This window comes from Nicotiana tabacum, unplaced genomic scaffold (genome assembly GCF_000715075.1).
Source record: "Nicotiana tabacum cultivar K326 unplaced genomic scaffold, ASM71507v2 Un00152, whole genome shotgun sequence".
NCBI classification, from domain to species: domain Eukaryota; kingdom Viridiplantae; phylum Streptophyta; class Magnoliopsida; order Solanales; family Solanaceae; genus Nicotiana; species Nicotiana tabacum.
Window position 1 is genome coordinate 4,059 of NW_027438390.1, and position 72,089 is coordinate 76,147.

General features: G+C 39.9%; 1 long non-coding RNA gene across 1 annotated transcript; it reads left to right on the forward strand.

Moving 5' to 3' along the window:
* The first annotated feature begins 4,112 nt into the window (after positions 1-4,112).
* On the forward strand, positions 4,113-10,456 carry LOC142179008 (uncharacterized). Its single transcript, XR_012707166.1, has 3 exons — positions 4,113-4,637; positions 9,255-9,323; positions 10,088-10,456. It is a non-coding gene; the product is annotated as an uncharacterized LOC142179008 (long non-coding RNA).
* The last annotated feature ends 61,633 nt before the right edge of the window (positions 10,457-72,089 follow it).

Genomic DNA, 72,089 nt, shown 5'->3' on the forward strand with positions numbered 1-72,089 from the left:
CTTCTTTGAACTCTAAATCTCTGCGACAGATGTCCGAATAAGACTTTTGGCGACTCTGAGCAGTTTTTAACCTTTCCTTGGTAATCTTGACTTTCTCCATAGCCTGATGCACAAGGTTTAACCCTATTAATTCAGCTTATCCTACTTCGAACCACCCAATGGGAGATCTACATCTCCTACCATACAAGGCTTCAAATGGTGCCATCTGGATACTAGCATGGAAGTTGTTGTTATAAGCAAACTCTATGAGTGGCAAATGATTATCCCAACTACCTTTGAAATCAAGAACACAAGCACGCAACATGTCCTCAAGTGTCTGAATAGTCTGCTCTGCTTGCCCGTCGGTTTGAGGATGAAAATCTGTACTAAGATTTACCTGCGTTCCCAAACCTTGATAAAATTTCTTCCAAAAGTTGGTTGTAAATTAAGCCCCTTGATCTGAAATGATTAAAATTGGAGTGCCATGCAACCTGACTATTTTTGTGATATACAACTGAGCATACTGTTCTGCTGTGTTGGTAGATTTGACTGGCAAGAAGTGCGCTGATTTCGTGAGTCGATCCACGATCACCCAAAATGAGTCAAACTTGTGCGGAGTGCAAGGTAATCCTACCACAAAATCCATGTTGATCATTTCCCATTTCCACATCGGAATTTCTATGTTTTGAGCCAATCCACCAGGTCTTTGATGTTCGACTTTCACTTGTTGACAGTTAGCTATAAAGTCTGCCACATCCCTTTTCATGTTGTTCCACCAATAACCTCCTTGAGATCATGATACATTTTTGTAGAACCTGGGTGCATGAAATATTTGTAAGTCTGAGCTTCTGTCATGATCCTTTCCCAAAGACCGTCAATATCCGAAACATATAGGCAACCTTGTTACTATAGGGTACCATCATCCATGCCAAAGGAAAAAGCTGTGGTCTTATGTTTATGGTTGCGCTAACAATGGATCGTTGAACTGCTTCTCCTTCACCTCCGCCATAAGCGATGATTCAACCTATTCTGCACAATTACTCCTCCTTCACCATAGTCCGCAAGACGAACTCCTAAACTAGCCAATTGGTGAACCCCTTGGCCAATGGCCTATCATATGCCTTCAAATGAGCCAAACTTCCCATAGAGCTAAGAGCATCCACCACAACATTGGCCTTTCCCGGGTGGTAGAGAATACCGATATCATAGTCCTTGAGTAACTCTAGACATCTTCTCTGTCTCAGATTCAACTCCTTTTGTTTGAAAATATATTGAAGGCTCTTGTTGTCCATAAATACATCCACATGGACCCTATACAAATAATGTTGCCAAATCTTTAGTGCAAACACCACTGCCGCAAGCTCTAAGTTATGGGTTGGATAGTTCTTTTCATGGTTCTTGAGTTGCCTAGAAGCGTAGGCTATAACCTTGCCGTGTTGCATTGACGTGAAGTCTAGGCATTTAAACACATGGTTCATATTCTTCTCACATCTTTAAATATCTAGAATATTACATTGCACACATCGAGGCACACCTTTCATGTATATATACATATAATTTCAAAACCAATTCATGTGAAATAACAATCAATATATCAATAAAATTTTAGCCTTAGCACATTTGCATAGACACCAATAGAGCTCAATTTCTAAGAAGAGGGGTTTTTAGCCATACATACCTCAATAGAGATTTCCTTAAATTCTTACAAAATTCCGGAACTCTCAACAGCTTCAATCTATTTTATGAGAATTACAAGATGAACCACGAATTAGAGACATAATTAAGATTCTAGCTCATTTGGGTGTATTATCAAGCACTAAGTGTGCATTGTGATTTTAGGACCCTTTTGTGAGATATATTTATCATCTTACACCCCAATTTCTATTTTTTAACTCACAATCTCCACATACCCTATTATCATTCGCATGCAAGATAATCAACCCCTTTACCCAAGAACCCACTTGTTAATCACTTATTTTAATAGAAATTTCAAAATCATAGATTAGAGCTCAAGTTCTTACCTCTTAGGATGAAGACCTAGCAAATTTTACTTGAAAGCCTTCAAAGGTTTGGGAAAAGATTGTAGTGACTTGGTGAGTGTTAGTTTTTCCCTTTAGAACTACCTCTCTCACTCTATTTGCAGTAAAATAGCATAAAAAAGGTCTAATGGGGTGTTTTTAATGGGATGGGGTCGGGTTTTAAAAGTTATAAATAGGAGCCCCGACACAATATCTGATCGTATATGCAATCACATAATGGACATGCAACCCGCAAAAAGGATCGCAAAATGGCCCCCAAAACCTGAACAAACTGCCCGGGTATGCGACAAGAATGCGGTCCGCATACCTATTCTACAGTCGCATAATGCATCGTAGAACTGCCCCTCGCAAAAATTTCAAAGAGATTATGCGATGACCATGTGGCCCGCATAGTGATTATGCGATCGCATAATTGGCCTCATAGTTGACCTCAAAATTAACCATCAGACTGCCTCACTCTGCGGAGACTATGCAGTCCGCATAGCTATTATGCGACCGCATAATGCACCGCAGAAATGCGCTTTTTTGAAAAATACTATTCCTTAACTTTTTAATGCACAGATCAATCCAAAGGGTCTACACCGTAGCGAGCAAGCTCTCCACGAAGAATTTTACGAATTTCTAACACATGATCCTAACTTGGAACTATGAGATTTCGGGTTTTGGAGTAGAAATTTCACGGGGCCTTACATAATCCCAGCATAACCTGTTAATTTTTTCCAACATAGGGTCCCACTCCTATCTGATGCCATCATAACCTGGTAATCTTTTCCAACATAGCATCCCACTCCCTAGCTTTTCCAGCATAACCTGGTAATCTTTCCAAGTTAGGACCTCTGATTCCCATTTGATTTTATTTTAGATATAGGGCTTCACTCCCTAATCTCTTTCCTCCCAAGGATACACAATCCTTATTTTATTACTTTCAATAAATAAGTAGTTTAGATTTTTGTTACAATAACTCACGAAATTTTCCTAGTGAAAATTGGGGAAGAAAATTTTGTTTGTTTATTTGTTTTGGTGCCTGAGTAGATTTTTACTTTGAAGCACAAGTATCGAGGCGACCAAAAGAAGAATCTCGATTCAAATAAAAGAAAAGAAAAACAAGAAAAAGAAGTGAACTTAAAGTGCAGAAGCAGAGAAAAGATGTGGATTGTTCAAGAAGTCACAAGCTCTGCATGCCTCGCCTTGATCTGAAAAGCTGAAGAAAATGAACTAGTAGTTGTGCTAACGAGCATCAAGATTCAAATCAAAGTCTGCAGGAAGAACCATTCAAGACTCAAGATCAAGCTTTAGAAGACTCGTAGATACGAATCTTGTAACTCGTAATTTTGATGTAATAACAGGACCGCTGACCGGAACCTCGATGGGACTTCACTCGACTCTCGAATTCATCTCTCCATCATTCTCCAAAACTACACCGACCTGATTCCTTTAAAGCCAAGGATATGTAGTCTACCTCCAAAGCAAGGTTCGGTCAAACTTTTTCAAAATGCTTCCAAATGGAGTTTCAAACGGGCAAAAATTGCTCGTAATTGCTCATTTTATCTTTGTTTGAAAACTCTTCATGTTTTCGAGCAAAGAGGGGCAGCTGTGAGCACATAATTTTTGCCCTACATGAAAATAACTCTTAAAAATAGACCAAAATAATTTTAATTGATTTCTAGGAGTTTTTCTTTATTTAGTTGCATTTCATGCGTGTTTAGTATTTTTAAATCATGAGAAAAATCATAAAAATTATAACATTTTAATTTCATGCCATCTTAGGTTTAATTTGCATTTAGGAATTAATTACATTTCTAAATGCACCATTTAAATAACTAAAAATAAAAAAAAAAGCATTCTTACGTTAGTTAATTAATTAGGCAAAATAGATAAATAATTTGGCCATACAAATTAGATTAAACTAAATTAGAGTTTAAAATGGCTAACATTGCAAAAATCAAGGAAAAGAAAGAAAGGGTTTTGATTTGGTTTTGTTTAAATTTGGGCTAAAATCATTTCCGATGGCCCAATTCCCTCAAAAATGCCCAACATGTCTCTCTAATCTACCCAAACCCCTTACTCTTTAATAAAAACCTAGATATAAAAGGGTTTTTTAGACCTAATCTAGACCAAAAAGGGAACACTCCCCCTTCCTAATATAGCTCAACGACGGCAGCACATAAGACCACGGATACAATGTCTATTTTGGGGTTTTCTCCTTCATTGAGTATAGGTAAAATCACTATGGAAATACCTTGAATTACCACCGAAATTCCACAGTCTTTCACATCCCTACACCTCCGTTACCTTCCTCCTAATTCAAGACATAAGAAAATGATCTCCACTTGAATGAAAAGTTAAAACAGCACTCAAAATTCCACTTCCAAAAGATGCTGAGATTTTTTTTTGTTGGTTTTCAATTCTGATCAATTTTCGGGTTGAAATTTGAGATTAAGGTGCGGTCAACAGGTGGTCCATTTGAGGTTTTCGGGTTCTGGGTTTGTTTGTGGATTCGCGGTTCCTGTCCAATAGTAGTTGCTATTTGCTACTCCATCGAGCTCCCGTCGACGGATTTTTTCCTCACTTGATCAAGTGTAAAACTTTTTTGAGGAAATTATTGAAAAACACTCAAAGGTCCACTTCATTTCTCATATCATATTTGTCTTATATTATGTTCTGTTTTGTTTTATATTTTAGAGTTACATTCCTTGGTTCGTTATTTTGGATTGATCTACTTCATGTTGATTACCCTTCATCTCTTGATTAGAATTAATGCATGAAGAATAAGGGTCTAAATACTTCGGGGGATTTAAGTTAAAATAAAATTGAAAGGACTTGGATATGTTTGGTTTAATCGACAATGAGATGTAATGGTTAATCCAATTACATGTTAAAAAATCCATACTTTCTTCATGTATTTGTTTTTAAATGGAACCCAGATGGTCGTCAAAATCAAAGCTTTATGTATCTGGAGTTGAACACAATCGATGAATGCAAAAAATTGGCATAATAGCAGTCTCTATTGTTTTGTTATTTTTGAATTGATTGGTGGGTGTTTTGTGTTTAGTCCTTGTTTGGTTTATAATGTTGAGAAAAGTAGTAGTTCATAATTTACGGTTTGTAGTGGATTGTGGAAGCTTTGGTAAAAGAGTTAATAATTATGAGTGGAAATTACAAGGTAGATTGAATAATAACATAGATTTCCCAATTTGCTGAATACTTATCCAGGGAACTTGACAAAGAGTGATGGTTGTCAATACCATTGTATGCAAACTGAGACGAGTTTGGACAAATTTATTGGGAATACTTTTTTGCATATTTAAATAAATCATCGTGATTGTGTACACATTCGCGTGACATAATTACGATCCTAAAAACAAATTCGGAGTATGCATTCGCGCAACATTGACTAAACTTCCTTAATAATAATAAAGCGTTATTAATTGTGGACACGTTCGCATGACATAATTTTTGACGTGCCAAACAAACGGGTACACGTACACGTGACCCATTTTAAGATAATTTCTTAATTAAAAGAGACAAATACACATAGGTTCTAAAATAAGTAGTTAAACAATTTAAGCCATATATAAATTGGTAAGCGACCATTCTAGAACCACGGAACCCGGGAATGCCTAACACCTTCTTCCGGGTTAACAAAATTCCTTACTTAGAATTTCTGGTTCGCAGACTTTTTAAATAAAATCGATTTTCCTCGATTTGGGATTTTAAAATAAACCGGTGACTTGGGACACCAAATAAATTATCTCAAGTGGTGACTCTGAGAAATGAATAAAAAAATAACCCCATTTCGATTTATGTCACTTTAATTTGAAAACTTCCCTTATATCCCTCATCGGGTAAAAAAGGAGGTGTGACACTCACAGTCCATGGATCTCTTTTTAGTCACCAAGTCTTTCATGAACTTGGCTTAACCCGGTATTTGCTCAAGAGCTTCCACCAAAGAAATATTGATTGATAAGCTCTTCATTTCATCATGTCAATAAATTTTCAAAATTGGTTTTCATTCTTTTGCTTCGCAAACCTTTGAGGGTAAGGTGGAGGAGGCCTTGGCAAGGCAGCCTTAGCCTTGGGCACTACCATTTTCGGTATGTCTATTACGTGTTCCCTAGACGGGTTCACGTCATCTTGGGTCTCCACCTCGTCATCATGAACATCAATCCTCTCTAGTAATTTCCTTTTGCTTGGAGGTATTCACATCACCACCTCGACCATTTCTAGTAATCACCGCCATTGCATGCCCGGTGTTGTTCCTACCTTTCGAGTTTACTACCGTATCACTAGGTAGAGCCCTCTTAGGGGGAGTATTCAAAGACTATGAAATCTGGCCAAGTTGAACCTCCAAATTCTGGATTAAAGTATTGTGGGATGCCAACTGAGCATCAGAGTTGGCATTCTTCTTCATCAGTTGTTTAAACATCATCGCGATCCTTCCCATCTCATTGTTTGACGAGCTAAGACTTTGGGACGAAAATGGAGGTGGGTTGTTTGGTTGTTGATGTATGGAGGCCTTTGAAAGCCTTGCCCCCGATTCCCTTGATTGCCATTGTTTCAACCCCCTTGGTTGTTGTTTCCTTCCCCAATTGTTGTTGTTGCCACTCCAATTATCCTGATTGTTCTAGTTGCCCCAATTTTGATTGTTCCCCTAATTTCTATTGCCTTTTTGGTTTTGATTCCCCTAATTTCCTTGGGATATCCATTGTTGTTATTGGTTAGGAGCATTATCCCTTTTTCCTTGGTAATTGTTCATATATTTCACTTCTTCATTTTGCTCATCATAGCCCTCATCTTGATTGAAACCACCATTACCTTGGTCATATTGATCCGAACTACCTTGACCTTGTTGACCTCTTTGTCGCCTCTTGTTGACCAACATGTTGACACCTTTCATAGCATTTACTTGTCTAGGAGCTTGAACCTATTTCAATTGAGCTTTTGCTAACTGGTTCATTGTGGTAGTTAACTCTGCTATTGCCTGGCCATGATCATGGAGCTCTTTGTGCAAGTGGATGACAGTGGGGTCACTCTGTAGCACATTGGCTCGAATTTTCCAAGATGAGGAAGTATCTGCCATCTCATCCAATATCTTACACGCTTGATCATAAGGTGTGTTCATAAAATTTTCCCCTGCAAGCTGGTTCACTACACACTGAATGGTCGTGTTAATGCCACAGTAGAATGTCTACTTAATCATTGCTTTGGTCATGTCATTGTTTGGACATTTTGTAATGCCCTAGAAAATTTTTCTAAGTAATTTACGATTTCGTGGTACCAGGTAGGTTAGTTATAATATTTTACGTGATATTAATATGATGACATCAATTGAATTTGGTAAATAAGAGTATAAGTCATATAATAAGTAATGTGTGGTCTAATGGGAAGCCTTAGTCTAAGTCAAGTTAGAAAATTTCATAATGGGCTAAAATTCCAAATGAGTTTGAATAAGTCCATACTTTGGACGAGCATATCTAAATATATGTAAGGTATTATGTGATGAACAACCTATCAAATGAAAGGTCTTTGAGTCTAGTTTCTAACGCTTTAAACCGTTCATCATTTGGACATTCCTACACAAAGTTATGATCAATGTACCAAAGGCTGGATTTGCGATCAATTTCGCGATCGCAAAATGACTCTGCGGACCGCATACGCGTCGCATAGTGAAGCAGAGTCGGGAAAAAATTATAATGTCGCATGTTGATTATACTATTGCATAATGATTATGATGCAAGTCTACTGCCCACATATCGATTATGCTATAGCATAATTGCACCACATAATTGACTTTGGGGGTCATTTTTGGAAATTTTCATATCTGAGCCCACTTTGATAAATAAGCTTTGGGGCTTCATTTGGGGCTATTTTATTGTGACGAGCTGGTCGGTCATCTTAAGAATTAACACCCAGATCCCCTCTTAACTACTGTCCCCATATTTATTTCTGCTATTTTGATTTGCTAGGATGTTCAGTTTTGAGTTTCAGAGAGTTCCGGGACACTTAGTCCCTAAATGAGAGCTTAAGTGTTGAAAAGTTGATTATAGTCAGAATAGTGTAAAGACAACCTCGAAATGGAATTTTGATTGTTTCATTAGCTTCGTTTGATGATTTCGGGCTTAGGGGCATGATCGGATGGTGTTTTGGAGGTCCGTAGCTAATTTAGGCTTGAAATGCCGAAAGGTCGAATTTTGAAGTTTCTGATTCGATAGTAAAATTTTGATCCGAGGGTCGGAATGGAATTTCAGAAGTTGGAGTAGCTCCGTAGTGTTGAATGTGACATGTGTGCAAAATTTTAGGTCATTCAGACGATGTTTGATAAACTTTTTGATCGAAAGCGTATTTTTAGAGTTTTGGAATTTTTAGGCTTGAATCCGTGGTTGATTCGTCGTTTTGATGTTGTTTAAGGTGTTTTAAGGACTGATATAAGTTTGGACAGTGGTATTAGACTTGTTGGTACCTTTGGTTGAGGTCTCGGGGGCGTCGAGATGATTTCGGATGGTTGACGGAAGGATTTTGGAATTTGAAGTTGCAGCTTCAGCTACTGGTTTTCTGTTATAACCACACCTGTGAGTGTTGGACCGCAGGAGCAGGTATGAGGCCACAAAAGCGAGAATTGTCCAGGGCTCCAGGATCTGTAGGTGCGGCCGGGTTTTTGCAAATGCGGTGCCGTAGATGCGGACCCTGCCCGTTAAGTGACTTTTTGCACCTGTGATGTATTCTTCAGTAGGTGCGGGATCACAAGTGCGCTCCCTTGACCGCAGATGCGGTAATCGCTGGGCAGAAACATATAAATACTTGCCTTCCCGAAATTTAGCTATTTTTCACCTCTTTTCCAACGGGAAGGAGCTTGGGAAGCACTTTTCAAGAAGGATTTTCAGAGGAGTTCATTGAGGTAAGGTCTTTGATCCCTAAACTCATTATTGGAGTGATTTTTATCATTATAAGGATGAAAAATTAAGGAAAATCAGTGGTAATTTGGGGGTTAGGGCTTGACTAATTAGAGGCCTTTGAGTGATGATTTGAGGGACTAATTGAGGTCCGATTTTATTACTTTTGGTATGACTGAGCTCGTGAGAGTGTAAGAATTCTGGAAATGTAAATATTACCTGATTCTGAGATGTGGGCCCGTGGGGCATTTTGGTTATTTTACCTAATTTCACATATTTGCTTAGAATTTCTTTGTAGAATCAGTTACTTGAAGTATTATTTACATTATGAAATTGAATTGAATAGATTTGGGCCATTTGGAGTTGAGTACTCGTGGCAAGAGCGTGGTTTCGAATTGATTTGAGCTGGTTCGAGGTAAGTGACTTGCCTTACCTTGTGTAGGGACCTTCCCCTTAAGATTTGGTATATTTGATAATTGAAAAGCCTTGTACGTAAGGTGACGAGTGCGCACTTGAGCTAATTGTTGAAAATCCAGTTTTCTTTAAGTAATTTTAATTGTGTTCCTTTTTCCTGTCTTATACTACTTACAATTTAAGCCTGTTATTAGCCTAGAAAAGCATGTTTAATTGACTTAATTGCTTACTTGCTTAACCTGCCTTGATTGTATTATGTGAAGCATGTTAGGTTAGAATTACCTGTTTACTTGGTACGAAATTGAGCTTAAATGAGTATTCCTTGTGTTGTTGCTGCGTGTTTTACTTTGGGACTATGGGACGACATCCCGGGAGTTTCCCTACACGTATTTATGATTAAGCTGAGGTGCAGGATACCAAAAGATCCCTAGCACGGATATTGAGGATACAAGAGATCCTCGAGATACCGATAGCTCCCTAGCACGTATATTGAGGATACCAAGAGATATTCGGGAAACTAAGAGATCCCTAGCATATATTGAGGATACCGAGAGATCCTTGGGATACCAAGAGATCCCTGACATATATTGAGGGTACTAAGAGATCCTCGGGAGACTGAGAGATCCCCGATTATTTCCTTGTGATTGTTTTGCCTCTGTTTCAGTTATTGAATTCCTTGTTTTCCTGTATTAAATTTTTATTGTTAGTTTTCAACTGTACTACTTATCTTATACTGTCATACCTTATATTTTTATTTTATCTCAGTAGGGCCCGGACCATCCTTGTCGCTACCCGACCGAGGTTAGGCTTGACACTTACTGAGTACCGTTGTGGTGTACTCATGCCCTTTCTGCGTATATTTTTCATGTGCAGATCCAAGTACTGCGACTCAGTCCTATCACACTTGAGGCGAGGCGAATGCTCCAGAGACTTCGAGGTATATCTGCTGCTTCCGCAGACTGAGGAGTCCCTTTCCATTCTATCTTGTAGTGACAACTCTTCTATCTTTTCTGATGATGTAGACATTCCGAAGTTAGAGCATTTTATTATATTCATAGCTTGTGATTCATGGGTTTCCGGGTTTTGGGAAAACTGTATTACTTTGTGAGAGTTTGTATTGTGTATGCCGAGTGGTACTTTCAAATGCTGTTTTATTACACTATTTCTGTTTAAAATTATTTTTCTTTCTTTCTGCAAGTTTGGTTTATCTTCCGCATTTTAGGCTTACCTAGTCGTAGAGACTTGGTGCCGTCACGATGGTTCACAGAGGGCGAACCGGGATTATGACAAGTTGGTATCAGAGCTCTAGGTTCATATGAGTCATGAATCACAAGCCGGTTTATTAGAGTCTCGCTGATCGGTACGTAGACGTCTGTACTTATCTACGAGAGGCTATGTAACTGTTAAGAGAATTCCACTTCATTTGATTTATTTGTCGTGCGATATTTTGACATCACAATTCTCTTACAATTCTAGCCAGAGCACCTGTGCGATCTACCACTGAGGTACCACCAGCAGATCCAGTCGGAGCCCAGGCACCTAATACGCCTACTGCTACTACTACTCCAGCACTTCAGGAGACTCTAGCACAGTTCATGAGCATGTACACCACTTTGGCTCAGGCACGGTTGCTTCCCCTTGCTGCAGCTACATCTCAGGTCGGGGGAGGAGCACAGACTCCCGCCGCCCGCACTCCTGAACAGCCAGTGCATGTTGACCAGGTCCTAGAGATTATTCCTGTATAGCCTGCAGTCCCAGATCAGCCCGAGGACAGGGCAGCGACTTCCGAGGATGAGCAACTATGTCTTGAGAGGTTCAAGAAGTACAAGCCTCCTGTATTCAGTGGTCTAGCATCAGATGATGCTCTGGGATTTCTAGTTGAGTGCTACCGTATTCTCCGTACTATAGGTATATCAGGATCGAGTGGGGATTCCTTCACTACTTTCTAGATTTGAGGAGCCGCCTATGAGTGGTAGCATACCTATGAGTTAGACAGTCTGGATGAGGCTGCTTCACTGACTTAGACTTAGTTTTCAGATCTGTTCCAAAGAGAGTATGTTCCTCAAAGCCTCAGGGATGCATGGCGTGCAAAGTTTGAGCACTTGCACTAGGGCGCTATGACTGTCTCAGAATATGCTGTTCGTTACACTAGTTTGGCTAGACATGCCCAGCCTTGGTTTCTATTGTTTGCGAGAGAATTCACCGGTTTATTGAGGGACTTATTCCCAGCATCAGGTCTAGCATGGCTCGTGAGTTGGAGATGGATATTTCTTATCAGTAGGTGGTGAGAATTGCTAGGAGGATTGAGGGTATGCATGCTAGGGATAGAGAGGAGAGGGAGGCCAAGAGGTCTCGAGAGTCGGGCCATTATTTTGGTGCCCGTTCCCCAGCTGTAGGTCGTCATGGTAGGGGTTATATGAGTCGCCCTGTTCATTAAGCACTTCCAGCCGCCAGTGGTATTCCAGCTACTCCTAAGCCTCATGACCCTTATTATGTACCTTCAGTATCTAGCGTGCCTCTTGCGCGGGTGCTTTCAGAGGTCAGTCCAGCAGACCTAGCCAGAGCCAGTCACAGCCACCACGTCCTCCCAGATCTTGTTTTGAGGGTGGTGACACACGCCCTATGGTGAGGGATTGCCCTAGACTTGGGAGGAGTGCGCCCCCACAGACTTCTCAGCTACAGCGCACCCCGCAGAGTTCTTAGGCTACGGTTATAGCTCCTGTAGCTACCCCACCTGCTAAGCCAGCCATAGGTGGAGGTCGGGGATGTAGAGGTCTCCTTAGAAGGGGAGACCAAGACAGATATTATGCCCTTCGTGCCCGTACCAAGGCTGTTGCCTCTGATTCTATCATCACAGGTATTATACTGGTTTGTCATAGAGATGCATCTGTTCTATTAGATCTATGCACCACTTACTCTTATGTTTCTTCTTATTTTGCTCCTCATTTGGGTGTACCTCAGGATTCCTTGAGTTCCCCTGTTTATGTTTCTACTCTTGTGGGAGATTCTATTGTTGTGGACTGCATTTATTAGTCATGTTTGGTTGCTTTTAGTGGTTTTGAGACCAGAGCCAATTTCTTGTTGCTCAGCATGGTAGATTTTGATATTATCTTGGGCATGGACTAGTTGTCGCCCCATTATGCTATTCTTGATTGTCATGCCAAAACTGTGACGCTAGCTATGCCAGGCGTACCGCGTGTTGAGTGGAGGGGTACTTTAGATCACACTCCCAGTAGAGTTATTTCATTTTTTAAAGCTTAGCGTATGGTTGAGAAGGGGTGTGACGTGTATTTATCTTATGTGAGAGATGTCAGTATTGATGCCCCTTCAGTTGATTCAGTCCTAGTAGTACATGATTTTCCCGATGTGTTTCGAGCTGATCTTCCGAGCCCGCTGCCTGATAGAGATATTGATTTCGGCATTGATATGTTATCGGGCACTCAACCCATTTCTATTACTCCATATCGTATGGCTCCTCCTAAATTGAAGGAGTTGAAGGATCAGTTATATGAATTGCTTGATAAGAGTTTTATTCAACCTAGTGTATCATCTTGGGGTGCTCTTGTCTTGTTTGTGAAGAAAAAGGATTGTTCTATGCATGTGTGTATTGATTATCGCCAGTTGAATAAGGTTACAATGAAGAACCATTACCCTTTGCCTCGTATTGATGATTTGTTTGACCAGCTTCAGGGCGCATAGGTGTTTTCTAAGATTGACTTGCGCTCATGTTACAATCACTTGAAGATTTAGGAGCCAGATATCCCGAAGACTACTTTCAGGACTCGGTATGGTCATTATGAGTTCCTTGTTATGTCATTTGGGCTAACCAATATCCCAGCAGCCTTTATGCATTTGATGCACAGTGTGTTCCAGCTATATCTTGACTCGTTCGTCATTGTCTTTATTGATAATATTCTGGTGTATTCCTGGAGTCGAGAAGATCATGAGCAGCACCTGGGGACTGTGCTTCAAACTCCAAGAGAGAAGAAATTATATTCTAAGTTCTAGAAATGTGAGTTTTGGTTGGATTCCGTGGCATTCTTAGACCACGTGGTATCGAGTGAGGATATTCAGATGGATCCGAAGAAATTAGAGGCTATGCAGAGTTGGCCCAGACAATCCTCAGCTACAGAGATTCGTAGTTTCCTTGGCTTGGCAGGTTACTACCGTCATTTTGTTGAGGAGTTTTCATTGATTGCAGCCCATATGACCGACTGACCCAGAAGGGTGCTCTGTTCTAGTGGACAGAAGAGTGTTAGGCGAGCTTTCAGAAACTCAAGACAGCTTTGACTACAACCCCAATTTTGATACTGCCTACAGGTTCGGGGTCTTATACGGTCTATTGTGATGCCTCTAAGATTGGCCTCGGAGCGGTGCTGATGTAGGACGGTAGGGTGATTGCCTATGCGTCCAGACAGTTGAAGGTACATGAGAAAAATTATCCGGTCCATGAACTTGAGTTAGTTGCCATTGTTCACGGCCTGAAGATCTAGCGTCATTATTTGTATGGTGTTCCCTGTGAGGTTTATACTAACCATCAGAGCTTGCAGCACCTATTCAAGCAAAATGACCTAAATTTGCGCTAGAGGAGGTGGTTAGAGTTGCTGAAGGACTATAATATCACTATTTTGTATCACCAGGGCAAGGCCAATATGGTGGCCGATGTCTTGAGTCGCCGAGCAGAGAGTTTGTGGAGTTTTGCTTATTTACTAGTATTGGAGAGACCTATGATGATGTATTTTCAGGCCTTGGACAACCAGTTTGTGAGATTGGATCTTTCGGAGCCCACTCGGGTTCTAGCTTGCGTTCTCGGTCTTCCTTATTTGATCGTATCAGGGAGCGTCAGCATGATGACCCTCATTTGCTTGTTCTCAAGGACAAGGTTCAGCACGGTGATGCGAGAGATGTGACTATTGGTAATGATGGGGTATTGAGGATGTAAGGTCGGATCTGTGTACCTAATGTTGATGGGCTTCGAGAGTTAATTCTGGAGTAGCCCAATGTTCGCGGTCTTCTATTCATCCGGGTGCCGCAAAGATGTATTAGGATTTGAGGCAGCACTACTGGTGGAGGCGGATGAAGAAAGATATACTTGGATTTCTAGCTCGGTGCCTTAACTGTCAGCAGGTGAAGTATGAGCACCAGAGACTGGGTGGGTTGCTTCAGTAGATAGAGATTCCGGAGTGGAAGTGGGAGCGGATCACCATGGACTTTGTAGTTGGGCTCCTACGGACTTTGAGAAAGTTCGATGCTATTTGGGTGATTGTGGATCGGCTGACCAAGTCCGCTCACTTCATTCCTATGTGTACTACTTATTCTTTGGAGTAGTTGGCGGAGATCTATATCCGGGAGATTGTTCATCTGCATGGTATTCCAGTTTCCATAATTTCAGATAGAGGTTTTCAGTTCGCATCACGATTCCGGAGATTCATTCAGCATGAGTTGGGTACTCGGGTGGAGTTGAGTACATCATTTCACCCTCAGATGGATGGACACTCCGAGCGCACTATTCAGATTCTTGGGGATTTGCTCCGTGTGTGCGTGATTGAGTTTGGAGGGTCTTGGGATCAGTTCTTGCCATTGGCGGAGTTTGCTTACAACAACAACTATCAATCCAACATTCAGATGGCACTGTATGAGGCTTTATATGGGAGGCGGTGTAGATCCTCGGTGGGTTGGTTTGAGCAGGGTGAGGCTAGATTGATGGGCACAAACTTGGTTCAGGATGCTTTGGATAAGGTTAAGGTGATTTAGGATAGACTTCGTACAACCCAGTCCAGACAGAAGAGTTACGCGGACCGGAAAGTTCGTGATGTTTCCTACATGGTTGGAGAGCGGGCTCTGCTTTGGGTTTCGCCTATGAAGGGCGTTATGAGATTTGGTAAGAAAGGGAAGTTGAGTCCGAGGTTTATTGGCACTTTTGAGATATTGAGGCGTGTTGGGGAGGTTGCTTATGAGCTTGCCTTACCTCCCAGCTTGGTTGGAGTTCATCCGGTATTTTATATTTTGATGCTCCAGAGGTATCACGATGATCCGTCGCACGTGTTGGATTTCAGTTCAGTCCAGTTGAATAAGGATCTATCCTATGTTGAGGAGCCAGTGGCAATATTGGACAGGCAGGTTAGAAAGTTGAGGTCAAAGAACATTGCATCAGTAAAGGTTCAGTGTCGGGGTCAGCCGACCGAGAAGGCGACCTGGGAGACCGAGCAGGATATACGCAGCCATTACCCTCATCTTTTCACTACTTCAGGTATGTCTATATGCTCGTTCGATGACGAACAAATGTTTAAGTGTAGGAGGATGTGACGACCCGGCTGGTCGTATTAAGAATTAATGCCCCAATTCCCTATTAATTGCTTTCCCCATGTTTATTTCTACTATTTTGATTTGTCAGAATGTTCGGTTTTGAGTTTCGGAGAGTTCTGGGACACTTAGTCACTAAATGAGAGCTTAAGTGTTGAAAAGTTGATTGTAGTCAGAATAGCGTAAAGACAACCTCAAAATGGAATTTTGATTGTTTCATTAGCTTCGTTTGGTGATTTCGAGCTTAGGGGCGTGATCGGATAGTGTTTTGGAGGTCCGTAGCTAATTTAGGCTTGAAATGCCTAAAGGTCGAATTTTGAAGTTTCCGGTTCAATAGTGAGATTTTGATCTGAGGGTCGGAATGGAATTCCTGAAGTTGGAGTAGCTCCGTAGTGTTGAATGTGACGTGTGTAAAAAATTTCAAGTCATTCGGACGAGGTTTGATAGACTTTTTTTTATCGAAAGCGTATTTTTAGAGTTTTGGAATTTTTAGGCTTGAATCCGTGGTTGATTCATTGTTTCGATGTTTTTTTAGGTGTTTTAAGGATTGATATAAGTTTGGACAGTGGTATTAGACTTGTTGGTGCCTTTGTTTGAGGTCCCGGGGCCTCAGGATGATTTCGGATGGTTGACGGAAGGATTTTTTAGTTTGGAGTTGCAGCTTCAGCTGCTGGTTTTCTGTCATAACCACACTTGCGAGTGTGGGAACGTAGGTGCGGTGCCGCAGAAACGGCTATGAGGCCACATAAGCGAGATTGGACCAGGGCTCCAGGATTCGCAAGTGCGGCTGGGTTTTTAGAAATGCGGTGCCGCAGATGCGGCCAAGCGCCTGCAGATGCTGACCCAACTCGTTAAGTGACTTTTCGCACCTGCGATGTATTCTTCTGTAGGTGCTGGACCGTAGGTGCGCTCCCTTGACCGCAGATGCGGTAATCACTGGGCAGAAACATATAAATGCTTGGCTTCGCAAAATTTAGCTATTTTTCACCTCTTTTCAAACGGGAAGGATCTTGGGGAGTATTTTTCAAGAGGGATTTTCATAGGAGTTCATTGGGGTAAGGTCTTTGGTCCCTAAACTTGTTATTGGAGTGAGTTTTATCATTATAAGCATGGAAAATTAAGGAAAGTCAATGGTAATTTGGGGGTTAAGACTTGACTAATTAGAGGCCTTTGAGTAATGATTTAAGGGATCAATTGAGGTCCGATTTTGGTACTTTTGGTATGACTGAACTCGTGAGAGTGTAAAGATTCTGGAAATATAAATATTACTTGATTCCGAGATGTGGAACCGAGGGGCGTTTTGGTCATTTTACCTAATTTCGCGTATTAGCTTAGAATTTCTTTGTAGAATCAGTTACTTGAAGTGTTATTTACATTATGAAATTGAATTGAATAGATTTGGGCCATTTGGAGTCGAGCACTCGTGGCAAGAGCGTGGTTTCATATTGATATGAGATGGATCGAGGTAAGTGGCTTGCCTAACGTCGTGTGGGGGACCTTCCCTTTAGGATTTGATATATTTGATAATTGAAATGCCTTGTACGTGAGGTGACGAGTGCGTACTTGAGCTAATTGTTGAAAATCCGATTTTCTTTAAGTAATTTTAATTGTGTTCCTTTTCCCTGTCATATACTACTTGTCACACCTCCTTTTTCCGCACCCGAGAGGGTACAAGGGAGTTTTTCCAATTAAAGGACAATCGAAACGTGATTTGCTTATTTATTTCAGAGTCGCCACTTGGGAGATTTAGGGTGTCCCAAGTCACCAATTTTAATCCCGAATCGAGGAAAAAAATGACTCCATATTACAGTCTGCGTACCAAAAATTCGGATAAGGAATTCTGTTAACCCGGGAGAAGGTGTTAGGCATTCCCGAGTTCCGTGGTTCTAGCATGGTCGCTCAACTATTATATTCGGCTTGATTATCTGATTTTGTACAAATATGAACTTATGTGCAAATTTTAACTTTTTACCGCTTTCATAATTATTATTATTAAGAATGTGAACATCGCTTAAAACATGTCTTTAGACTGCGTCACATGAAATGCACCCACAATCCGGAACATATTTTATTTGACATTTTGGGATTTGGATTTGGGTCGCATGAAATGCACACCCAAGTTTAAGAAAGTAGATTATTAAACACGCACCTAAAGAGACTATCGTGTTATTATTTTGGGAAGGCCGTGAAATTCGCTAAACGACCCTCCTGAATTCTAAGTAATTTAAAACAAGTATTTACTGAGGGCCCCGCAATTTGTATTTTTATTCGGCGAGGCTCATCTCATTCTTATTTTTTAAAGGAATTTGCAACGTCGTGGACATGCATCTCGAACCACGTTACAATCAATGTACCCGCGATTTAGAGACACATTTCAACTCCGCTGAGATTTGGATTTGGGTCACATAAATGTGCACCCGAGTTAGGGAGAATAAATTATTAAAGGCGCGCCTAAAGCAACTAGCGCATTATTGGGTAGGGTCGTGAAATTTGCTAAACGGCCCGTCCCGGAATCTAAGTATTTAACACATATATTTTTGTGAGGGTTCCGCAATCTGTACATTTTCTATTTGGCGAAGCTTGTCTCGTTTTTTTTTTAATTTTCTTTTTTTTTTATTTTAAAAGGCTGCTATTTTTATGCCTTTAACCATACTAAACCTTACAACTTCTTTACAACTAGAATCCCATAACTTGTTAGAAGTTTAATAAAAGAAGTTTAGCGAATGAGTGTTTCGGGAGTAGTAACCGTAGTAACAGCATGTACTTATACTAATTTTGTCCGAAGGACCTAAGCAAAGGAAAGGACGAATAGATTAACGTCAAACTTGTGTCATAGAACAACTAGTCCAACTTAATTAAATGACATCAAATAAACAAGAATCACATAACGCAAAATGAGCAAAAAATGCATACAACGAAAACATAAGCAGAAAATTATCATACCAATTTCTATATTGCATCTTTGAACTTTTAACGTAACATTTCCTTATTTAATGCTTGAGGTTTACTGACCTGAACAAACGGAAACGGATAGAGCCGCGGACCAGCCCTCAACATCGACCTCAACGGATAACCTCGAACGGGAAACCATAGAAAAGATCATCAAAGCTCAGACGGAATAGCTCGCGCCAGAAACTCGAACATGAACGGACTGATAACGAGTCATGGCTGCTACTGGTTTTTCCAGATGGTCATTTGGATGCTCGTTACTTTTAAGGGCTGGGTTCGACGGAGTGCCGATTGAGGGTCGTTTGGCAAAGTCGGAGTTCAGTGGTCGTTTGATCCACTGCTGGGCGCGAGGAAACGACGGGGAGGCTGGTTGTGGCGTGAGGTTGAGCTGGAGGTTTGGTGGAGCTAGGAGGAGGAGGAGTGGTCGTGTGGGGTAGTGACGACGAAGAAATGCAGCAACAGCTTCTTGTGAAAGACTAAACAGCAATGGCAGAGACGGTGGAGTTCAGTGGTCGACGATGGTTGCTGGATTTTGGGTTATAGGGTGGTTGACGATGCAGCAGTGATTGTTGCTACTCAAAAGAACGAGGGGTCGTGGGTTATGGAGGTGCTCGCCGGAAGGGTTGTTGACGGAGGTGGTGTTTGGTGGTGTTGTTTGGACGTGAGGGAGTTCAGTGGGAAGGTGATGGTTCCGGCGTCGGGGGGGTGCTGGAAGGGTTGTTGACGGAGGTGGTGTTTGGTGGTGGTGTTTGGTGGTTTTGGACGTGAGGGTGACGGGCTGGGGTTTGGGTAGGGTTCCGACGTGTTTTCTTTCTTCTTCTTTAGGAAGAAGAAGCATGAACAGTGCTCCTTGTTTCAAAAATCATCCCCGTCCCCTTTCCTTTGCCTTGTCCGTGTTTTGTACCCTTTGCCCAAAAAATGGACCCCACATGTGTAGGGGTCCAAGATTTATGTCCCCCATGCGCGGTGGGGTTCCCCGTGTACGGTGTTCCATCCGTGTTCCCCACGCGTGTCCCCCCATGTGTGGTGGACTCGGATTATTATGGGCTAGGTCCGAAAATTAGGCCTAAAAACGGGTAGTTTGAACCCGAATATTATTCTTTTGCCCGGACGCGAGAAATAGGAACACGACGTTGCTCAACTGATTATGTAAGCAAAATAGCTACTAAAATAAGACTAAATATTTAAAACAAAACTATATTATTATTTTTTTTATATTTTTTCGAGATTAAAATAGCTACAAAACATTAACAAAACTATTTTTGTAATTTTCGTTTTTTTAATATAAAGATAAAATATAAAGTAATATTTTTTTGTATTTTTCAAAATTAAAATGACTACAAAACATTAATAGAACTATATTTTTGGTAATTTTCGAAATTATATAAAGTACAAAATTAAGGTGCAATATTTTTGTATTTTTTCAAATTTATGAGAAATACATAAACTAAAATTAATATATATATTTTTTTGTAATTTTCTTTTGCGACGAAATAAAGCAAAATAGTTAAAATAGCTATATTAGACCCGATTTCACATATTCACGCTAAAAATGTGAAAATTCTCGGGGAGGGTCAAAAATCAGGTGTCTACAGCTGCCCCTCTTTGACTGGAAACACGAAGAGTTTTCCGACAAAGAACGACTAGACATGTTTTTGACCCGACCATTACTTGGATGGACTATACTAAGGAAAGGAAGGGGATGTGACCAAGCCCTGGTATCTGAGCTGCCTACATATCCTTGGTTATACAGGAATCAGGCCACGTGTAGTTCGGGAATGAGAGAGGTGGTAGAGTGTACCGAGGTGAAGAGCCGATCGAGGTGCCGTTCCGTTGAGGTTCCGGTCCGCGGTCCTGTCATTAAATCAAATATGAAAACTGAAAAAGACTAACTAAGCCTATCATCTACTAGTTACAAGGATTCCTATCTGTAAGTCTTTTGAAACTTGATCTTGAGTCTTGAATGGTGCTTCATACAGACTTTGGATTTGAACCTTGATACTTGCTAGTTGTAGGCGCTAGTTCTTGAGCAGACCACATCTGTTCTCCACTTCCGTGCTTTGGATTCGTTTTTTTTTCTCTTTTTTTCTTTTCTTGTTTTTTTTTTGTTTTTGTGACCAGCTTTTGTTGACCATCTCAGCCTGTTGACTCGCATTCTTGAGGCGAGCTTCTGCTATTTATAACTTGGTTGAATGCTGGGGATTTTTGTTGTAGCCTTCTGCTTCCCGGTGCTGGGGATTGTTTCCTGCTGGGGATTCCTGTTGTAACCTTCTACCTTCCGGTGGGGTTACTGATTTCCAAAATCTGCAGTATAAGACTAAAAAGTATTCCTCTTGTTATACAGGTGGGCGCCTGAAACATGAAATGTAAAGACTGAAATGTATTCCTCTCGTTATACAGGTGGGCGCCTGACATGAAATGTAAAGACTGAAAAGTATTCCTCTCGTTATACAGGTGGGCGCCTGGCATGAAATGTAAAGACTAAAATGTATGCCTCTGTTCTATGGGCGGGCACCCAATTTCAACACTTGAAAGTAAAGACTGAATGTATTCCTCTGTTATTATGCGCGGGCTCCCAATTTCAACACTTGAAAAGTAAAGAATGGAATGTATTTCTCTCGTTATACAGGTGGGCGCCTCGCTTTAGGAAAAACTAAACATTCAAACGTTGTTTTTTTTTTCAAATATCCTAGGAGAAAATTCGTCAGACTAGGATTTTTTTTTAATTTTTTTTATTAGGTATCTTAGGAGAAAGATTCATCAGACTAAGATTTTGATCCTAGGAGAAGGTTCATCAGACTAGGTCTTGTTTTTTTGGTATCTTAGGAGAAAGATTCATCAGACTAAGATTTTGATCCTAGGAGAAGGTTCGTCAGACTAGGTCTCTATCTTAGGAGAAAAATTCATCAGACTAAGATTTTGATCCTAGGAGAAGGTTCATCAGACTAGGTCTTTTTTTTTTGGTATCTTAGGAGAAAGATTCATCAGACTAAGATTTGGATCCTAGGAGAAGGTTCATCAGACTAGGTCTCTATCTTAGGAGAAAAATTCGTCAGACTAAGATTTTGATCCTAGGAGAAGGTTCATCAGACTAGGTCCTTTTTTTTTGGTATCTTAGGAGAAAGATTCATCAGACTAAGATTTGGATCTTAGGAGAAGGTTCATCAGACTAGGTCTCTATCTTAGGAGAAAAATTTGTCAGACTAAGATTTTGATCCTAGGAGAAGGTTCGTCAGACTAGGTCTCTATCTTAGGAGAAAAATTCATCAGACTAAGATTTTGATCCTAGGAGAAGGTTCGTCAGACTAGGTCTTTTTTTGTTTTTTGGTTATCTTAGGAGAAAGATTCATCAGACTAAGATTTTGATCCTAGGAGAAGGTTCGTCAGACTAGGTCTCTATCTTAGGAGAAAAATTCATCAGACTAAGATTTTGATCCTAGGAGAAGGTTCATCAGACTAGGTCTTGTTTTTTTGGTATCTTAGGAGAAAGATTCATCAGACTAAGATTTTGATCCTAGGAGAAGGTTCGTCAGACTATGTCTCTATCTTAGGAGAAAAATTCATCAAACTAAGATTTTGATCCTAGGAGAAGGTTCATCAGACTAGGTCTTTTTTTTGGGTATCTTAGGAGAAAGATTCATCAGACTAAGATTTGGATCCTAGGAGAAGGTTCATCAGACTAGGTCTCTATCTTAGGAGAAAAATTCGTCAGACTAAGATTTTGATCGGGAGGAAAATCTATCAGACTAGGACTTTTTATCCTAGGAGGTAATATGTGAAGATCAATGGCAAGATTTTATGCACAATAGCAAGACAAATAAAGGCAAAGATTTGAGAAACTTCCCTTTGTCGGCTCTTCTCGTCTTTCCTCCTTCTTCTCTTTTTTGTTTTTTTTTTCATTTTTTTTGAATCACTTTCCCTGCACCACTTTGTTCCTGTTTCATACAAAGAAATTTGTCAGTTTTAAAAATGGTGGTCGGTTTGTGGCCTTGAGTCTTGTGCAGCTTGGCTTCTGCTCAATCAGCTTGAGTCGGCTTCAAGAGACTTTTGCTCTGAATCAACCCTAATTGTTTCACACCCGGTACCATTGTATTTCTGGCTCAATCAGCATTATCCCAACTGGAGATCTTTTCTTAGATGACCTTTTTTGATGTCTTGAATGACTTCCTACTTTTGAGAAATTTGTCTCTCAGAGAGAATCACAAGTTATCTTTGTTTACGCCAAGCAAGCTAACAAGAGTCTTTTGGGGGAGCCTTTGTATGAATCCTCAAGGCATGTTGACATTAACAACTGAGTTTGCTAGCCAAATTTACTTTGTACAACTGAAAAGCTGGTAGCAAATTTTGAAATCCTTTCTTTCTTGTTTTGAGAAGGACTAACTCAGGGTGAAGGACACAATGACGCAAAGAAACAAATATTAACAAAAAATGCTCCTATCAGAAGGCCAGAAGGAGGAATTTTTTTTTCAATAACTAGCCTTAATGATCATGACATGCATTTTGGACTCAACGGCCTGATCTATCAAACTAATACAATCCTCTCTTTTACCATTCTTATGATCTTTGAAGTCGGGCGTATCCGTGCCAATTCTTTGCATCAACTTCGCGACTCACTTTCGACTAGTGGTGCCCCGAGGGGTTTTCACCAACAAGTCTCTCTCATTTATCTCATTTATTCATCTCTGTTTACCGTTGTCTTACAGTGCCTGTGAGGGTTTTCACTAATAAGACTCTCTCATTTTTCTTTTCTTTTTCTTTCCCTTTTTGTGAGAAACTCGACGGTGTTCTACGTCATGCGACAACCGTTGCTCATTGCATGCTTCTCTTGGCATTCTTGAAGGCATATTGGGAGGTCTTTATTTGGAAGGATTTTGGATAGGGTTGGAAAAAAAAGGACGTCATGAAGGCTCAAAATAAACTCAAAGAAAAGGGGGTTGTGGACTTACAACTCTTGGAATCGACTCTTTCAAACGTGAAATAAAATCTCTGCCCCAGTTTTAGATGCTGGGGATTTTTTTTTGGATTTTTCTATATATTTTTTTTTCTTCCTAAATTCTTCTTTGGTTTGACAAAACTCTTTTTTTTCCTGAACTTTCTAAGAATTGCCCCATTTTGTACTCTTGGGACATGGATTTTTCCTTTTCTTTTTTTTTTTCTTTTTTTTCTTTTTTTTTCTAATCTTGATTCCAAAAGAGGGTAGTCAAAGAAAAATAACACAGGCTCAAAAGGGGTAGCAAATGGTATAAAGTGTTTGGGTAGCAGAAAAAGGGCCTCCTAGCCTCGAGAATGCCAGTCATGCTATCTTCTTGGTGTGTCGTGGTCACAAGACACTTTCCATCCCTTAATGTCAAACCTTACAACAAACTTCAATTGATCCTTCTTCAAGTCCGATCTTCACAATGATTGGAAGGTGAATTTTACCCGAAGTACTTCGACTATTTATTCATCCTAAAAAGTGTTTTTTTATTATTATTATTATTATTATTTTTTTATCCAATTCAAGATTAATCAGTTTCTAAGATCTGGCCAAAATTTCCGCATGCATGTCATGTCATTAGAACTAGAATGACACAATAGGACAAACTGTATTTTGTTGAATAAGGATGGAAGGGTTTGGCAACTAAACAAGCAACCTAAAATCCGAGTAAAACCCTAAAATAACCCGGCTAATGGAAAATAGCCACAAGACAGACAGACAAGACTCATACAAACAGAATGGAGGGATAGAAGGGTTTGACTCAATAAAACAAATAAAATCTGGATCACAGAACAAGCTTAGGCCTGACATTTAGACACAAATTTGTTCATCAAAATCAGTAGAGCCTTCTCCAATTTCGGCATCATTATCTCCAGTTAGCAAGATCCCGAGAGGATTCTCAAACTCCATGTCACCAGGCGTCTTCCCCACAAAGTGTGCATCGTGATGTGCAGGTAAAGGATTTTGCGCGATATTCTGGGTGTCCCTATCTTGGATCACAATCAGATTTTCCTGGATCATCCTTTCTATTTCTCTTTTCAAATCTCGACAACTTTCAACATTGTGCCCCTGGGCATTGGAATGGTATTCACACCTTTTAGACGGGTCAAAGCTTCTTGCACGTGGGTCCACATGATTTGGAGGAATAGGTGCAATCATGTCATGATACTTAAACTTCCCTATTAAGCTTTCATAGGACTCTCCTATTGGTGTAAAATTATCTTTCAACTTTTGTTCCCCTGTATACCTCTGGCTTGGATGTGGGTTATAGGGCACCTGAAAATTTTGTGGATACTTCTGGAGATTTTGTGATGCTCGTGCTCGCCTCCTGGGGCGTTTTGGTGGCTGGACAACATACTGAGGTGGAGCGATAAAGTATTGAGGGTTCTGAGGTGGATAATACTGCTCAGGGGAGCCATGGAAAATCTGAGGAGGCTGCTCATACCTTCGAGATGTACTCCTGGGACCTCTTCTAGACCCTGATGTCATCATGATTTCTTCAATCTCCTCATTTGTGTCGCTAAGATTATCAGACTCAACCCGGACAACCTGAGTTGCGGCTTTTAAAGCTGCTTGACTTATAATTTTGCCTGTCTTAAGACCATTCTCTACCATTTCTCCTATTTTGATTGCTTCCGAGAAGGATTTACCAACTGCGGACACCATGTTTTGAAAGTAATCTGGCTCTTGCGCTTGAAGGAAGACAGTTATTAGCTCGGGGTCATCCATGGGTGGCGTAACTCGAGCTGCTTGCTCTCTCCATTTAATGGCATATTCCCTGAAACTTTCACTTGGTTCCTTCTTCAGGTTTGAAAGGGAAATGCGGTCTGGAGCAATGTCGATGCTGTATTGGAACTGCTTGACAAAGGCCTGTGCCATGTCATCCCAGACATACTAGCGAGACGTGTCTTGATCCATAAACCATTCGGAGGCTACTCCCGTAAGGCTTTCTACAAAATAAGCCATCAACAATTTTTCATTTCTTCCCGCACCTCTCAGTTGATTGCAATACCTTTTCAGGTGGGCTATGGGATCTCCATGTCCATCGTACTTTTCAAATTTGGGTGTGTTGAAACTAGGCGGCAAGTGGACATCAGGGAACATACATAGATCTTTGAAGGCAACACTCTTTTGACCTGCCAACCCTTGCATGTTTTTCAACCATTGTTCTAATCTTTTCACTCTTTGGGCCATTTCTTCCTATACCATCTTTCGGGCAGACTTCTCAATCTTTGCAGGAAGATCAAACGAGTACGAGTGGTACTCAGGAGCGTGGTACCGCTCTTGTTGTGTCGCAAATTATGACTCATGACGAGGCTGTCCTTGACCACCGGCCCATGCTTGACACATTTCGGTCATTTGCTGTTTCAATATTCTATTTTCCTCAACCCTAGTAGACTCGTGTTGAACCCTCCGACCCTGAGTCTCTGGAGCACTTGTAATAGCTTCGACGTCAGTTGTCATTTTTCCTTGGACCTTGTGTTGGCCGCTTACCACAAACCGACCACCTCAATTTTCTTCACAATTCAAAACAGAACATGTTAGAATGGACTCAGTCGGTCCTTATAAATCAATATATTTTTTCATCATTTTTTCGATTTTTCATATTATTTTTTCATCATTTTTTCATTTCATTTTTCTTTTTTATATATATTTTTTTTTGTTGTGGTCGAATCTTATGGAGATTGCCTACGTATCATGACCCCGCATGAATCAGACCTTGCGTAGTTCGGAACACTAAAAGATACACTACAAAACATTTTTTTTTTCAATTTTCATATTAAAACGAACTGGGTTTCAAAGGTTTGAAGATGACCTACAAACCGGAAAATCAAACAACCCACATATTCTAATTAAAAGATTTGTAAACTCCAAAAACAAATGGCCAGCTTCCTTTCTCCGTTTGACAGATGCAACCGAACGATTATTTTTTGCAAACGTGGCCCCTTCCAAATTCCACATGAATTTTGAGGCCGGAGAGGATTATTTTACGACACTTTACAACCTTGTTCGTTCTTTTACGAAAATAGCCTTTCGACAACTGAAAGATACTCTAAGGCTATTTCGGCAAGAACGGTTTAAGACACTGCCGAAGCTGGCTCGGCTTATTATAACAAAAATTCAAACGGTATTCACCTGACCGCTGACTCTTTGTTTTTTTTTTTCAAATTACAATAAAAACCTGGTGTTGCAAACACGGCCCTTCAGCACCTCGGGGGCGAAGGTTTTTAAGGCTGTGTGGGTCAACTGGACAAAAAATACTAAACAAGACCCAAAGGTGGCTGTTTATGCAAAGTCAGCCCTCTGGCGTCCCTTTCGGGAACATTCGGCTATTTATGACAAAACAACATCACCTGACTTATTTATGCCAGATTTAAAATTTGACATATATTTTTGGCTATTTTAGCAAAAAGGTGGGTTGGACACCACCCGACTTATTTATGGCAAAGTTTAAAACTTTGACACGTTTTTATTTATTTATTGATTTTTGGCTATTTTAGCAAAAAGGTGGGGTTGGACCCGATGAGGGTTGCCTACGTATCTCACATTCAGCGAGAATCAAACCCGCGTAGTTCGGGCCAATAAACTATTTTTGAGAAGACTCTTTTCCATTTTCTATATATATATATTTTATTTTTTATTTTTTCACAACAATCAAATAGACTATTATTTTTCATTCATAACAAACAAATTAACAAAAAACATAAAACATTCCTTCTTTTCTTTTCTTTTTTTTTCAAAATTTTGGTAGAGTTCTACACTACTTGGACATTGGTTTTTTTCTAAAATAAGTAGTTATATCTCTACACTGTTATTTTCTCCTCTTTTCACGATTTGTTTTTTGGAAAATGATGAAAACATACAAAATCTTTTGAATTTTCATGCTTTTTTTTGTATTTTATCTTTTATATTTATTATTATTTTTCAAAAATGTGGCATGGGAAACATAAGGATTTCCAAGACATCTTTGGATTCCGCAAATGTTCCCCATGTGCTTTTTCCCAAAAATGAAGCGTGGGGGACATAGGGAATTCCAAGACTTCTTGGATTCCACAAATGTTCCCCATGTGCTTTTTCCAAAAATGAAGCGTGGGGGACATAGGGAATTCCAAGACTTCTTGGATTCCACAATGTTCCCCAGGTGCTTAATTAACATAATAGCATGTTTATCTAAAAAATCGTGCAACTTTCTTATTTAACGTGATCAGCATGATAAGGAGTGTCATTTGTCCGCAAATATCATTGGTCCGCCAAATGACCCATTCACCCTTGAATAAATACAACATGTAGCACATAGGATGCCAAAAGATGGTCTATTATTTTCAGGTTGCTTGTCCTAGACGGACCCAACCCCTGTGTTGAGTCCCCTAAGTCAAATGCACATGATGCAAATAAACGTTCCTACTAGGGATCCGGCATGAAGCTGAGTTATTCTAGGTTCAAAACCTGGGTGTTTGTTCTAGACCTGGCTTACCCGAGCGGACAGCTCGAGCCGGGGGGGGGGGGCAGCGTACCGGGAATACAGAAGCTTCACCGGCTTAGCAACTTGTCCGAACCTCGTTCTAAATTGGGATTTGACACTATACAAAAAAGAAGTCATACGAAGTACACCCTTCTTCATGATTTAGAAGACTCAGAGAGGATATGGGTTTCGGCACAGTTTATATACACTTCACGTAATATCAAAGCGGTAAAAGACAACCAATTAGCACATTAAGCACAAATCATGTAACAAAAATTAGATAAAGCTGAACATAACAATTTATTCTAAGCTCGATTTCTAACCCTGAACCAGTGGTTCTGGGTCTGTCCCCAGTGGAGTCGCCAGAGCTGTCACACCTTCTTTTTCCGCACCCGAGGGGGTACAAGGGAGTTTTTCCAATTAAAGGACAATCGAAACGGGATTTGCTTATTTATTTCAGAGTCGCCACTTGGGAGATTTAGGGTGTCCCAAGTCACCAATTTTAATCCCGAATCGAGGAAAAGAATGACTCCATATTACAGTCTGCATACCAGAAATCTGGATAAGGAATTCCGTTAACCCGGGAGAAGGTGTTAGGCATTCCCGAGTTCTGTGGTTCTAGCACGGTCGCTCAACTGTTATATTCAGCTTGATTATCTGATTTTGTACAAATATGAACTTATGTGCAAATTTTAACTTTTTACCGCTTTCATAATTATTATTATTAAGAATGTGAACATCGCTTAAAACATGTCTTTAGACTGCGTCACATGAAATGCACCCACAATCCGGAACATATTTTATTTGACATTTGGGATTTGTATTTGGGTGGCATGAAATGCACACCCAAGTTTAAGAAAGTAGATTATTAAACACGCACCTAAAGAGACTATCGTGTTATTATTTTGGGAAGGCCGTGAAATTCGCTAAACGGCCCTCCTGAATTCCAAGTAATTTAAAACAAGTATTTACTGAGGGCCCCGCAATTTGTATTTTTATTCGGCGAGGCTCATCTCATTCTTATTTTTTAAAGGAATTTGCAACGTCGTGGACATGCATCTCGAACCACGTTACAATCAATGTACCCGCGATTTAGAGACACATTTCAACTCCGCTAAGATTTGGATTTGGGTCACATAAATGTGCACCCGAGTTAGGGAGAATAAATTATTAAAGGCGCGCCTAAAGCAACTAGCGCATTATTATTTTGGGTAGGGCCGTAAAATTTGCTAAACGGCCCATCCCGGAATCTAAGTATTTAACACATATATTTTTGTGAGGGTTCCGCAATCTGTACATTTTCTATTTGGCGAAACTTGTCTCGTTTTTTTTTATTATTTTATTTTATTTAAAAAGGATGCTATTTTTATGCCTTTAACCATACTATACCTTACAACTTCTTTACAACTAGAATCCCATAACTTGTTAGAAGTTTAATAAAAGGAGTTTAGCGAATGAGTGTTTCGGGAGTAGTAACAGCATGTACTAATACTAATTTTGTCCGAAGGACCTAAGCAAAAGAAAAGACGAACAGATTAACGTCAAACTTTTGTCATAAAACAACTAGTCCAACTTAATTAAATGACATCAAATAAACAAGAATCACATAACGCAAAATGAGCAAAAAATGCATACAACGAAAACATAAGCAAAAAATTATCATACCAATTTCTATATTGCATCTTTGAACTTTTAACGTAACATTTCCTTATTTAATGCTTGAGGTTTACTGACCTGAACAAACGGAAACGGATAGAGCCGCGGACCAGCCCTCAACATCGACCTCAACGGATAACATCGAACGGGAAACCATAGAAAAGATCATCAAAGCTCAGACGGAATAGCTCGCGCCAGAAACTCGAACACGAACGGACTGATAATGAGTCATGGCTGCTACTGGTTTTTCCAGATGGTCATTTGGACGCTCGTTACTTTTAAGGGCTGGGTTCGACGGAGTGCCGATTGAAGGTCGTTTGGCAAAGTCGAAGTTCAGTGGTCGTTTGATCCACTGCTGGGCGCGAGGAAACGACGGGGAGGCTGGTTGTGGCATGAGGTTGAGCTGGAGGTTTGGTGGAACTAGGAGGAGGAGGAGTGGTCGTGTGGGGCAGTGACGACGAAGAAACGCAGCAACAACTGCTTGTGAAAGAATAAACAGCAATGGCAGAGACGGTGGAGTTCAGTGGTCGACGATGGTTGCTGGATTTTGGGTTATAGGGTGGTTGACGATGCAGCAGTGATTGTTGCTGCTCAAAAGAACGAGGGGTCGTGGGTTATGGAGGTGCTCGCCGGAAGGGTTGTTTACGGAGGTGGTGTTTGGTGGTGTTGTTTGGACGTGAGGGAGTTCAGTAGGAAGGTGATGTTTCCGGCGTCGGGGGGCTGCTGGAAGGGTTGTTGACGGAGGTGGTGTTTGGTGGTGGTGTTTGGTGGTTTTGGACGTGAGGGTGACGGGCTGGGGTTTGGGTAGGTTCCGACGTGTTTTCTTTCTTCTTCTTTAGGAAGAAGAAGCATGAACAGTGCTTCTTGTTTCAAAAATCATCCCCGTCCCCTTTCCTTTGCCTTGTCCGTGTATTTTGTACCCTTTGCCCAAAAAATGGACCCCACGTGTGTAGGGGTCCAAGATTTATGTCCCCCATGCGCGGTGGGGTTCCCCGTGTACGGTGTTCCGTCCGTGTTCCCCACGCGTGTCCCCTCCTTGTGTGGTGGACTCGGATTATTATGGGCTAGGTCCGAAAATTAGGCCTAAAAACGGGTAGTTTGAACCCGAATATTATTCTTTTGCCCGGACCCGAGAAATAGGAACACGACGTTGCTCAACTGATTATGTAAGCAAAATAGCTACTAAAATAAGACTAATTATTTAAAACAAAACTATATTATTATTTTTTTTAATATTTTTTCGAGATTAAAATAGCTACAAAACATTAATAAAACTATTTTTGTAATTTTCGTTTTTTTAATATAAAGATAAAATATAAAGTAATATTTTTTTGTATTTTTAAAATGACTACAAAACATTAATAGAACTATATTTTTGGTAATTTTTGAAATTATATAAAGTACAAAAGTAAGGTGCAATATTTTTGTATTTTTTCAAGTTTATGAGAAATACATAAACTAAAATTCATATATATATTTTTTTGTAATTTTCTTTTGCGATGAAATAAAGCAAAATAGTTAAAATAGCTATATTAGACCCAATTTCACATATTCACGCTAAAAATGTGAAAGTTCTCGGGGAGGGTCAAAATCAGGTGTCTACACTACTTGCAATTTAAGCTTGTTGTTAGCCTAGAAAAGCATGTTTAATTAACTTAATTGCTTACTTTCTTAACCTGTCTTGATTGTATTATGTGAAGCATGTTAGGTTAGAATTATCTGCTTACTTGGTACAAAATTGAGCTTAAATGAGTATTCCTTTTGTTGTTGCTACGTGTTTTACTTCGGGACTACGTGGACAACATCCTGGGAGATCCCCTGCACGTATTTATGATTGAGCTGAGGTGCGGGATACCGAGAGATCCCTAGTATGGATATTGAGGATACCAAGAGATCCTGGAGATACTAAAAGGTCCCAACATTTATTGAGGATACCAAGACATCCTCGGGATACCAAGAGATCCCTAGCATATATTGAGGATACCGAGAGATCCTTGGGATACCAAGATATCCCTGGCATATATTAAGGGTACTAAGAGATCCTCGGAATACTTGGAGATCCCTGGTTATTTCCTTGTGATTGTTTTTGCCTCTCTTTGACTTATTGAATTCCTTGTTTTCCTGTATTAAATTCTTATTGTTAGTTTTCAAATATACTGCTTATCTTATACTGTCATACCTTATATTTTTATTTTATCTTAGTAAGGCCCTGACTTACTCATCACTACCCGACTGAGGTTAGGCTTGGCACTTACTGAGTACCGCTGTGGTATACTCATGCCCTTTCTGCGCATGTTTTTCATGTGCAGATCCAAGTACTGTGACTCAGTCTTATCACCCTTGAGGCTAGGCGACTGCTCCTGAGACTTCGAGGTATATCTATTGCGTCCGCAAACTGAGGAGTCCCTTTCCATTCTATCTTGTAGTGGCAACCCTTCTATCTTTTCTATTGATGTAGACATTCTGGAGTTAGAGCATTTATTATATTCGTAGCTTGTGATTCATGGGTTTCTGAGTTTTGGGAAAAATGTATTACTTTGTGTGAGTTGGTATTGTGTATGCCGTGTGGCACTTTCAAATACTGTTTTATTACACTATTTATGTTTAAAATTATTTTTCTTACTTTTCGCAAGTTTTGTTTATCATCTGCATTTTAGACTTACCTAGTCGTAGAGACTAGGTGTCGTCACGATGGTTCACGGAGGGCGAACCAGGGTTGTGACATTTATACTAAATCTAGAGAGAGGTGAGAGAATTTTAGAGAGAGAAGGAGGAAGCCTAACATTATAACCATTCAATCATTCATCAATCTTCAAGAACCAAGGAAACCAATCATAAGATCTTCGTCTAAGAGGTAAGGTTCTATACACTAAACTTTAATTTCGAGTTTTGGGTATAAGATGGGTTATTGATGTATGATTCTTGGATGTAATAGTATTATGTATACATGCATGTACAAATTAGGGTTGTAGAAAGATTTTTAAACACAAATAAGTAAAGATTGGGTTAGGGAATGAAGGAAATTTTGTGCAAGAGCTTTGAAATCAAGATGCACAACTAGTGTTAGATAAAATGTTCAAACGAGCTAAAACCATCAATATCTTCCTAATTTGTGTTTGATTTTGTTATGTCTCAAAGTAGATTGGGATTGCTAGAATTTTCGGAACGTTGTAGTAACTTAAGGAAAGCTTAAACAAGGTATGTATGGCTAAAACCCCTCTTCTTAAAAATGGAGCTCCCATGGTGTCCATGGAAATATTATAAGTCCGAAATTTGATTGATGTAGTAATTGTTATTTCAAAGGAATTGGTGTTGCAAGAATATATGTGAAAGGTGTATCTCAATGTGTTCAATATGCTATTCTTGGTAAATTGAGGATATGTGAAGAATGAGAACTGTGTGGTGAAATGCCTAGATTTCAAGTCAAGTTTAAATTGAGATTGTTATTCCAAACTATGTGAAATCCTCTATGTATAAAGATGTTTGAAATAAATCAAATGAGTTTGAGAAATAGAGTGTGGCCAACATGCCGAGAACTTGAGTTATAATTGTGCCTGGTGATGCCTATGACATGAGAAAATATGAAACAAATTATGAAATGAGCCTTGACTTTACTTTCCATAAATGACTTCAATAATAAAGTGTCCTAAAGTCTTTGTACACAATTTATGCCCATAAGTGGCTGTTTGAGATAATGTTTTGCATTATAAGTACATCCAATGTGATACGAGTTGTTACATGCTCCGATATTGAAATTGTATATTGTCGTGATTGGAAAAGAGTAATTCAAGGATAATTGGTGCAACTGCTTGTTTATGACTTTGATGTGTGTTTCTATTGTGGTTTGGTGTGTCCCCTCATTTTTGGAAGAATCCTTTGTGTTTAAAGTTCCATTACTAATGAACTTGAGGTGTATGATTTCTGAAATATTGTATATGCCCATAATTCATGATTCCTCTCATGTGTACTTAACATCTTGGATTGAATGGCTAGTTGTTGAAATTGATATTGATGTGAAATGTGGGGGAAAAGAGCTCGAATTATGAAATATGGCCTAGTGCAAAGTATGATGTGATAATTGTGGCCCCAAGTGCCGATGAACAGATATATGTTAAGTAAAGGTTAAATTGAGATGATATATGGAAAAGGAAAAATCTCTTGGTTAGACGGCCTAGCCGATCGGGCCGTGATCGGACGCTATGCCGCACACATGGTGGTATTGTGCTAGTATTGAAACCGAAAGGTGAGAATGAAATTGTGACTGAGGTACATGTCTAAAATGAGGTAACCTAGCCGATCGGGTCGTGATCGGACTCCGCGTAAGAAAGCGGTGGTATTGTGAATGATGGTGCAACAGTATTAAATGTCCCAACCTAAATCTATGAAAATTATGTGTAAGCTATGTGATTCCTTTTATTTGATGATGTGGTGATTGTTTAAATCTTTTATTAAATCCTTATGGATTTTTTGTTCTTGTATGGTTGTTCTTTCTAATGAGATGGTGTTTAGTTATACATACTAGTGCTATTCGACGTCACTAACGTCCCTTTTGACGGGGACGCTACACCTTTAAATGGATGTAGGTGGTTCCATAGAAGACAGTGTTGGTTGTAGCTAGTGACGCATCTTCCTTTTAGCTGACTTGGTGAGCCCCACTTCATTTCGGGGTCTTGTACCATTGTTTATCATGTACTTTGTATTTTGAGGTATAGTCGAAGCCTTGTTGCCGACATTTCATATTATTCTTCAGTTGTATTTAGAGGCTCCATAGATAGGTTGTGGATGGTGTTTGATAATGGGGAATTGAATTAGAAATATTGACATTTAGCAAAGATGTATGAAACTTGTAATATTTTGAAAATTATGAACGAAGTTGCTAATGGAAATGAAATGGAAGTCGTTAATGATATATTTATGAAGTATGATTAATGGAGTTCATCTCCTCTTTATTCGTGAATTAGCTTGGGTAGAATGAAATCTAACAGGATCGCTCTGTCGGGGTTACTCGGTTGAGCGCCGGTCGCGCTCCTCGGTGTTTGGGGCGTGACAAACTTTGTAGCAGAGCCTAAGGTTTTAAAGTGTCCTAGTATATCTCAGAGCCGTGTCTAGTAGAGTCTTTCTTATCGGTATGTTGTCGACCACATCTATAAGTTGGAGGCTATTTGGATATTTAGGAATTTCACCCTTCTTTGATACTCCAGATCGTGCGGTAGAGCCCAAGATAGGGAGCTAATTTTCTCGATATGTCTTATTCTTAAGACGAGTATTCTTGAAACTATAATCCATGAGTTTGAAGCAGTAAGAAGGGAATAACCCCACCATTGAATCCGAGGGGGATTGCCCAAGAGTTTGTTAGGAGAATGTATCGAGCCATGGAGGGATTGGTAGAACTTGTTGCTAAGGGGAGTACCCTTATTCCTATTAATGTCACTGCACCACCAGATAATGTAGTATATTAGTATGTTACCAACGTGTATTAGGGATGTGGAGTCGAGGGGTATCGATTAAGCTATTGACCTATCAACCTTAAGGTACCAAGTAAGTCAAATTAAAATTTCTACTCGTTGTATATGTACATCCATATTGATGAGCTCTCATGAACATGGTCGTAATCAAGACGTTGAATCACAAAACATTGAATGCACCTACTCTTTGAACTAGACGCATTATTCGTGAATCCACTTTATTACAAATTCTCTTATTTACATCCTCTTGTGGAAATTAAGTTCTATAATTATGTCCTTGAATGGAATTATAACTCTAGGATTAATACTTCCCACTTTCTTTCCTAAATTCTCAACAAGGGACTATACCCGATGAATTTCTTACAAAATATCTTTATTTAAATGGACAACATTTGCTCATATGTGCCTATGCAGGCACCGTCAAAAAGTTTACCTATGTGGTGTCAAGTTCCATGTAAAACATCCTAGTGTTGCGATCCTTCTCCAGTCACTCTTTTTCTCACTGGTGTATATGGCTTCTATGGTTTGAACAGGCAGTCTATTGTCTACTCTCTCACGAGTATCATCATGAAACCTTCTCACTGTCAAGTAACATGAGAGCGTACATCATCACCTATCATATAAGTGCATGTCAATCGAAATGGCCATTGTGTGCATAAATTCTCTCTGAAAATTGAGATCCTCACATCTCCGTCATAGGAAGATCATGTGTCGCCATCGTGGTATAACTTTCGTGTCCACTTGGGACATCTCATAGGAAGTAGCTCACTTTGTTCCTAGTATTGTGGTCGCCCATGATGTGGTCTTGTATTCCAGTATGGAAGTTAGTATATCAGAAGCATATCCAACTCATAACAAATGATTATTTTGTCTTTATACCTCCACAACATGCGTTAATTGTGTTCCTTAGTTAGTGAATTCATTGTGCTAGTTTCCCAACACTTGTTGGATAACCATGAGAGAATATGTCCTTCTATGTGTCACTATAACACTTCCTTTCTCATAAGGACCCTCAAAAGGCTCTCCGTCAAGACCAAAGCACCTGTGAAGTTTATCATAGCACAACGCCTACTTCTCATGTTTTCCTGTCTTTTATTAGCATCTAGGTACTTCTCAAGTCAAAATCTATGAAGAACTCATCATGAACATCTGTAGACCTTCCATGATTATTTTATACTGTCTCATCGGGTTTGGTTGTCTTTAGACACTCGACTTCTAGAATCATTGACTATGTCATCATCATGTGTGGGGAGTTTTGCTACCTTTGGTATTCCACCTTCCTGGGTGGATAGGAGTGTTATTTTTCTTTCTCCCCGGAGCATCATGTTAACCATTAGAACCCCTCTAACCAATACATGATTTCATCCTAATATTAAGATGTCCTAGCTATGTGGTTTCACTCGTGAAAGGTTGAGATTAGATGCCTTCAGATTTTTGCACATATCATGAGCGTATTGATTTGGAAGACAAGTGGTCGTATCTTTAGTTCTCTCATATAGGATCAATAATCAGGAAAGGTTAAACTGTTTGAAATGTGATAATCTCATAAGTATGAAATATGGCCTAGTGCAAAGTATGATGTGATAATTGTGGCCCCAAGTGCCGATGAACAGATATATGTTAAGTAAAGGTTAAAATGAGATGATATATGGAAAAGGAAAAATCTCTTGGTTAGACGGCCTAGCCGATCGGGCCGTGATCGGACGCCATGCCGCACACATGGTGGTATTGTGCTAGTATTGAAACCGAAAGGTGAGAATGAAATTGTGACTGAGGTACATGTCTAAAATGAGGTAACCTAGCCGATCGGGTCGTGATCGGACTCCGCGTAAGAAAGCGGTGGTATTGTGAATGATGGTGCAACAGTATTAAATGTCCCAACCTAAATCTATGAAAATTATGTGTAAGTTATGTGATTCCTTTTATTTGATGATGTGGTGATTGTTTAAATCTTTTATTAAATCCTTATGGATTTTTTGTTCTTGTATGGTTGTTCTTTCTAATGAGATGGTGTTTAGTTATACATACTAGTGCTATTCGACGTCACTAACGTCCCTTTTGACGGGGGCGCTACACCTTTAAATGGATGTAGGTGGTTCCATAGAAGACAGTGTTGGTTGTAGCTAGTGACGCATCTTCCTTTTAGCTGACTTGGTGAGCCCCACTTCATTTCGGGGTCTTGTACCATTGTTTATCATGTACTTTGTATTTTGAGGTATAGTCGAAGCCTTGTTGCCGACATTTCATATTATTCTTCAGTTGTATTTAGAGGCTCCATAGATAGGTTGTGGATGGTGTTTGATAATGGGGAATTGAATTAGAAATATTGACATTTAGCAAAGATGTATGAAACTTGTAATATTTTGAAAATTATGAACGAAGTTGCTAATGGAAATGAAATGGAAGTCGTTAATGATATATTTATGAAGTATGATTAATGGAGTTCATCTTCTCTTTATTCGTGAATTAGCTTGGGTAGAATGAAATCTAACAGGCTCGCTCTGTCGGGGTTACTCGGTTGAGCGCCGGTCGCGCTCCTCGGTGTTTGGGGCGTGACAAACTTTGTAGCAGAGCCTAAGGTTTTAAAGTGTCCTAGTATATCTCAGAGCCGTGTCTAGTAGAGTCTTTCTTATCGGTATGTTGTCGACCACATCTATAAGTTGGAGGCTATTTGGATATTTAGGAATTTCACCCTTCTTTGATACTCCAGATCGTGCGGTAGAGCCCAAGATAGGGAGCTAATTTTCTCGATATGTCTTATTCTTAAGACGAGTATTCTTGAAACTATAATCCATGAGTTTGAAGCAGTAAGAAGGGAATAACCCCACCATTGAATCCGAGGGGGATTGCCCAAGAGTTTGTTAGGAGAATGTATCGAGCCATGGAGGGATTGGTAGAACTTGTAGCTAAGGGGAGTACCCTTATTCCTATTAATGTCACTGCACCACCAGATAATGTAGTATATTAGTATGTTACCAACGTGTATTAGGGATGTGGAGTCGAGGGGTATCGATTAAGCTATTGACCTATCAACCTTAAGGTACCAAGTAAGTCAAATTAAAATTTCTACTCGTTGTATATGTACATCCATATTGATGAGCTCTCATGAACATGGTCGTAATCAAGACGTTGAATCACAAAACATTGAATGCACCTACTCTTTGAACTAGACGCATTATTCGTGAATCCACTTTATTACAAATTCTCTTATTTACATCCTCTTGTGGAAATTAAGTTCTATAATTATGTCCTTGAATGGAATTATAACTCTAGGATTAATACTTCCCACTTTCTTTCCTAAATTCTCAACAAGGGACTATACCCGATGAATTTCTTACAAAATATCTTTATTTAAATGGACAACATCTGCTCATATGTGCCTATGCAGGCACCGTCAAAAAGTTTACCTATGTGGTGTCAAGTTCCATGTAAAACATCCTAGTGTTGCGATCCTTCTCCAGTCACTCTTTTTCTTACTGGTGTATATGGCTTCTATGGTTTGAACATGCAGTCTATTGTCTACTCTCTCGCGAGTATCATCATGAAACCTTCTCACTGTCAAGTAACATGAGAGCGTACATCAGCACCTATCATATAAGTGCATGTCAATCGAAATGGCCATTGTGTGCATAAATTCTCTCTGAAAATTGAGATCCTCACATCTCCGTCATAGGAAGATCATGTGTCGCCATCGTGGTATAACTTTCGTGTCCACTTGGGACATCTCATAGCAAGTAGCTCACTTTGTTCCTAGTATTGTGGTCGCCCATGATGTGGTCTTGTATTCCAGTTTGGAAGTTTGTATATCAGAAGCATATCCAACTCATAACAAATGATTATTTTGTCTTTATACCTCCACAACATGCGTTAATTGTGTTCCTTAGTTAGTGAATTCATTGTGCTAGTTTCCCAACACTTGTTGGATAACCATGAGAGAATATGTCCTTCTATGTGTCACTATAACACTTCCTTTCTCATAAGGACCCTCAAAAGGCTCTCCGTCAAGACCAAAGCACCTGTGAAGTTTATCATAGCACAACGCCTACTTCTCATGTTTTCCTGTCTTTTATTAGCATCTAGGTACTTCTCAAGTCAAAATCTATGAAGAACTCATCATGAACATCTGTAGACCTTCCATGATTATTTTATACTGTCTCATCGGGTTTGGTTGTCTTTAGACACTCGACTTCTAGAATCATTGACTATGTCATCATCATGTGTGGGGAGTTTTGCTACCTTTGGTATTCCACCTTCCTGGGTGGATAGGAGTGTTATTTTTCTTTCTCCCCGGAGCATCATGTTAACCATTAGAACCCCTCTAACCAATACATGATTTCATCCTAATATTAAGATGTCCTAGCTATGTGGTTTCACTCGTGAAAGGTTGAGATTAGATGCCTTCAGATTTTTGCACATATCATGAGCGTATTGATTTGGAAGACAAGTGGTCGTATCTTTAGTTCTCTCATATAGGATCAATAATCAGGAAGGGTTAAACTGTTTGAAATGTGATAATCTCATAAGTATTCAACTTCTTTTCATCCTCATGGGCTCGTGGCATATATTCCTTGTGTCAGTTAGCGTTAGGAGTGTAATTCAACTTCCTGTGTTTTGGAACCCATATTGCATTCAAGGTGCCAGAATATTCTCATTCTTGATAACTGGATTTTCCCTACACTCCAGGATATGATTGAGTCACGTACTTAAATATTCCTCCTTAATGATTCCTATTGCCAATGTACTGGTTACCCCTATGCCTCATTTGTCTAATAATTGATGTCGTCACCATGGTTAACCATGTTAGTATTGTTAGTAGTAATCTTCATGTCTCTTAGCATATAACCTCATGAAATACTCTGCTAAGTTCATAAATGGATTCCTGATTAATTCCAGCCTGATCTTGAACTCTGTTGCTCCTTATTGTATTACATCTATTGGGTATTGAATGTTCAAACATGTCAAAGAGGGAGCATCCCCGTGTGATCACATATATTCAATAGGTAATTTTATGGTCAGTTTAGGCTAGCACATCTTAGTGTAATCGTTGAAGGTCATCAAAGGTTTAGTGTAGGTGTTCGCGTAGAGAATTAGAATTTAGGAGGGTGAATAGGTTATTCTCAATATTTTCCCCTGAAGATTTTATGTGAGTTGATAATGAAGGTTGCATAAGTGTATTTAACATTAGGCCGCACTAGGAGTATGAAGTTTCCCTATAGTTGTTCCCCATATATTTTGTGTTTTCACATGTCTATGTCTAAGAAGGTAGTTGGAGGTCCTTTGTGTATCATTTCGGTGGGAATTACTGAATGTGGAAGTAATGGATAGTTGGCCTATGAAGTGTATCTATTTGTCATCCTTGTTAGGTAAGTTTGGGGGTGGAGGTTGTTTCTGCGAATGTGTTATGGTGAAGTATGTAAGTATAAGAGGCCACATTGAAGGCCGAGAGTGTTGTGGAAATAAAGTATTTTCTCTTGATTGTATAGCAATTGGTTTTGACTTGAAAGGTACCTTCTAGGTGTTTGAGTTAAAAATGTGCAATTCATGTTCAGGTATCTTTATGATAATGTAGTGCTTGTAATGTGCAATTCATTTCCAGGTACCTTCTAGGTGTATAGGCCTAGTTACAAAGGAGACTCTGCCAAAATTTCTGAAAAATTTAGGAGTTAGTCTAAATTTAGGGACTTGAGGTAGGTGAGAAAAGAGATATATTATGTTAAGCGTTTAGGGAAGACTCTACTCCTCATTTGAGGACGAATGATCCTAATCGGGGGAGAATGTAATGCCTCAAAAAATATCGCTAAGTAATTTAGGATTTCGTGGTGCCAGGTAGGCTAATTATAATATTTTACGTTCTATTAACATGATGGACATCAATTGGATTTGGTAAATAAGTGTATAAGTCATATAATAAGTAATGTGGGGTCTAATGGGAGACCTAAGTCTAAGTCAAGTTAGAAAATTTCATAATGGGCTAAAATTCCAAATGAGTTTGCACAAGTCCACATTTTAGACGAGCATATCTAAATATATGTAAGGTGTTATGTGATGAACAACCAATAAAATGAAAGGTGTTCGAGTCTAGTTTCTAACGCTTCAAACCGTTCATAATTTGGACATTCCTACACTAAGTTATGATCAAATTACCAAAGGCTAGATTTGCGATCAATTTCGCGATCGCAAAATGACTCTGCGAACCGCATACGCGTCGCATAGTGAAGCAGAGCCAGGAAAAAATTGTGCTGTCGCATATTGATTATGCTGTCACAAAATTGATTATGCTGTCGATTATGTTATCGCATAATGATTATGCTACAAGTTTTCTGCCCACATATCGATTATGATATAGCATAATTGCACCACATAATTGACTTCGAGGGTCATTTTTGGAAATTTTCATATTCGAACCCACTTTGATAAATAAGCTTTCGGGTTGCATTTGGGGCTATTTTATACTAAAATCTAGAGAGAGATGAGAGCATTTTATAGAGAGAAGGAGGAAGCCTAACATTATAACCATTCAATCTTTCATCAATCTTCAAGAATCAAGGAAACCAATCACAAGATCTTCATCTAAGAGGTAAGGTTCTATACACTAGACTTTAATTTCGAGTTTTGGGTATAAGATGGGTTATTGAGGTATGATTCTTGGGTGTAATAGTATTATGTATACATGCATGTACAAATTAGGGTTGCGGGAAGATTTTTAAACACAAATAAGCAAAGATTGGGTTAGGGAATGAAGGAAATCTTGTAGAAGAGCTTTGAAATCAAGATGCACAACTAGTGTTAGATCAAATGTTCAAACAAGCGGAAACCATAAATATCTTCCTAATTTGTGTTCGATTTTGTTATGTCTCAAAGTAGATTGGGATTGCTAGAATTTCAGAAACGTTGTAGTAACTTAAGGAAAGCTTAAACAAGGTATGTATGGCTAAAACCCCCTCTTCTTAGAAATGGATCTCCCATGGTGTCCATGCAAATATTTTAAGTCCGAAATTTGATTGATGTAGTAATGGTTATTTCAAAGGAATTGGTGTTGCAAGAATATATGTGAAAGCTGTATCTCAATGTGTTCAATATACTATTCTTGATAAATTGAGGATATGTGAAGAATGTGAACTATGTGCTAAAATGCCAAGATTTCAAATCAAATTTAAATTGAGATTGTTATGCCAAACTATGTGAAATCCTCTATGTCGAAAGATGTTTGAAATAAATCAAATGAATTTGGAAAATAGAGTGTGGCCAATGTGCCGAGAACTTGAGTTATAATTGTGCCTGGTGATGCCTATGACATCAGAAAATATGAAACAGATTATGAAATGAGCCTTGACTCTACTTTCCATAAATGACTTCAATAATAAAGTGTTCTAAAGGCTTTGTACATAATTTATGCCCATAAGTGGTTGTTCGAGATAAAGTTTTGCCTTATAAGTACATCCAATATGATCCGAGTTGTTACATGCTCCGATGTTGAAATTGTATATTGTCATGATTAGAAAAGAGGAATTCAAGAATAATTGGTGTAATTACTTGTTTATGACTTTGATGTGTGTTTCTATTGTCGTTTGGTGTGTCCCCTCCTTTTTGGAAGAATCCTTTATGTTTATAGTTCCATTGCTAATGAACTTGAGGTGTATGATTTCTGAAATATTGTATATGCCCATGATTCATGATTTCTCTCATGTGTACTTGACATCTTGGACTGAATGGCTTGTTGTTGAAATTGATATTGATGTGAAATATGGGGGAAAAGAGCTCGAATTTTGAAATGTAGGCGTGCCAAGTCTAATGTGATGATTGTGGCCCCAAGTGCCGATGAACTGATATATGTGAAGTAAAGATTGAAATGAGATGATATATGGAAAGGAAAATTGTCTTGGTAAGATGGCCTAGCCTATCGGACCGTGATCGGAAGCCATGCAACACACATAGTGGTATTGTGCTGGTATTGAAACCGGAAAGTGAGAATGAAATTGTGACTGAGGTACATGTCTCAAATGAGGCAACCTAGTCAATCGGGTCGTGATCGGACTGCGCGCAAGAAGGGAATGGTATTGTGAATGATGGTGCAACAGTATGAAATGTCCCAACCTAAAGCTATGGAAATTATGTGAAAGCTATGTGATTCCTTTTATTTGATGCTTTGGTGATTGTTTAAAGCTTTTGTTGAATCCTTATGATTTCTTTGTTCTTGTATGGTTATTCTTTCTGATGAGATGGTGTTTAGTTATACATACTAGTGCTATTCGATGGCACTTACGTCCCTTTTGCCGGGGACGCTACACCTTTAAATGGATGTAGGTGGTTCCATAGCAGGTAGTGTTGGTCGCAGCTAGTGACACATCTTCCTCTCAGCTGGCTTGGTGAGCCCTACTTCATTTCGGGGTGTTGTACCATTATTTATCATGTACTTTGAATTTTGAGGTATAGCCGGAGCCTTGTTGCCGGTATTTCTATATTACTCTTCAGTTGTATTTAGAGGCTCCATAGACAGGCTGTGGGTGAAGTTTGATAATGGGGAATTGAATTAGAAATATTGACATTTAACAAAGATGTATGAAACTTGTAATATTTTGAAAATTATGAACGAAGTTGCTAGTGGAAATTAAATGGAAGTCGCTATTGATATATTTACGAAGTATGATTAATGGAGTACATCTCCTCTTTATTCATGAATTAATTTGGGTAGAATGAAACCTAACAGGCTTGCTCAGTTGGGTTTACTTGGTTGAGTGTCGGTTGCGCTCCTCGGTTTTTGGGGCGTGACACATCTTTTCACCATTGTTCGATATATCTCCCGGATCTCATGAAGTGGTTCATTAGGTTCCTGTTTGAAGGCCAAAATCTCATCTCTCAAAGTCGCCATATGCCCCGGCGAGAAAAACTTTGCTATAAACCTGTCTGCCAACTCATCTCAAGTAGTGATGGAATGGTTGGGAAGCCTTTCAAGCCAGTCCAAAGCTTTCCCTCTAAGTGAGAAAGGGAACAATCTCAACCGAAGTGCATCCTCTGACACATTTGTTTGCTTGCTTCCCCAACAGGTATCCACGAAACCTTTAAGATGTTTGTAAGAATTCTAATGGGGAGCACCTGCGAAATACCCTCGCTGCTTAGACAATGTCAACATCACATTTGTAATTTGGAAATTGCCTGCCCGGATTCGAGGTGGGACAATTGTACTAGCATATCCTTTGTTTGGAAGCACCCGAGGAGCCGCTCTTGGAGGAGGCGGGGGAGGGTCTAGAACATTATCATTGACCTAGTGGCCTCTCCTGTGAGCTTGAGGCACTATAGGTACCTCATCATTAATATTGTCATCTACCTCCTCCCCTGGAATAGCATTTCTAAGAGGGTCATTGTTATTGTTCACCATTTTGTACCTGAATTGGCGACATGTACAAATTAGTATCACAGAAGGAAAGAAAAATAATGCACAAAATTATTTAGATAGATAGCCAAAAACTTTAGCTCCCCAGCAACGACGCCAAAAAGTGACCGGGTCCAACCCTACACCACTACAAAGTGGCAAGAGCGGTCGATGCGGCTTTTACCCGAGAAGGTCGGGATCGAATCCATAGGGAGCTAATACAATTTTTGGAGTTGGATTACTATCTAATCTAGTAGTGTGTAGTGCTCTTGATTACACTTCCAATCATTCTTGTTTGTTTGTTACTTCTAATTTTATAGTAATGATGCGCGAAATTAAGCTAAGTAGATAAGTTTGTAGGGTTTTCTAAATGGGTAAAGAGGCACTAGGGAAGTGACTTACTCCTGGTTGAGTATCTAATGGGGATCTAAAACATAGGGCAATAATGTTATAGTTGGGATCGTGATATAGCCAGTGCACGAAGCTACTCACTCTACACCTCTCGGTAGTAAGAGTGACCTTGCCCTAATTGGCTTTCTTAAGCCCAATTGGGTGTTCAATTTATGCAACCAATGTTGGCTCAAGTCGGGTATTACTATCTCTAGTTTTAACCCTTTAATTGGGGCTATCAATCTCTTGAATACACCCCGATTCCTTGTTGGCCTGAAATTCCTAGACTTAAGACTCTCTTTCTCAAGAAGAGCCTAAGTCAAAAAGGCACAAATTAGTATTTGAAACAACTAATTCAATATAGAAAGCATAAATCAGGCCAAATAACAATCTCCCATAAACATCTAAGCCCTAAAATAAAAGTCCCATTAAATACCCACACTAGGATTGAGCCACAACCCTGGCTAATGTGTTTAGCTACTCATAATTGAAGAAGAAATCATAGATTGAAATGAAAAATAATCCATAAATTGTAATTACAAGATAATAGGCTAAGATTAATTGCTAAGTAAGCTACAAAATTACTCAACATAGACAAATACGGCATTTCACATGCTCAGCTAACGTAAGATGACCTAAAAAATTGAAAACGTAGTATTTATACACAGCCAAATATTTCGGGCAAAGATGCCCCTGAAGGAGGTACCGCTAACAACGAAAAATGGACCGCTGCAGCGCTGAGGCCATCGCGGCCACGGTAAATCAACCGCGAACCGTGGTCTTCAGCTTTTGCTCAGACTCCAAGCTCTTTGAATCCCTTTTCTGCGGATCACAGTAAAAGGACCACTGTCGTGGTAGGGGTACCGCGGTTGCATAAAATCATCGCGGACCGCGGTAACTTGCAATGCCTCAAGTTGTATCTCTCTGAACCTTGCCATCGCGGACCGCGATAAAAGGACTGCGGTCGCTGTGGGTCTTCTGCGACTGCGATGGATTTTGCCGCTGTAGTGCTGTTTTGACTTGGCTTTGAATGTGTGCAGGTTTCACTCCTTTTTGAGATGGTTATGACATCCTTGTCTCCTTTTGACCAAACACTGCAAACAAGCACAACAAGTTAGCTTTTGGGAATACTTATACACATTTTAATCCAAAACTCAAGCAAAAAGTAGCATAAAATAAACTAGAATCTCTAGTTATCACAAGACATTCTTTTGCTTTTTGCTCCCCTTGCTTCATCCTTCGGCTCTTCAGGTTGCTCAACGTTCTTGCTCTACTAGGGACGAGAGTCACACTAAGGTAATATTTATCCCTTCCATTCTTTTAGTGCCTATCTTCTAAATTTATTTTGATCATGCTAGTATTCACATCTAATTGTAATATTCTAGAGTGTAACATCTGGGTGTCTCACAAGAAGATCTATTAGCACATTTGTAATACCCTTCGGAAATATCAACTAACACAAACAATCCATTTACCATTTTCGGTTACTGTAACCATAACCAGATCCTGATGTTCCGTCCTTTTCTTAAACGACACATGTTAGCCCCTATAGGGCATAACTAAGATGGGTACGACCAATTATACATACCTATATTACTGTTGATGTAACTCAAAAAGCTTATATTCCTCCGCCTAAATTATAACCACCGTTAACCTTCAATAACTAGGCGCCTCATACTTATCTTCATCTTACTTCTTTTACTTGTTGAAACTTGTATTTATATTTTGAGGCTTACACCTTTCAGTACGCACATGATCTGCTGAAGACCTCACATTTACTTATCATAAGCATGATGCAAAGTCGAGTTCCTCTGACTCAACTCTTCCATATCCATGTTTTTTACCAACTGTCTTTCTGGATATAGGTATCGTCATATTACGAATAAAATAAAAGTTAGGAAATTGAATTCTTACAACTAAGCTATACCACACGATCTAGAGTAAGAAGAAAGAGTGACAGTCCTAAATGCTCTGTAGCCTCCTGCTTATAAGTGTGGTGCACGACACATCCATAAAAAAAACTCTACTAGACATGACTTATAGACTCCCTAGGATAGAACAACTCTGCTACAACTTTTGTCATGACCTAAACCGATGGGCCACGACGAGCCCGGTACCTTACTCAACCGAGTACCAACATAATGTATCATTCATATCATTCTATCATAGGTAAATTAGCCGAAGTAAAGCATGAGGGAATACAAACTTATACATATGCAGTACGTGCCTATAAAGCCGGTGTGATTCTGTATATACTCGAAATATAGGTCGACAAGTCCATACAAGTATCTGTATGTATGACATCTATTAACAAGCCTCTAAGAATACATAATATCACAAAGGTCGGGATAGGGTCCCTCCATACCAATCAATACATGTACTAATCATACTGACCAAAAAAGCAACTTCGGAGTAAATAGAGCGCATCAACACCTTTCGCTGAGCTGATAGCCTACTTGGAGGACTCTCGACCTGTCTATCAGGACTTGCGGGCATGAAACGCAGTGTCCCCTAGAAAATGGGACGTCAGTACAAATAATGTACCGAGTATGTAAGGAATGAAAATTAGTAACTAGTAGACATGAGAGAAACATTGAGTAAAAGACTCAACATGTATATCTGAATAACTTTGTAAATCATTTAATATTATAATGTCTTGTATATATGTATAAATGTCATACCATGCATGGGTATATGCGTTCATAACATCATTAAGCCTCTGAGGGCATCCTATCATATCATCTCGGCCACTGTGGGCAAATCATCAACGTATACCAACTGATTAGGTGGTAGTGTGTATGTAAGGACATATAATTTTCCCATATTCCATATACATATATATACATATATACGCGTATATAACACCATCTTGTCATGGGTCAATGTACATGAATGCAATGCATGAGAAGTATGTCAATAAAATCTCTCGGAATGTCATAAGACCATTAAGCCTTTGAGTAATATCATGAAGTAAACGTTTTTCAACTTACGTATTTTTCTGAGGCCCATGAATAGATGATAGAATAATAATACATATGGTAATTCAAGAACATAGGTATTTTTGATACTTCTATGAATAGAGTCATTTACGGAAGTTGTGCATTTGCTCATTTCGTTAGTATTATTTGGATCATGCCAAAAAGAAAGAAGGGATAACCTTAACATACCTGAACAGATTCTCTTCTTGAGAAAACACGTAACGGAGGACCGAAGTAGGGAAGAATCCATATGATATTCTTGAGAATGATTGCACCGTTCTCCCTTAGAATTTGTAATTCACGTTGCAATAGTATTGTAAAGGGTCGCATGAATTGTTTTTGGAGAATTCCATTCTCCAGCAAGCATTTCTATTGTTTTAGTGATGAGGGAACATTATTTGCTTAATTTAGAAGTCTTATGCCTTACCAATAAAGAGATCATGAAAAGTTAATTCATTAAAGGCATTATATCTTTATGCCATATCCAAGATTCCTTAAGTGTCAACAAGGTGTCATATGTCTTATGACTCATTTTGCATATTTTGCCATCTTGCACATTTAATTAAGAGTCACTTAGTGGATCTTATATGACTTCCACCTCATGCCCTTAATTTTTATCTATTATAATTTCTTAATTAATTGGGTAATATCCTATTATCCAATAATTAACCAATCACCCACATAATTAAGATTTACGTAAAATTACTCAAAATACTACTCACTTTTAACATACCTTGTACACCTTACTATCATGGTTATGTAGTACCTTGTATGGAACTAGTCCATAAATATTGGGAATTAACACTCGATCTATATTTTATCCCAACATGCCAAACTTGGACAAAAATTCATTTTCTTTGACTTGCTTCCCCTCTCATCTTCCTTAATTGACACATCACTTATTTGAAATAGCATAATCCTTATAATCTCCAAATAATCTTTTCCTTGGACTAATGTCAATTACCTTACGAAAAATTCAAGGTACAATACTACAGGGTGCAACATCGTCGCAATTTAATACTGCGAAGCGTAACATCATCATAATGTAATACTGCAAGGCATAACATCATTGTAATATTGATACTGCAGTACGTAACATCATTGTAATATAATATTTCGGGACGTAATATCGACATAATATTATAGGGCGTAACATCATTCCCTTCTTTGGAACATTCATCCTCGAATGTTGACTGATGCTCTTATCATTTTCATAACTTATAGCTCTTATGAGTACCTTAATACTCTCCTGGCCATTTAGGCAATTGTTCTGTAAATAAATCCAAAGGCCAGGGCATTCCTCCCTTTAGTCCTCTTTCCCACGCCATGACTTGTGATCGAATTCCTTACAATCTCGTAACTGTTGCTACCTTCTATCATACAGCCTCTACGATACTGACCTTGTAAGTGTGCCTATGTGACTCTTCTCTCTTTTTTCCTCCAGCTTTTAGCCAATCTCTAGGCCTTACTTTGTAAACATATACAATTCTTAATAGGATGCCTCTCTGGGCATCTATAAGTATACTGAAGTTCTTCAATCGGTACTTTGTTGAACTTACGACTATTGTTATACCTTATTTCATAGATTCATTTATCCATTAGTATGACTTTACCGCATCTAGGTTGGTCATACTATACCATAACTCATACTTCGATTTATCATTATTGTGGTCAGCAACCAACTCCAGGTTATTCTCGTTTCTTAGCCTATATGTTTAATTCTATGCACTTTAATGTTTCTTTATTACTATTCATCTGAAGAATGATGTCCTAATCTCACCTCATACTTTGTGACTTTTGTCCATCCATTGTCGATTCACCTTAATATTAATGTATCATCTATCACTGATAACTTGATCGCTTATGTAACAATGTCGCTAGGGCTCACGTCTCATCGTGGAACATTTGAAATGATTATCTTGATCCACCTGGGGGCGATACGATACTATTCTTCCATAATCAAATTTAATAGCATCCCAATGTGATTTACTTTACGTGGATATTTTAATCTTGTACAATTTATGAAATCATTACTCTGTCGAAGGCCCAAATGTCATCCTTCATCTATCACAGTTACACCCTCCTTTTGCTACTATGGCAGCATCATATCTCTTCTAAATGCTAGTGGTCTTAGACTCCTTTGAGTTCATTCAGGCTAAATTGAGCTTTCTATAACATATAGGAGCCATCAGCTCCTTTGTTTTCACGGGCTTAGTCCCGAGGACTTATCAATTTTTGTCACCTTCTCACTTGCCTTCTTCTTATCCTTACTATTGTCTTTCTAAAACCTTATCGTTGTATCATACTTTAGCTTGCGATCGATTCCCTTATGCTTTTCTGGAACATCAAGCGAGACATCGCATCGTCTCTAACTCTTCTTTTACTCTCTAATTAGACCTTTCTGTACTTAGAAACCATAGGTTGAAAGGTATGCCACTGACGATGTTGCTATCATTCCCGGATACTGAATCTTAGCGCTTCTAGTCTTTTACCTGAAGTATGGACCACTCTCATCCTTCTATACTTGAGTATTTCATTCGTTGTTCAACTTTATCTTACTTACTTTAAAATATCACCTCACATTCTTCTATATCTCTTTCATAACCTCCCTCCCACACAAGTATTAATCACATCCACCATTTGAAGCTCTATTATAATACTTGCACCTCTGATGCCTATACAATCTGGTGGGAGCTCCATACTGAATTCTTATGAGGTTGGTGTTTTTCTAACTGGCTTTATCGTAAAACCATTATAGAATATGGTTGTTGTGCTATCTCTCTTACACCTCTAATATTAAGAGTGATTTTGCTATATTCTCAATCATGATTTCTATAAATTCTTGGTCCAATAATCGAATTCCCGATTTACTTCGTTAATGTAACTCTTTAGTTTCCTCCTTCTTCTAATCGGCCTTTATGTTGGCTTAAGTTATCTCCCGATCTATGGTTCATGGTATTAGTTATTCTGTTTAGCCTTTCATGGGCACTGAGGAATATGCATGATGCAATCCTTTAACAATTTAATCCCTCATTTATGACTTGGGCTCAATTCTTTCTTTTAACGTATACCAGAATCTTCTACGACTGTATGTTGCATGTATAAAAATCCGAATCCTTAAGTGCATTCATAACATAACCAACTCTAGATTATTGATTGAATAATTTCTTTCGTTCCTTCTTAGCTTTCTTTCAACGTAAGCTATTACTTTTCCTGGTCTTTCTGCCCCTTTGTTGCGTCTATACTTAGCTTATCTTAGTTCCCACACATGCCAGAGTTTTTGTGCAACTCATATGATCTCCAATATTACTTTTAATTTTACTTCCCGTTCATTAGCCACGGTAGGTGCCACTTTTCTTTGGAGTGCTTACGGTGTTGTTGTGAGATTGTTGTTACACGACCATTTCTTCTTTAGGTCGTTGTGCTTAGGTTGAAGCCTTCTTCCTTATTTCCTCAGCTAGTATTTCTATTTACCTTGAAAATGGTAATGACAATTAGATTTGATTTTGTAGTTCTAAAAATACGTGATTCATTTTTAAGATAGTTTTTAAGTAGTAGATACTAAGTGTGAGACTAGAAATTGAGATAAGAACTTTGAAAGAAGTGTGTTTAAGCAAACTGAGTGTTTGAGAATCGGGGCCTCGAGCCAGATTATACTGGGCCTTGATGTCGAGCTAGATAATAAGCTGAGGATAGATGATGAAGGACTAATAGCTTTGATGAAGGCTCTTTAAGATCAATAATGAGTAATAAATGAAGAACAATTAATGAAATACAATAAATGTAAGCAATAAATTTATGTAATAGAATCAAAGGAGAATGTCTTTAAGTTAGAGAGCAGAGAATGTTCTTGTATATTGAATGTTATGCCCCCATTACAAAATGACAAGGGTCCCCTTTATATATGAGGCGGAATCCCAACATAGTACAAATGCATTTATTACAAAGACATATGGCTGGTACAACTATTTAATGTCACGGTACAGGCTCATACTAGCCTAATAGACTTGGTCAGCCTAAATTACGTGCCTTGGGAACTTCCCATTTTTCCATCATAACTACCGATCTACACTTGCCCGAGGCTGAACATTGATAACCCCTCGGGGTTGAACCTCGACCATTGCCTCGAGCCTTTGGAGACGTGCATACTAAGTATCATAATGACTATAAAATCAGACCCTCTGATTTTTACTACATACACAGAGTCCCCGCATTTCTTAGAATGAAAATGACAAGAATCTATTTTGAATTCTTACCTCTTCGATACTACCTCTGTGATGTTAGCCAATCAGAGCATTAAATGCCATGACTCAAAAAACTACGCAGGGGTCGCCATCAACACGACTTTTGAGAAGCCCATAAACAACTATTGGTTCAACCTTCCCACTTCCCAAATACTGCTCATGTACCTTCTATAAATACCTCAACCGTTTTTCCATTCATACTTTACAACACCTTCATGATTATTTAGCTAAGTTCGCCATTTTCTGCATTCTTCTCCCTTCTGCGCTTGCTTTTCAACTTTCCTTCCTAGAAACCCCTCCTGTTCATAGCCATGACCAGAACTTCTAGAATGGTACCTCGGAAGGAGGGCACCGCCTCCTTGTCAAGCCCGTCGAAGGGCAAACCAAAAGTACCCCTAACTATCGAGCAGTGTACCCTACAAAATTCGACATTATATCTGATTTTTGCATCGAAAACCCTCCTGTTACACCAGGGAGGTGCGAACACGTGTCTCGGTACATCATCATGGTGACCGATACAAATAGAGTGAAGAAAGACTGCCGATGGGGGGAGGCAGTGGTAGGCAGTGTTAGTAGAAATCCCCAATTTTGGAGAGAGCATAGTAGACCATAAAGATGGCTTCCTCAGCATGTATACATACCCATTTACTTTAGGCCCCGCAGATTCTTTGGATCCTTCTTCCCCGTTGATAGATCTGGTGATTCTTGATTTCTACCAAGAGTACCGAGTGACGCTCGGTCAGATCTATCCTTCTTTTTGGAGGATTGTTCGTATGCTCTGGTAATTTTCCAACCAGGGTATGACCTTCACCCTCAATCACTTGGTCAGACTATATAACCCTCGTTTCTTCTGGGGTTTGAACAAGCTCCACCCTCGATCCGTAAGGCCGTTCTTTTTGAGTATCGATGAGGACAATGATAGGGGGTAGATGAGCCGGATTGTCTGAGTGAGGACCTCAGACATTATCGTGGCTAATAGAATGTCATTCCCGTAGGAGTGGAATATGAACCATAAGTGCCCCTACCTCGAACATATTTTATTGCATTTTCATCCTCTTTTGAAAAAATTATCTTCTTTTGATTATGCAGCCACCATTTAGTACCCTGGCACGGTTCAGAACCTATCGGGATGGATAAGATAGTTGGATTTCGCTTTCCCTTATCTCGATCATTTTTGGCACGACTTGGCCAAAATGTGGTGGCAGGCTAAGAACCACGATATGCTCTTTATTGCTATCAGTACCATGTTTCCTCATGGATATCTTTTATAGTGGTAAGTCTGATGCATCACGCTTGTGTAGGCCTTGAGGATGGAGTGTTGATGAGACCGTCTCCCGATGGTGAGGAAGGGACCTCGAAGCCCGGTAAGGGAAAGAAGAGGAATAAAGAGGCGTCGGTTGTGCCTCCCAAATAAGAGAAAACTCAATTTCAAAGGCCTCGAACTTATGCCAAGGTGTCGACTTCGGCTGTTGTGGCAAGTCCTCGTATCGAGGTTGAAGATGATGATGATGATGGCGATGAAGACCCTTTGGTTAAAAAGGCAAATCGAGCACATATGCTCCACACGTTGATGGGAGGAAAGCCGCCGAATTGGGGGTGGTCGATATGGAAAAATCTGTGTTGAGGAGACCCTCGAGGAGGGTGCGGGCATAATCCCCGAGTTTTAAGCCAGACGTGGTACAGTCCACGCCGATGCGTTCGTCGCTGACGACTTTGGAAGGCCTGAGCCCGAAGCTTCTCAGGGGCAAGATGAGACCCTCAGATAAATTAATACCCTAGGTGGCTTTAATTTGGGTCATTCGTACTCACTAGGGGAAACCAGGAATGCACATGACTCAGCTACCGCCGACGTGGGGGCTTATCAAAGAGGGGAAGATGTACTCGAAAACCTCTTCGACGGTGTCGACGAGGACATCGATCTTGAAGCTCACATCGCTCTTGAGGAGGCGGAGAGGCTTCAACAGCAGGTGATATTCTTTGGCATATTTTTAGCTCTTCAAAATTTTTGCCTTTGTTTTTCTAACTTCCCTGCTTTTTCGCAGGCCAAGAAAATCTATGACCATGCCTTTTCTAGGCTTCGAGGCTAGCTTTCGTGTTATGGGAAGGGGATCGAGAAGCTCACCTCAGAGCTAAAGGAGTCGAAAACCTCCTCTGCTCGAAAGGGGGAGGAGTTGAGCCGGCTTCAGGCTAGTTTGGAGGGAGTGTGCCAGGAATAGGCTGGCCTTGTTGAGCAGGTAATACAACATCCATGAGCCGGATTGTCTGAGTGAGGACCACGGACATTATCGTGGCTAATAGAATGTCATTCCCGTAGGAGTGGAATATGAACCATAAGTGCCCCTACCTCGAACATATTTTATTGCATTTTCATCCTCTTTTGAAAAAATTATCTTCTTTTGATTATGCAGCAACCATTTAGTACCCTGGCACGGTTCAGAACCTATCGGGATGGTTAAGATAGTTGGATTTCGCTTTCCCTTATCTCGATCATTTTTGGCACGACTTGGCCAAAATGTGGTGGCAGGCTAAGAACCACGATATGCTCTTTATTGCTATCAGTACCATGTTTCCTCATGGATATCTTTTATAGTGGTAAGTCTGATACATCACGCTTGTGTAGGCCTTTGGGATGGAGTGTTGATGAGACCGTCTCCCGATAGTGAGGAAGGGACCTTGAAGCCCGGTAAGGGAAAGAAGAGGAATAAAGAGGCATAGGTTGTGCCTCCCAAATAAGAGAAAACTAAAGTTCAAAGGCCTTGAACTTATGCCAAGGTGTCGACTTCGGCTGTTGTGGCAAGTCCCCATATCGAGGTTGAAGATGATGATGATGATGGCGAAAAAGACCCTTTGGTTAAAAAGGCAAATCGAGCGCATATGCTCCACACGTTGATGGGAGGAAAGCCGCCAAATTGGGGGTGGTCAATATGGAAAAATCTGTGTTGAGCAGACCCTCGAGGAGGGTGCGGGCATAATCCCCGAGTTTTAAGCCAGACATGGTACAGTCCGCGCCGATGAGTTCGCCGCTGGTGACTTTGGAAGGCCTGAGCCCGAAGCTTCTCAGGGGCAAGATGAGACCCTCAGATAAATTAATACCCTAGGTGGCTTTAATTTGGGTCATTCGTACTCACTAGGGGAAATGAGGAATGCACATGACTCGGCTACCGCCGACGTGGGGGCTTCTCAAAGAGGGGAAGATGTACTCGAAAACCTCTTCGACGATGTCGACGAGGACATCGATCTTGAAGCTCACATCGCTCTTGAGCAGGCGGAGAGGCTTCAACAGCAGGTGATATTCTTTGGCATATTTTTAGCTCTTCAAAATTTTTGCCTTTGTTTTTCTAACTTCCCTGCTTTGTTGCAGACCAAGAAAATCTATGACCATGCCTTTTCTAGGCTTTGAGGCTAGCTTTCGTGTTGTGGTAAGGGGATCGAGAAGCTCACCTCAGAGCTAATGGAGTCGAAAACCTCCTCTGCCCGAAAGGGGGAGGAGTTGAGCCGGCTTCAGGCTAGTTTGGAGGGAGTTTGCCAGGAAAAGGCTGGCCTTGTTGAGCAGGTAATACAATATCCATGAACATGTTTTTTTTCTTATAAATTGATGTTTACCAGCTTGTTTTTCCTTTGCAGATTGGGCAAAAAGATGCCCTGGTGGGGCGAGTTCGAGAAGAGGTTGCAGCTAAGGATGCGAAGATCCTCGAGCTGAAGGAGCAAAATGAGGCCGTGACCTCGGAGAGAGACCTCTTGCGGATGGAGCTGACATAGATCCAGGGTTTCTTTGAAGCACTCAGGAGGAGGCTACTGCACTATCTACGGCCACATCTGACGCTGAAGAAAATGCATCTTCATACATGAAAGATGTCGCAGAAGCTGACTCGGGCCATCGCTTACGCTTTTTCAAAGGCAAGGAGGCAGTCTCTCGAGGAAGCAAGAACTAAAGGCACCGATCTCTCAGCTGAGATTGAGAAAGCCCGAGACTTGGAGGAGGAATAGGCATTCTCGGCCACTCCGAATGAGGGTTCCGGAGATGATCCAGAGACTAGTGATGGCGAAGAATAGGCTCGTGTCAACTTCCTTTCTTTTTTATGTATGAACTTTTCAGGGGATAAGGTCCGGTAAAGAAAACTCTTGAAAATATATTTTTGGTAATGTAAGAAGATTTTTCTACTTTATGTCTTCGAATTTTTTATTCCATCATTTACGCGAAGTCAGACTTTGAATTTTGATGTTGGCTCCTCAGAGTCCACACTTGGAGTAATCAAGACCCTCGGGATCGGGCACCATCTCGAGATTAGGTCGATAGCTTTTTAGAATCGATGCTTGTAATAACAGAAATCCTCAAGGTCTCAACGGCTCCAGAGTGTTGTGCGACAGTATCATTTATGTGCCATGGTTCTGAAGCGACCGGGATGGTCCCACCAATACACTTTCCCAAAATGGCAGTGACATGGTCAGAATCAATTGGCCTTCAGGATAGGCGAACAGTCGTTGCGTGTTCTTTATATGCATTTGCTTATTCCTTATCTAAGGACTCCGCTACTTTGGGTAACTATCCCTTTTATAGAGCTCTTTTTTGTGATAGTTCTCTCACCATTTCAAAAGCTTTCGCCCAAGACTTACCTTTCTTTTCCTTATTTTATCATAGCCATGGTTGCTACGTCCAAATCCGTTCACTTAGTCGGTGGTACACCGCCGGTATTTGGTAAGCTAACTTTGAGGTGCTTTGTTACGAGGAGGGAATTTGCGTTAGAGAGACCTCCCTATGTTCAGGGCTATCGGGAGCATACGTCGAGGTTTATCTCCTCAACAGGGGAGGAGAACCTTGAGGCAGTTAGAAAAGACTACAGATGGGGAGAAAAAGTGGTATGTAGGTGCCTTCCCTGGAAGAGAGCATCATGGCTCATGTCAAAGGGTTTTTGAACGTATATACGTACCCCTTTAGGTTGGGCCCTATCGACAGGGTCGTACTTGAATTTTGTAGAAGATATTGGCTTACCCTGGCATAGGTTCATCCGTCGTTTTGGAGGATAGTGCTAATGATAAGGTATTTTGTAGATAAGGCCGGTCTCAAGTTCACCCTCAGACTGTACTGCCCCTTGCATCATCTAGGCCTGATTACTCTACGACGTCGATCCACTCGGCCCTTTATTGCTAGAAATGAAGAAGAGGGGGACTAAGGGTGGATGAGTCATTTCAACTGAGTACGGATCGTCGATATTATCCCCGCGAAGTTCCTTCCATTTCCTAAGAAATGGAATTTCACACATAAGTGCTACACTTGTGTTCTTATTATTTTTGCCCATGGTGGAGGCGGACTCTGTAAAGATGCTTTTTTTTACAGCAATCCCGTGGATGCCATACGAGGTTCCCGACCTGGTGGACTGGTCTCGGAAACTGGCAGCTTGCTCGACTTACGATGAGCGTAAATGGTGAGATCTGGCCAAGGTAGATGGGAGGCGAAACATCACGGTACGTGGTGTGTGTCTTTCTTTCTTTGAAAGGCACTTTCATTTATGTGTACTGTTGTGGCCCCTTTTTTCCCTTTTGACGGGGAAGTTCGGGTTTTGACATATACGGGGGAAATTACTCGTTTTCTTTTGGGAATTAGGTATTTGAAGAGTCGTCACCTAACGGATTATGGTGCGTTAGGGAACCTAGAGCAATTAACTCATATAACTAGTTTGCATTACCATAGATTAGGGTAAGGGCTCGAAATAACCTTGAGAGGAAGGTGTTAGGCACCCCTCGCAATCCACAATGATGGATCCTGGCCGAACTTAAACTATGTGAATTAGTTATTTTAACAAATAAACAATTTCAAAACGTATTCTCAAATAGAGGCATGTTTTCACATGTATGATTCAAGTGATGAAAACAAGGAAAAAGATTTGAACAAGTTGCACATATATAAAGAAAAGTAAATTCATTTACACAATGGGAGTTGAGAAAGAGGGGTCCTAGGTTGGTTAGCATACAGGATCATACCCACACAATGCCTGGTAGTCACTCCTCAATGAGGAACTGCACGTGACATTAGCGTGTAGTCATCATATCCTTACTACCCAATTCCCTCCCCTTGGTCATAGCCTAAAGCGTTCTAGCAACCTTGAAAGATATCCTATGTGTGCACTACCTGTCCCTTCCTTGTGGCCCTAGAGGTATTTAGGATCTCTAATTTAGGTAGTTCTAGACAATCCTAAGGTACTTAAAGGAGAAACATCTAGGAGTCAATCAAAACAATTAATATTGGACTAAAAGAGAGCAATTAAAGGCTCAAATTTTACTTCCACAAACAGAGCAAATAAGTGCACGTCTCAAACAACAGTGTTTTTAGATATTTAAAAAGGAACTCTAGAACAGGATATCTAGGTGAGCAGAAAACATGTAGTATTGAGTTAAGACCAAAGTGTAAAAACTTAATCAATTTGCCTACTGATTTTAGACCGATTGAGTAGGGGCAGTCACAAATAATAGAGCATAGTTTTACATTTTGCGGGATTTCAATCGCCCTAATGGCTTGCCTAGGCATGTAATATTTGTCACACCTCCTTTTTTCCTACACCCCCGGAAAAGGGTGTATAAGGGAGTTTTTCCAATTAAAGGACAATCGAAACGAGAGTTATTTATTTTAAGAATTAGAGTCGCCACTTGGGTGATTTGTGGTGTCCCAAGTCACCGGTTTAAATCCCAAATCGAGGAAATTTCACTCTGTTTAACAGTCCGCAAACCAGAAATCTGGGTAAGAAATTCTGTTAACTCGGGAGAAGGTGTTAAGCATTCCCGAGTTCCGTGGTTCTAGCACGGTCACTCAATTGTTATTATTGGCCTAATTATCTTATTTTAAACATGTTTAATCCTATGTGCAATTTTAACTTTTTAACCGCTTCTATTCAGTTTTAAAGGAATATTGTAATGTCATTTAAAATATGTCTTGAACCACATCATATAAATGTACCCACAGTCCGTAACATATTTTATCTAACATTAAGATTTGGATTAGTGTCACCTAAATATGCACCCGAGTTTAGGAAGGTAAATTATTAAAACGACGCGCCTAAAGCAACTATGCGTTTGTAATTTTGCAAGGGCCATGGAAATTAAACTAAGTGGCACGCCTCGAATTCTAAGGATGAACGAGATTAATTAAGTGAGGGCCATGCAATTTGAGGTTATGTTCAGCATGGCACACCTTGATTTATTTTTAAGGGAGCTCAAACTAAATTTTGGAGGGCCATAAGTCATTTGGGTTATCTGTTATGGTTCACCTCAATTCTTTTTAAGAAGACTAACTAATTAAGAGAAGACGTAAAGGGATCTTAATTGACCATTCAAACTTATATAACAATTAGCTAAAGAGCTGAACTTGACGAAATGTTATGGGCTCAAATAGCCAAGAAGTAAGCAGCATGATTACAAAGCCTTCCAGCTTGGGCCCAATTTGGCAACGACATAGACGTCCCAGAGCAGATAGTACGCAAACCGATTCTGATTTTCAAATGCCATAACTGGGCCATCTTTTAGGCCCAATTCTCAGAATTAAAAATTATGCAAAATCAATTAAGTAACAATCAACCAAAAATCATATGAAAATATGAAAATCCAGCATTAACCAACAAACTTCTAGGCTTAAGGGACAAGCCCAAGTAGCCATGACATTCCACTTTCTTTTACCAAAGACCTTAAAGCCCAGACTTAAGAGACCAAATATCGCCAAGGCCAAAATAAAGGAATTAGACTCGAGTTCGAGTCCATACCAACAGCAAAATGCTAATTATACTTTAACATGATAAGTTTCCTCATTCCTAGTAACTGGATCGTACAGAAATTTCAAACACATGCTCAACCTTAACTATACTGATTTTGTAATTTATGAAATATTTATGTCATTTGAACTTACAAACACATCCGAGAACTTAAAATCGATTAACTCTTCTAACAATAATAAAGCCTAGGGAATTAAAACAAATGGAAATCAGCAAGTACTGAATAACAATCCAATTACAATTTCAATGTAGGTCTCAACGTTCACAGCACAACCTTACTTTAGACATGCTAAGACAATGAAATTGAACCAACAAGTTGAGCGAGAAAAGAAATAAAGAAGGAAACATTTGATAAAAAAACATCAATCTTCCTTACCTTCAAAACACCACATGAGCCAGTCCATACATGTTTAAGATCAAGAATATGTTCCTGGTAACAAACTGCAAAACAAAAGAATGGAAAACTGAGTTGAGATCAGAACAGAAGTAGCAACAGTAACAGACTCAAATAGAGGGGAAAATCACAACAGAATCAGCTTCAATGGAACAGTAGACTCAAAACCGGACAGCTCCCAAAATAAGCTTTGAAATCCCAGAAACTCAAACCATTTTCACTCGAATGCAAGAATTTATGGTTTTCAAGGGTTCTAGCTAATGAGAAAGTTCAGAAATCCAACAAACAAACCAAATTTTGAACCATTTCCAACAAAAAAAAAACAGAGAATTCAGTATTGTTTTTAGAGTTAGCCGTTCCAATTTTTCAAGAATTTTGTCTCTCTTCAAGTCTGACCTGAGCTTCAAGAAAAGGTGCCTTTATAGGAAAGGAAATAGGGCAACACTAGGGAAATCAGATTTTCATTTTAGTCCTTTTCTTGTTTTCATTTTTGCCTATATATCCCTATTTAGTTTTCAGAGTTTCCAAACAATCCTAAAGTCATCTTCTAAGAAGCTTCCTAATTAGTTATACAAATATTCCCCTAAGCAAATACCCCAAACTACCCTTTAAACCTCTGAAAATTACCCCTCCAGGAACACAAATGGGTTATGGGTCGAGTTGACCCAACGGTTTAACTAAGTGAACGTGATGCCCTTCTATTGTAAATGGGTCAGACCCAAATCCCAAACAGCTAAATAAACCCAACCAAATCAGTAACAAAAAAGAACACACAAACGATTTCTAAAAACTAAACTGATTGATTGATTAACACAAACAAGCAAGGAATTAACTAACCCAATTAATAAATCAGAATAACCTAATTAAACTAAACTAATGAGGCTGACAAAAAATGGGAGAAAATCAGAGGCTTGACTATAACATTAATAAAAACTCAACAGGTCAAGAACAAACACATTTTTAAAAAAAATATGATTTGAAAAAAAAATAAAGGGAACAGAAAACAATTCAAAACATCGGAAAATTGGTCAAGTTTTCAAATAGAGGAAAGGAGAAGAGGGACGAAAAGTGAACTAAAACACATCTGGACACGCAAATGGATAAAAACTTACCAATCGAACTCGACGTTACACTTGATGCCCTGATTCACACAAAACTGATGCTAATCACTTGTTCTCTATTAAGAACAAACGAACAACATCAGCTTTGTAGTGAGTCAACCTTTTAATCATGAAAAACAAAGGCTTGAGTTGATGCATGCCACTAGATTCGATAGGAATTGGTTTCGAACTTTTAGAGCTCAAACTCGGATTTAAGATTCGAAGTGCTCTGGCAAGATTTGAGCTTAATGGGGTGGGGATTTAGAGCGAGGTGAGTGAGAGGGTTCTAGGGTATCAATTTGAGGCTGATTGGTAGTGGCGCCGCCGGGCTCGAGGCGGTGGAAACTTGGGCGGCGATTTAGGGCTTCATGGGAGTTCTCTGAAAGTGAGATGAAAGAGATGAGAGACGGGGTTTGGGGGGGTAGTGAGATTAGGACCATAATATACTAAGGATAACCTTAGTTCCAGACCACTTGATCCAAGGAAATCAACGGTCCAGATCAAAGGTAATCAAAACGGTGTCGTTTGGTCACTAGATGGGGCGGAACGGGTGTGGTGTGGAGTTGGGCCGGATCTGAGCGGGTATTAGAATGGGTATGGGAGGAAACGTTTGGGCTTGGGTAAAAAAATTAAGGACTTCGCCCAAATCTGACTCTCTTCTTAGTTTATTCCCTTTTCCTTTTCAATTCAATTTTTCCAAAATTCTTTTAAATTAAAAATTTAAAAATAAAACCTAAATTAATCCCTAATCAAATAATCCTTATCAAATTAAATTAACTAACTTTAAATAATAGTTTTCACAACTATTTAATTCCCAAATTAAAGCAAACGACGAAATTCGAACGCGCAAAAATAAAATATTTTTGTGATTTTCCTTTGTATAAAACAAATTAATTAATTAATTAATCCTAAAATGTCAAATTAAATCCTAAATGCAAATGTACGTATTTTTGTATTTTTCATTAGTTAAATAAAATAAATATGCATAGACAAATGCAAATATTTAACATAAAATGCCACGAAAATCCATAAAATTGCAAATAATGAAAAGAAATTATTTTGTTTTGAAATTATGGGAGTAATTCATATAGGGCAAAAATCACGTGCTCACAGTTGCCCTTCTTTGCTCGAAAACACGAAGAGTGTTTGTCCAAAGATAAAGTGAGCGGATACGAGCGATTTTTGCCCGTTTGAATACTCCGTGGGAAGCATTTTGAAAGATTTGACCGCACCCTACTTCCGAGGTTGCCTACATATCCTTGGATATAAAGGAATTAGGTAAGTGTAGTTCGGGAATGTTTGGTAGCTGGGACTACCATGAAGCTGTGATTTCACTGTTGTTGTTGCTGCTACTACTGCTTATTGAATCCCCTTATTACACCATAATAAAATAAAAAGAAGCTAGACTAGACTATGATCTTTGCATTACAAAATCCTATCTATATCTTCAAACTTGCTGTTGTGGTTCTTGTTACCTTGTTGACTTGCATTCTCCCAGTGGAATCCCCTTGTTGCCGCCTTGAATTGTAATCTGAGATGTTTTCCCTTTCTCCAGGTGAATGCCTGACTACGGAAACTTTAGTGTATTCTCTTGTTTTTCAGGTGGGCGCCTGATTGCTGAACTTGAAAATGTATTCCCTTGTTTTCCAGGTGGGAGCCTGATTACTGAACCGAAAATGTATTCCGTTGTTCTCCAGGTGGGCGCCTAATTGTTGAACTTGAAAATGTATTCCCTTGTTCTCCAGGTGGGAGCCTGATTATCAAAACTTGAAATGTGTTCCCTTGTTTTTCAAGTGGGCTCCTGATTGCTGAAACTTGAATGTATTTCCTTGTTCTCCAGGTGGGCGCCCGATTTCAACAAAAATAGACAAAAACAAAGAAAATTTTTTGCCCCAGTTTGGAGGCTAGGCATATATGTGATTGTGAACTAAATCATGTTACCAAATATCAGTAAGAACTTGAAAGCTAAAACTCGAATTGTACTCCCTTGTTTTCCAGGTGGGCGCCTGATTGCTGAAACTTGAGTGTATTCCCTCGTTCTCCAGGTGGGCGCCTGATTGATGAACTTGAATTGTACTCCCTTGTTCTCCAGGTGGGTGCATGATTACCGAAACTTGAAAATGTATTCCCTTGTTCTCTAGGTGGGCGCCTGATTGTTGATCTTGAAAAATGTATTCCCTTATTCTTTAGGTGGACGCCTAATTACCAAAACTTGAAAATGTATTCCTTTGTTCTCCAGGTGGGTGCCTGATTACTGAAACTTGAAAATGTATTCCCTTGTTCTCCAGGTGGGCGCCTGATTTGCTGAATTTGAAATGATAAATTCTATTTCCGAAAGGTAAAACTTACGTTAAATCTCATTATCTATGAGGGTCCAAAAACTTAAAACTAAATCCAATTATCCAGGAGGGTCCTGACAACTTAAAACTAAATTCCATTATCCAAGAGGGTCCTGACAACAAAAAATTAAATTCCATTATCCAGGAGGGTCATGACAAAAAAAATTAAATCCTATTATCCAGGAGGGTCCTGAAAACTTAAAACTAAATCTCAATATCCAAGCGAGTCCTGACAACTTAAAACTAAATTCCATTATCCAGGAGGGTCCTGACAACAAAAAATTAAATTCCATTATCCAGGAGGGTCCTGACAATAAAAAATTAAATCCCATTATCCTAGAGGGTCTTGACAACAAAATATTAAATCCCATTATCCAGGAGGGTCCTGAAAACTTAAAACTAAATCCCATTATCCAGGAGGGTCCTGAAAACTTAAAACTAAATCTCATTATCCAGGCGGATCCTGAACACTTAAAACTAAATCCCATTATCCAGGAGGGCCCTGAAAATCAAATGTCAAATTTTATCTTAAGAGTGACAACTTTTACGGTTGAATTATACTACCCTACGGCAGAACTTACGCTAAATGTTGTTATCTAATTGAAATCTTAAAACTAAGTCCCATTAATCGGGAGGGTCCTGAAAACTCCTAATTGAGTCCTATCATGAACCTGCACACTTCTAAGGCAACCTATATTCTTTTGGGATACGTTTATGCTAGGTTATGCTATGTCTGAATTTTACACTAGGTCCCATTTTCCAGGAGGGTCTTGAAGACTTTTAAATTAAACCCCATTATCCAGGCGAGCCTTGAAAATCAAAAGTCAAACCTGTCTGGTGCTTGGCTTTCCCCTACGGAGGATTTCTCCGAAACAACCAAAATTTCCTGCCCCTGTTTCAATCAAAGAGAAATCTTGTCAGTTTAAATGTGGTGGTTAGTTGATGGCATTCATTGTTGAAGGTCTCTCTACTGTCGTGCTTTGTTTTGATTGGCTCCCTCTGAACTAGCTAAGAATCGCTTGACTTTCCGGCTGACTTTTAAACCCCCATGACCTTGGATGACCCGAGTGTTCTATACCCAAACCGTTGTGTTCCATCTCTGACCCATCTGTTTGACCCTCTGCATTTCCCACTAAATTACTAAACCGTTTCACTGATTGAACTTCCACTTGACCTTTTATACCCCATTTCACATCATACTACCTCTAGCAATGCCTTGTCTGCCCTGCGTCTTGTGCAACTTTGGAAGTTGGTATTAAGCTTTGAAATTCCTTCTTATTTGCTTAAACAGAACTGACATTGGTAACATCTTTAGAGAAATAAACCCAAAAGAAATGAAATGAAATGACTTTCAGAGTTAAGGATGAGCAAAATCCAAAGCGGGAAGACTTTCTGAAAAGAAAAGGGACTTATCTGAGTGGAGCAGCTGGCACCAATGATCATAACATGCATTTCAGATTAATTGGCCCAATCTATCCAACCAATCAACTTTCAGTTGCCATACTTATTGCCCCGAAAATTCCATAACCTGATTTCTTCACCAAAACCTTGACCTTGTTCGGCCTGCGGTGCCCTGAAGGGTTTTCACCAACAAGCCTCTCTCATTTGTTTATCTCTCAACTCACTTTCGCCTCAAGGTGCCCGTGAGGGTTTTCACCAATAAGACTCTCTCATTTTTGATTTCTCTCAGCTCCTGTCGCCTTACGGTGCCCGTGAGGGTTTTCACTAATAAGACTCTCTCATTTTGATTTTCCTGCTTGGACCAGAGTGTTGCCTCTGATATGAATCGCTTCTACTTGCTCGACTTGGCATCTCTCGAAGACTGAACTGAAGGTCTTTCTTTGGACCGTAACGTGGGTTTTTGGATAGGGTTAGAAAGAAATGGTATCAAAGGCTCAAAACAATTCAAATGGGTTCAAAATTACAACTTTTGGAATCAGATTTCCTACAACAACCACAACTTCTGCCCCAGTTTCTTGCTTGGGGACTTTTGGATTTTGTTTTGATGGGACCGAACCGTGAGGCTACCTACGTATCCTTAGAAGGAATCAGGTCAAACGTAGTTCATGTCATAGAAATTACTTTGTTGTTGTAATTTTCTCTTTTCTCTTTCTTTTTTGCTTTCTTTTTCTCTTTTTGTTGCTTTTTTTTTTCTCTTTTCATTCTTTTCTTTCTCTTTTCATTCTTTTCTTTCTCTTTTTCTCTTTTCTTTCTCTTTTTTTTTCTTCTTCTTTTACTTATCTTTTGCGCTTGCGTTTATGAACTTTGCTACTGATTCCAAAAGAGGGGTATGAAAGAAAATAAATGAGGGAAATAAATAAGGCTCAAGGGGGCAACAAAGGATAAAATGTTTAGATAGCAGAACAAAATGCCTTCGTCATTCCAATTTTCAAAACATGCCAAGTACGAACAAATATAATTTAAATAAAGAAATCATACATAATATCTTTTGACCGCATCGAAATTGTGGACATTTCTACACATTTTTCTTCTATATCTGTTAAATAGAAAGCACCATTATACAACACTTTCGTTACGACGAATGGCCCCTGCCAGTTCGGGGTGAACTTGCCTTTGGCTTCAGCCTGATAAGGAAGAATGCGTTTCAATACAACCTGACCCACTTCAAACTTCCGTGGACGCACCTTCTTATTATATGCTCTTACCATTCTCTATTGATACAACTGGCCATGACACACTACTGCTAATCTTTTCTTATCAATCAAACTCATTTGTTCCAGACGGGTTTTAACCCACTCATCATCATCAATTTTGGCTTCTGCAACAATCCAAAGGGATGGAATTTCAATTTCTGTGGGTATCACTGCTTCCGTGCCATGTGCCAACAAATAAGGAGTTTCCCCTACTGAAGTACGAACAGTAGTGCGATAACCCAACAATGCAAAAGGCAGCTTCTCATGCCATTGCCTGGACCCTTCCACCATTTTCCGAAGTATATTCTTTATGTTCTTGTTGGCTGCCTCGACTGATCCATACGCCTTGGGGAGATATGGGGTAGAATTGCGATGTGTAATCTTAAACTATTGACACACCTATTTCATCAGATGACTATTGAGATTAGCCCCATTGTCTATAATGATCACCTTTGGTACCCCAAACTTGCAAATGATATTTAAGTGCATAAAATCAACCACCGCCTTCTTGGTTACAAACTTGAATGTTTTAACCTCTACCCACTTGGTGAAATAGTCTATGGCCACCAGAATGAACCTTGCCCGTTTGATGTTGATGGCTCAATTGGCCCAATGACATCTATGCCCCAAGCGACAAAGGGACATGGTGCGGACATTGTATGTAATTCAGATGGTGGAGAATGAATCAAATCTCCGTGTACTTGGCATTGATGACATTTGCGCACAAAACTAATGTAATCTCGCTCCATGGTGAGCCAATAATAACCTGCTCGAAGAATCTTCTTTGCCAAAACATACCCACTCATATGCGATCCACAGACTCCAGAATGTACTTCGGTCATAATAGCTATAGCCTGTCTAGCCTCTATGCATCTCAACAGCCCAAAATTTGGAGTCCTTTTGTACAGAACCTCTCCGATGAAGAAAAAACCGCTTGCCAACCGCCTAATTGTTCTCTTTTGATCACCTGTGGCTTGTACTGGATACACCCCCATCCTGATGTATTCCTTGATATCGTGAAACCAAGGCTCCACATCGAGCTCTTCTCCACCATATTACAATAAGCATGCTGATCGTGGATCTGAATCTGCAAAGGGTCCATATAAGCCTTATCGGGATGGTGCAACATTGACGTTAGAGTAGTCAAAGCATCGGCAACCTCATTGTGAATCCTTGGAATGTGTCTGAACTCTATTGATTGGAACCGTTGACAAAGATCCTGCAAACACTGTCGGTACGGTATAAGTTTTAAATCTCGTGTTTCCCATTCTCCCTGAATTTGGTGCACCAGGAGGTCCAAGTCGCCTAAGACCAAGACTTCCTGGACACCCATATCCACAACCATCCTCAAACCCAAAACGCATGCCTCGTACACAGCCATGTTTTTAGTACAGTAGAATCGAAGCTGAGCCATAATAGAGTAGTGATGCCCTATTCCAGAAACAATTACCACTCCTATCCTAAAGCCTTTCATGTTAGTAGCCCCATAAAAGAAAAGTTTCCATCCTGGCTTTTCAATTTGTTCCAATTCATCAATATGCATGACTTCTTCGTCAGGGAAGTAAGTCTTCAGAGGTTCATATTCTTCATCCACTGGGTTCTCAGCCAAATGATCAGCCAATGCTTGGGCTTTCATTGCAGTTCTAGTCATATAGACGATGTCAAATTTTGTGAGCAAGATTTTCCACTTTGCGAGCCTCCCTGTAGGCATAGGTTTCTGAAAGATATACTTTAACGGATCAAACGAGAGATGAGGTAAGTAGTGTAAGATGACAAATAGTGCTTCAACTTCTGTGCTACCCAAGTTAGGGCGCAACATGTCCTCTCAAGGTGAGTGTACTTAACCTCGTAAGATGTGAACTTCTTAATGAGATAATAGATGGCCTGCTCCTTCCTCCCGGTGACGTCATACTATCCCAGCACACATCCAAATGAATTGTCCAAGACCATCAAATACAGAATCGAAGGTCTCCCTGGTTTTAGTTGGACCAACACAGGTGGGTTTGACAAGTACCCCTTTATCTTATCAAATGCTTCCTGACATTCATATGTCCACTTGACCACAACATCTTTCTTTAACAGTTTTAGGATAGGCTCATAAGTTGTCGTGAGCTGAGCAATAAACCTGCTGATGTAATTGAATCTCCCCAACAGACTCATCACCTCAGTATTATTCTTTGGGGGTGGCAATTCCTGGATAGCTTTGATCTTTGAGGGGTCTAATTCAATACCTCGGCGGCTAACTATGAATCCCAACAATTTTCCAGATGGAACACCGAACGTGCATTTTGCAGGGTTGAGCTTGAGATTGTACTTACGAATCCTTTGGAAGAACTTTCTCAGATCTATGACATGGTCAGACTGCTTTCTAGTCTTTACAATCACATCATCCACATAAACCTCGATCTCTCTATGTATCATGTCGTGGAATATGGTCGTCATCACCCTCATGTAGGTTGCCCCAGCATTTTTCAAACCAAATGGCATGACCCGATAGCAGTACGTTCCCCATGGCGTGATGAATGCCATCTTTTCTGTGTTTTCCTCATCCATTAAGATCTGGTAGTAGCCCGCATAACAATACACAAAAGAACCAAGCTCATGTTTGGCACAATTATTGATCAATATATGGATGTTCGGCAATATGAAGTTATCCTTGGGACTTGCCTTGTTGAGATCTCAATAATCAACAAATACCCTGGTCTTGCCATCTTTCTTCGGCACAAGCACACCATTGGTTAACCAGGTGGGATACCGGGTGACCCGAATGACTTTGGCCTCGAACGATTTGGTGACCTATTCCTTAATCTTCACACTCATATCAGTTTTAAATTTCCTCAACTTCTGCTTGACAGGGGGAAATGCCGGGTCAGTGGGCAATTTGTGAACAACCAAGTCAGTGCTTAGACCTGGCATGTCATCATAGGACCATGCAAAAATATCTTTATACTCGAACAATGCTTTAATTATCTCCTCTCTGAGTTGTGGTTCAAGATGGACACTTATTTTAGTTTCCCAGACATTATCTTGGTCCCCTAAATTGATTACTTCTATATCACTCAGGTTAGGCTTGGGTTTTTCTTCAAAATGGATTAATTATTTACTAATCTCTTCAAAGGCTTCATCCTCGTCATATTCCGATTCACCGTCACACTCTATTTCTTGAATTACTATTTCAGAATTAGATTAGCTTTTAAGACTGGGCAGAAGATTCCACATGCATGTCATATCATCGAAGCCAGCATAAAAAGAACTGTACAAGGAAGAAAAGAAAAACAAAAATAAAACTATTAGGAAGGAAGAAAAGGGAAATTGCATTTCATTGAAATTAAAGATAACAAGGTTTATACATCCAAACGGATGGAACCTAGAATCTGAATTACAACCCTGAAATAATCCAGATAAACTTGAAAGAAAATCAAAGCGAACTACCAAAACTCCTTCCTGGTGGGGAGAGGAGTAGTTTCTCAATTGTTAATCTTTGCACTAGGCCCAACAAACTGCACATCCACTTTACTCGAACCCTTTCCAGCTTCCAACATGTTCACATCAGCGAATAACCTCTCAACTTTACAATCAAATTTCTATCTACATCAACAACTGAACTGGGAACTGTTACCACTGGGCGTTTCTTGGTGCCAGGGTGAACAAATGTTCTGAAGAGCCGTAGGATGGGTTTTGGGAGGACCCAGGCCCTCTCTTTCAACTTTCTAGCTATTTTCACGTCCACAGTTGTGGGCTTGAACCCCAAACCAAACGTATCCAAGTTTTTGGGGAGAGATACCGGCTGTACGATACCTTGCAGAGATGCACCCAAACCCTTGCCCGGTGCAAAACCATTTTTCAACATTTCGATAGCTACCATGACTGATGCGGCAGCTACCCTCGGGGTTGGAACGCACTTCCCTTCTAGAATTTTCTCTACCGATACCGGGTCAAAAACTTGATAAACCCATGGCCCCTTGTCGTCCTCGAACTCTATGAACGGAACATTGGCATCGCTGGGAACACACCAATTGTCTTCGCCGTGCACAATGATTTCCTGTCTATCCCATTCAAACTTTACCATTTGATGCAGAGTAGACGGGACCACTTTGGCAGCATGAATCCAGGGTCGACCTAAAAGCAGATTATAAGAAACAGCCACATCGAGCACTTGGAACTCCATGGTAAATTCAACTGGCCCTATTGTAAGCTGAAGCACTATATCCCCAACTGAATCTTTCCCTCCACCGTCGAATCCTCAAACGCAGATACTGTTCTTGTGAATTCTTTCATCATCCACCTTCAACTTGTTCAGAGTGGAGATAGGCAAATGTTCGCGCTGGAACCATTGTCAACCAGCACCCGAGTAACCACGAAATCTTCGCATTTAATTGTTAGATAGAGGGCTCTATTGTGCTCGGTACCCTTCATGGGCAGCTCATCATCAGAAAAAGTGACTATGTTCACCTCAAATATCTTGTTAGCTATCTTTTCCAAGTGGTTTACTGAGATTTTGTTAGGAACGTGGGCCTCATTCAGGATCTTCATCAAAACCCGACGGTGCTCGTCTGAATGGATCAATAACGACAATAATGAAATCTGAGTCGGTGCCTTCATCAACTACTCCACAATGGAATAATCCTGCACTTTCATCTTTCTCAAGAACTCCTCTGCTTCTTTCTCAATCACAACTTTTTTCACCAATACTGGGTTGTCTTTGGAGCTTTTAGCTTTTCTCAACTCTTCGGGGGCAAAGCATCTCCCCGACTGAGTCAAACCATGGGTCTCACATACTTCTTCTTTAACTTCTTTCCCCTTGTAAGTCACTGTCACCTGTTCATAATTCCACGGGACCGCATTGCTGTTGATTATTGGTAATTGAGTTACTGGCTTGATAATGACAAGGTCTATGCGGGTACCTTTCACAATTACAACAGGCTTGTTCGCCACTCCTGGCGCAACCACTTTCGCTCTTTCATGTTTTCCTGCAACGTCACTTAGAGGACCCCTTCTTGACCACCACAGATGGTTCACTATTTGCCCCATTCAACTTTATCGCAGACTTCTCACTTGTTGACTTTTCGAATGGCCTGGCTTCACTGGACCGAATCATCATGACAGTTTGTGAAGGCTTCTTTGCCTCCCCTTCCTTATGCACTATCTCAATCATATTCGTCTCTTGATGAGCTGGCAATGGGTTCTGGTTGATATTAGGTGCCCCCGGAGCTTAGACCTCAATTCGATTCGTATTAATGAGCTCTTGAATAATTGTTTTCAATTTCCAGCACTTCTCTATGTTGTGCCCCGGGACACCAGAACAATATTTGCAACTCACGAAGTGATCAATATTCCTCGGGGGAGGATTTGGCAATTTTGGTTCAATCGGACTCAGCATACCCAATTGTCTCAATCTGCGGATCAAATTGGTATAGGATTCTCCCAATGGAGTGAAAGTCTTCTTCTTCTGCAACCTCTTATTCTTGGTGGCCTGATTGGGCCGGAAACATATTCCAGGGGGATTTTGGTAGGCTCTTGGGGGTGGATAGGCATTTTGTGGAGCTGGGTAGATACTTTGTGGAGCTGGCGCACGCCATTGCGTGTGAGCGGGAGGTTGAGTGTATGTTTGTGCATGATGGATAGAAAAATAGGGATCTGGCGATGGGTAGTAGTGTTGTGGTGGACTATATGGAGTGTGGTGGTAAGTTTGGTGATAGGGTCGAGGCTGGTTGTAGTAATGTGAAGG